General features: G+C 43.0%; 1 long non-coding RNA gene across 1 annotated transcript; it reads left to right on the top strand.

Moving 5' to 3' along the window:
- Window positions 1-29,319: 29,319 nt before the first annotated feature.
- LOC306982869 lies at window positions 29,320-31,361 on the top strand. The gene is made up of 3 exons (XR_013794240.1): window positions 29,320-29,539; window positions 29,624-29,707; window positions 31,213-31,361. It is a non-coding gene; the product is annotated as an uncharacterized lncRNA (long non-coding RNA).
- Window positions 31,362-60,000: the final 28,639 nt, after the last annotated feature.

Here is a 60,000-nt window from a genome sequence, read left to right as displayed (position 1 = left end):
TCCTCAGTGTTTACAATAGGATGAAGAATTTACTGATGTCCGTCTTTCGGGTCTTTGACTCTCCAGGAGACAAAAGCCTTTCGTCCAATCACACTTTGTTTCTTCCATATTGAAGATTCAGACAGCCAATCATTCAGATTGGAGATAAAGCTGCATGTTTCTGCCCGGTTTCGAACCGGGGACCTTTCGCGTGTTAGGCGAATGTGATTACCACTACACTACAGAAACCATGAATGCTTATCAGAGGAACTATACCAAAAGAAACTCAGGGGCGGGGGAAAAAAAAGTCTTCTTTATGCTTAGAATGGCCTAGCAATTCAAGGCACAAGAATGAAAGTTAACTTCCTGAATGCAGTCTGGCCTACAAGTGGGGTAATGGTACAAATCCCGATCTGAATGTTTCACTTTTGGTTTCTGAAATGCACAACTCTTGGCATGTTCACAATCACCATTTCACTAGCATAGACTCAATGAACAAGTCCATTGAGTCTCTTTCCTTCTGCATCCCAGTTGCGTACAGTAGATGCATCCGAGCGCTTCCCCTTCAGTTGAGCTCAGGCGTAGACGTACTAGATGAAGTGTGGCACTCATTGAAATACTTTTCAATTAATAATTTCAACTCAAGAGTGTTGTTGGGGGACATAACACAAGTCTAGCTCTGTTGTAACATTTTTCACAATGTTTCAATATCAAAAATCAATGTGAGCTAAGTTGCCATATTTGGTTCCTTGCCCTTCAGTGGTAAAACAAAATGACTGTAAACAAAGTTACCGTATTTACTTGATTGAAATGTACCATGCATTTAGCCAGACTTCGTTTTTTGTCAGACTTCAGAGAAAACAGGAAGTTGAGAGCGCGATAGGTCTGTGTTCATTGGCCAAATGCCACGGAGGTGGGATCTGTGCTGTCGGGTGATCTCCTCTGATTGGCTGAGTGAGGACCGCGCGCTTCTTTACATTACTGATGTGCAGCAGAGGCCATATGGAAAGTGTGCAGAGATGACCAAAAGTAGTCACTTACCCTATAAAGGGTTAATGACACTTGCCCGGCTAGCTCAGTCGGTAGAGCATGAGACTCTTAATCTCAGGGTCGTGGGTTCGAGCCCCACGTTGGGCGCTTGTAGTTTTGGAAGGTGTGGAGTTCATATCCCAACAAGTCGTAATAAATGTAAAACATTGCACAATCTTTCAACCAAACTGTTTGTTCAAAGGATGCCTCCATTTGGCTTTTGAGTGCTACAGACTTGTCCTCTGTTTGAAAACTGTACCTTAAATTGACTATGCAGAAACCATATTTTCTAGTCAAAAGGATGTTTGTAACGGCCTTCTGAGATGCACAGCTGCTGCTTGTGCTGTTAATTGGCTTCAATCCTAGTACTTCACAAAATATGCAAATTCCAATGCCAAGAGCAGTGTAAGCTGTCAGGATGGCCGAGCGGTCTAAGGCGCCAGACTCAAGGTGAAGGCTTTCCCAAGCAAGGGGACTTCTGGTCTCCGAATGGAGGCGTGGGTTCAAATCCCACTCCTGACACAGAGATCTTGTTGCTCACAGTAGAGCATTATGCCAGAGCCTTTCATGTGCGTTGGCTATTGGATCAGTGTTACTCGGAAAGACATGTATTTCATGAGGCGTTAAGCTTGCTTGGAATCTCCCCATCGGTTTTTGGTGACAAGTAATCACATAGACAGACGCCCAAATCTTAGAATGTTCTGATGATCCTTGTCCAGTTTGCTAGGAATCTCCCTGCTATTTTTCTATTGCATTGGATTGCCTGTGATGATCAGAGAGACAGAGCAAGCTTGGGGCCCATCAAAGTCTTTGCAGAATATCCTTTCCCTCACTGCATCAAGGCCTTTCAGATTACCAGCGCCAAGTCGCAGCCAAATGCCTACGAAAATGTTTCTGCCCAGTTTCGAACTGGGGACCTCCCGCGGGCCGGCAGCGTATACCCGTAGAGCCACAACAGCCACGAGTAGGATCGAGTCCCGTCTGGGCCAAACCTTTACAATGTATTTGAGCATTGTATTTTAATCATGTATCTAATACTAAACTTCTATATACATTACTGCTGTTCTAATTACCATGTTATTTTCAATTTGTGAATCTGTCATGTGGTTGTGGGCTAGTTTTGATTGGAGATGTTATAGTTATTATTAGTTTTTATTCTTTCTTAAAAACTGATCATTATAGAGGCTACTGAAGAGACTAATGCTGTATGTAGGCTACTGAATAAATATATGCTGACCACAAATGAATGAATAAAATGTATTCACTTACATCTGAAAAGACAAGAAGATAACAAGCATGAATGAGATTTTAATAATTGTAATCATATGTGCAAATATCAAAACTATATACAAATCTACAGTATAACAACAAATGAATGGACAGCTATTCATCAACTAAAATATTTACAAAATATAAAGAAAAGACAAACAATTCAAGTACAGTAATATATATATATATAAATTTTAGGTTATTTATGTATTTTCTTTGCAAAAAAAAGTATTCACAGGGAGTAACTACTTGTCCCTCTCAGTCACCCATCTGTCCCTCTCAGCCTCATAAAAGGCAGACCTCTGGAACTCCATCCAAGTGAGTTATTTGGTCATGCCCTGGTCTCTGTACAGAGAGAGCACCTTGGAGGGACAGTAGATGTACTTCCCAGGCACTCCAGGAAAGCCTGTATGAACGTGAGGGCTGTCCCGGCCCTGCTTCAATGGGAAGTGGCAGAATCTGCAGAGGCGTCCGGTGGGAGTACTCGCCTCTGCCTTCCTCTCACCTGTCACCCGCTTCCACTCTGCTCCTCCAGCTCCCTCTCAAAGAAAGGAGAGGCAGAAAACTCCTCAAAGGTCATCCTCGGGTTGGTCAGGCCCTCCCTGGAGTACATTTGGTGCACCTTGGTAGAGCAGTAAAAGTACTTCACAGACTCACTCTGATAAAAAAAGTGAATTGTGGATCCGTCACCAAGGTAGCGGGACTTTGGCTGCCCACAGGCTAAGCAGTTCCTGGTCCTCTTTTTTGGAGTCTCCTGTTGCACCTGCTGCGGAGGCTGCTGCTGTTGCTGCTGTTGCTTTAACACATCCTCTACAATGCTTTGCACAGCGGCTCGAGTCAGTGTTTCTTGGCGTGGCTGGACTGATGGAGGGCTGAGGACTGGTGGGGGGAGTGTTGTGACAGGCACACTGATGGTCTGGCTGTGGTCAGAGAGTGCCAGAGCTGCTGTGTGGAGACCACCTTCTCTGAGCTGGTGTTAAGGGCCGAGTGTGTGTTTTTTAACTTGGCCTGATGTTTCACATATCTTGATATATGCTGCCATGTTGTCGGGTGGAGAAGGCTGTTGGGGTCTGTGCATGCACTCTGCACCATAGATGCATATTCAGCATCTACCCTCCTCAGCATGTCTTTGGTGCCTCTGTGCTTTACCAGCAGATCATCGATGGCGTTCCTCATGGGCTGTGTCCACCGACTGTGGTCTAGCACATGAATCAGACCACCAGCTTTAACAGGCCCAGTTCTTGCAGCTCGAGGAGAGGCAACAATAGGCAGTGGTGCCACAAGTGGAAGATCTGTGACAGCAAGTTAAAGAAATATAATATATTAGTGTTACATAATCAGTAAGAATAACGTAATTTATATTTTAACATTGGCTTTGCCTTATTCAGCTCAAGCAACATCTCCATATGTACTATAATATACGAATTACCTGTCTCTGTTTTTTGAGGTGACTCAGGATTGACACCAGTGGAAGCCTGTGAGACTGGGGCCAGCTGAGTTGTAAGAAGAGGCACAGGCCTTTGCTGGATCTCCCTTCTTATCTCCTTGAATCATAGCAAAAAAACATAGACAGAATTAAGTTACATGTTCCATATTGTTCATCAATATTTAAATATATATAAGTACCTGGCTGGACGCCCCCAAAGTGGCTTCAGGGAGATGGAGCTCAGCCTGGGACAGTGGCTGTGGCACAGCTGTAGCAGGAACCTCCCCACTCTCTCCAACTTCCCCCTTGTCCCAGTTGAAGGCAATGGGGCGACAACCAGGCTCCACATACTGCAGTCCGAATCTCTCCCCTGTGTCCCGCAGAGACATTTTCAGGGCTGGGTACTTCTCTTTTCCAGTGACACGCAGGAAGGAGACTGTCATTCACTGGGAAAAAACTAAAGCGCTTCTTCATTTTTGTCTAGATAAAATAACCAGACATAATTATGATGCAAAAAAAAACAAAAAACAAAAACTATAACACAGTAATGTACTGTGTAATCACCAGTCACACATCATCATCATCATCATTACATGAAATCTACAAATTCAAACATCCTAAAACCAGATGCTAAGTATTAATCTTTTACTAAAGTAAAACTACAGATATGAGTGAAAAAAACTGCACTAAAACAAAAGCATCTGATGGAAATTATGCTTTAGTGACATTTTCATGAGTAAAAGTGCCTGAACTTTGTAGTTTTACTTGGACTGTTGTTTGTTTGACTTCGTAATTTTCCACTGCGGTAAAACGAGTGCTTAGTGTCATGGCGACACCTGTATCTACAGAACTACAGTGACTTTACCTCATTCATTTGTTAACTCAAAGAAAATGCCATGTTAGATCGTTTTGAAAGTATCAGTTCAGCAAAAAGGTGTTTATAAGTCATTTTTTAGCACTTACCTTTGTTGATCTCAACAATCTTTGCAATAAAAGTTTCAAAAGTGCGGAGGTCTTTGTGCTACGACGCTCTGTGATTGATAAACACCGAGCAACAACAGTGTTTCCTTAACTTTGCGGGAGGAGCCAAACAGCGCCCCCAATTTGACGCTGGTGGCCAAAAAGTGTTCTGCATCCGTACTGTAAGGCACTACCATTGAGAATGAATGGAGAAAGTTAAGAGAGTTAGTGTTAACTATACGCGGCCGCCGCGCGGGAGACCGGGGTTCGATTCCCCGACGGGGAGATTGGCAGTACTAAACCAGCATTTAAAGTGACATTTGCATCTGCTCTTTCAAATAGTGATGATGCAAAGTGAGCATTATGGTGAATTTATCACATAACTGTCATCCACAGTTTCTGTAGTGTAGTGGTTATCACGTTCGCCTCACACGCGAAAGGTCCCCAGTTCGAAACTGGGCAGAAACATTTTCGTAGGCATTTGGCTGCGACTTGGCGCTGGTAATCTGAGAGGCCTTGATGCAGTGAGGGAAAGGATATTCTGCAAAGACTTTGATGGGCCCCAAGCTTGCTCTGTCTCTTTGATCATCACAGGCAATCCAATGCAATAGAAAACTAGCAGGGAGATTCCTAACAAACTGGACAAGGATCATCAGAACATTCAAAGATTTGGGCGTCTGTCTATGTGATTACTTGTCACCAAAAAACGATGGGGAGATTCCAAGCAAGCTTAACGCCTCATGAAATACATGTCCTTCCGAGTAACACTGATCCAATAGCCAACGCACATGAAAGGCTCTGGCATAATGCTCTACTGTGAGCAACACGATCTCTGTGTCAGGAGTGGGATTTGAACCCACGCCTCCATTCGGAGACCAGAAGTCCCCTTGCTTGGGAAAGCCTTCACCTTGAGTCTGGCGCCTTAGACCGCTCGGCCATCCTGACAGCTTACACTGCCTTTGGCATTGGAATTTGCACATTTTGTGAAGTACTACACTCTAATAAATCCAACTTGATGTTGCTGAGCTAACTTGTATTATTTACTTAGTACAACAAAAAAATACAAATTGCCCTGTAAACTGTACTACTTTAGTTGGAATAAATGAATTCATGTGTTAAGGGTCAAAAGTTTGTCTTTTTGTTGGCCAAATTAAGAAACTGTTATTTTACATTAGTTGAGCCAATATACCCTTACTGCGCCTGCGCACGCCTGCGCATTTGATCCTACTCGGATTTTTTGAATTATTTTTCAAGGATTCGGTCCGCCATTACCACCACCACCACCGTCACTGCAACTTGACTCTTCACTCGAGAGATCAATGAGGCAAGTATTTTGCTCTTTTAATATACAACAACAGAGTTCCCCGAGTTTTATAACGATTAACATTAAACAGTGTATTTATTTCCCCGCGTGGGAATTATAATAATGTAACCAGGTCTTGTGAGTTCAGGTACTGGAGCTATCTAGGCTGTAAAAGTGCTATAGATAAAAGGAAAGCCCGCTTCGATTATGTTGCTAATATTTCTACATTGGGGATTATTCATCTACAAGATTGAACGTAGCAACCGAGGACCATCGTCAGAATTCGTGCTACAGGTCCGCTCCATAGCCGCTCATATTCCTATGGGGCTGCTAGCTGAGCTTATGCTACTTTGCTAACGTAAGCTAACACGCACTGCCTTCGCTTCTTGACTTCGAAAATAGACATCGCGGAGGCAACAGGCAAACCGTCGTGTTGACAGTATAGTATAGGAGCCACAGCGCCTGCACAGATAATGTAATCTGCCAGTTTTCACCGGGAAGCGGACTTGGTGGATGTCGTGATTGTACCCGCGATGGTAAGTGCGTGTCCGGGCGCATAAAGTAACCTTGCTCCGGGCTTTTGGGCATTTAGCTGCATAGACGCAGCGCAAATAGCTAACGTGGCACACCATCTTTAAAATAAAATTGTTGATTTACTGACGCTAAATTATTAAAGAAAATGGCCCTGATGTAGTTCTTTTATTTGAGGGGGTGAGCGTGTGTGGGGGCACATTAAACACAATGCAAATGGGGGGTAGTCATGTGCCAACCTTTACTTGCATCGAGTGGCAGGACATTTAGTGGCTATGTCTGCATGTAATTTCAGGTGTTGTGGGATCAATCCTTAGCTCCTGGTTCTGGTAAATCCATCTCACTATGTAGTCTAAAAATTTGATGTGAACATAATGTGAGGTATTGTTCACATTAAAGCATTTGGATACTACACTGTTGGCTAAAACACACACTAAAAAGTGTATTAGTGTTTTCATCTGAAAAAAGTTGCCTTGCTCCAGGCACATGGCAGTCATTTTGTTTTACCACTGAAGGGCAAGGAACCAAATATGGCAACTTAGCTCACATTGATTTTCTGCATGATATTGAAACATTGTGAAAAATGTTACAACAGAGCTAGACTTGTGTTATGTCCCCCAACAACACTCTTGAGTTGAAATTATTAATTGAAAAGTATTTCAATGAGTGCCACACTTCATCTAGTATGTCTACGCCTGAGCTCAACTGAAGGGGAAGCGCTCGGATGCATCTACTGTACGCAACTGGGATGCAGAAGGAAAGAGACTCAATGGACTTGTTCATTGAGTCTATGCTAGTGAAATGGTGATTGTGAACATGCCAAGAGTTGTGCATTTCAGAAACCAAAAGTGAAACATTCAGATCGGGATTTGTACCATTACCCCGCTTGTAGGCCAGACTGCATTCAGGAAGTTAACTTTCATTCTTGTGCCTTGAATTGCTAGGCCATTCTAAGCATAAAGAAGACTTTTCTTTCCCCGCCCTTGAGTTTCTTTTGGTATAGTTCCTCTGATAAGCATTCATGGTTTCTGTAGTGTAGTGGTAATCACATTCGCCTAACACGCGAAAGGTCCCCGGTTCGAAACCGGGCAGAAACATGCAGCTTTATCTCCAATGTGCAGCACATGAAGAGACTGTTGCAAATGTGGGTTCCCAACGATTGGCTGTCAGATACTGCAATATGGAAGCAACAAAGTGTGATTGGACGAAAGGCTTTTGTCTCCTGGAGAGTCAAAGACCCGAAAGACGGACATCGGTAAATTCTTCATCCTATTGTAAACACTGAGGATTTTTCTTTTTTTTTTAGAACAGCAAATATCCTGGTTATCGATCCTCGTTAGTATAGTGGTCAGTATCTCTGCCTGTCACGTGGAAGACCGGGGTTCGATTCCCCGACGGGGAGATTGGCAGTACTTAACCAGGATTTAAAGTAACATTTGCATCTGCTCTTTCAAATAGTGATGATGCAAAGTGAGCATTATGGTGAATTTATCACATAACTGTCATCCACAGTTTCTGTAGTGTAGTGGTTATCACGTTCGCCTCACACGCGGAGGCCAGTCGCACATTGTTGGCATAGAGCGTCAGCCAATCACAAAGAGCCTCTCAGCCACACGTGGAGGCACGGAGCTCCAGCCAATCAGAAAGCAAGGATGAATGCTCATTCATAACGTGATGCAGCTCGTGAGTGCGTTCGAATACAGCAGTAGCTGACAGTGGACAGCCTTTCACACTACTGTTATTAGTGGGATGAATTGGACAGATTTGACAAAAAGGTGTTTCCTCTAATCTATAAAACATTTGCTGTTTGACAATCGATTGTCATTAACATTTTTTAGTATATTATTAAGTGATATTCTTGCACAACTGAGATAGTTAAAAAAAAGGAATAAGAAATTAATGCAAGGATCTTTATTTTGTCACAGATATTATATACAAGATATTTACATTAATATATGCACATATACATATGAAAAAATATGGAACAGCAGCTGCTGCTGCTGCTGCTGCTTCTGCTGCTTCTGCTGCTGCTGATGCTGCTTCTGCTGCTGCTTCTGCTGCTGCTGCTTCTGCTTCTGCTGCTTCTGCTGCTTCTGCTGCTGCTTCTGCTGCTGCTGCTGCTGCTGCTGCTGCTGCTGCTGCTGCTGCTGCTGCTGCTTCTGCTGCTGCTGCTGCTGCTGCTGCTGCTGCTTCTGCTGCTGCTGCTTCTGCTGCTGCTGCTGCTGCTTCTGCTGCTGCTGCTGCTGCTTCTGCTGCTGCTGCTTCTGCTGCTGCTGCTTCTGCTGCTGCTGCTGCTGCTTCTGCTGCTGCTGCTTCTGCTGCTGCTGCTGCTGCTTCTGCTGCTGCTGCTGCTGCTGCTTCTGCTGCTGCTGCTGCTGCTGCTGCTGCTGCTGCTGCTGCTTCTGCTGCTGCTGCTGCTGCTGCTTCTGCTTCTGCTGCTGCTGCTGCTTCTGCTGCTGCTGCTGCTGCTTCTGCTGCTTCTGCTGCTGCTGCTGCTTCTGCTTCTGCTTCTGCTGCTGCTGCTGCTGCTGCTGCTTCTGCTGCTGCTGCTTCTGCTTCTGCTGCTTCTGCTGCTGCTGCTGCTGCTTCTGCTGCTGCTGCTGCTGCTGCTGCTGCTTCTGCTGCTGCTTCTGCTGCTGCTGCTTCTCCATGATGCCCAGAACAATCGTCTCAATGGCGTGGTGAGTGAGAGATGAGTTGCATAATAATTTGGAACAGTGGATTTTGAGGTTTTTACTATATTTATTTTTGAAAAAAAATACTGTTATCACTAGGAAATTTTTTCCACCACATTTAAATGATCCTCTACCAGTTAAAGACTTGAAAATTATTCTGACTGTCATTTGAGTTGACAATTTAGAAAATCTTAGAAAAATGTCATTTGCATAATAATTTGGAACGCAGTGTATGTGGGTATTTGCCTGGCTCTGCCATACTCTTCCCTGTCAATTCCACGCAGGGAGTTTGTCTGGTCACGGAGCAATTGGAGCAGTTTGAAGGGGCGGGGCCTAACGAGCTCAGATCGTCAGTGAAATAAACCAATCAGCGATTAGCGGACGTGACGACAGCTGTGTCCAATATCCTGGAAAGCGCTCTGGGCACCTTCTGGTTGTTGTTGGGCGCTATACAAATAAAATTTGATTGATTGATTGATTGAACTCACAAAATATGAAGTGAATATAAACTCACGCGGAGAACGCGAGGCAAATCCTCCACTACTTCATCCATGATTAGTTTTGGCTCATGTTAATGTTAATTGAACTAACAACACAGTGGTGCAGAGAGTGACGTAACTTTGTCATTTCTCTGTGACGGTCGTGATTGGTTCAGCCTTAGCCGCCAATCAACAACTTGTTTACCGTGTGTGGCCACACCTACATTCTTTCACGCATAAAGAGGTGGGTGTGGTTTATCAGGCTAATTTGGATCTAGTCATAATTGTTTTTTTGTTTGTTTCCTGTCCATCTCTTTACTGATAAAAATAAATAAATAAAATGCCGAAATTGTAGTAAATAAAAAAATCTTTCCCTCATTACTTGATGTTTCTTATCCACAGGACAGGAGGAAGGCCTTGTATGAAAGTGAACTGCAACTTTTTTAAAGATTTGTAATGACCTGTAATATTGACATGTTCTGTAAACTACATGCACATTATGTCTATGAACTTGTCAAAACACCATCACCCTTGTAGTCATTACAAACCCTTTGGAGAGCAATTTCTCATCCCTGTTTAAATATTCTACGATATCGGCTGATATGAAAGAACCAGCCTTCCATCAGTCGCCTTCACAGCATCTCTCTTTGTTCTTCTTTCCATTTCTGTCTTGTTCCGTATGCAGTCCTGATTATTACAGGAAGTCCAAAGCGACTACAAAAAAAATCATCAACTTTCCAACAATTGGAAAGGCCCACAGCGCTCCATTGCTTTTTGCTATCTGTGAGTAGCGTTATTTGGTAGCCAAAACATAATGAATTGCCTGGCTCCCATGACAGACTGAAGTAAAGACTTGTGCACTCACTGTCCGGGGGAAGCCACTCCATGCTGCCCCTTAACCCTGCAACACAGAGACATTACTGTGGTCAACGCTCTGAGGCGAACCACAACATCTGACAACAACTCAAACAAACTTAGTCATCAGCCCTATTCTCACAGGGTTAGAGTGACCTCAGGACCTCAGGTAAAAAAGTGCAACTTGCTGATGTCCCCAGTTTCTGCGTTACGCCTCCAAAGTTGTTATTAATCTATTTAAAAAGTTCGACAATGATATTAATTACATGACCTAAATGTGCTGCACAACCCCAAGCGACGTGAAGGATCTTTGGAAAAGTTTTGATGCTTTAGGTGCAAAGTTTAGACAGAGGAGGAGCATCAGAGCAAAGGGATTGAGCCTCATAGGATTCGATCCCACAAAAGTTGTTTCCAAAGATGGTGTACTTAACCACTCAGCCATCAGGTCAATGGTTTGTTTTGATCAAGACCGAAATACACTTGTGACAGGATTGTTCATTGCGTAAATGTTTGAAATAACAATTTTAAGCTTAGAAAAAAATACAGTCCCGATTGAAAGTTTAAGTCACCAGTTGAAAAATGGCAAAAAATCATATTTTGAATGGTTGGATCTTAACAAGGTTCCAAGTAGGACTTCAAAATGCAACAAGAAAAAAAGAGAGTGAGACAAAAAAGATTTTTTTTGACAACCATTAAACTGAAATGTGTTACAATGACGATGTCCTATCAAGATCTGTCCCCTCTAGGTTTAAGCATGGTCTTAGTTGGACCTCAGTCAGTTTGGATGAGGTCTGTGATGTACAGAGGGGCCAGTCCATTCAAGGTTTGAAATCTTCAAATCAATTCTAAAAAATCCTGGTGCATGATTGAGCCATGTGTCAGGATCTTAAACTAATAAATAAATAGATGAACTAATTAATTACCAGGGAGTCAGTGCAAGGACGCAAGGATTGGTGTGATATGATCCTGTTTTTTGCTCCTTGTTGAAAGGCGCACAGCAAGGTTCTGGACTAACTGCAGTCGATGAAGAGTATTTTTATTCATTTCTAAATAAAGTTGATTTGTCAAGTTTAGAATCAAAGTCTACAATGACAAGAACATTTGTGTGTCATCAGCATGAAAAAAACATGTTTTTTTCAAAGCCAAGAGGGGGAGGTACAGTGTAAATAGAACAGGGCCCAGAATTGAACCCTGGGGGACTCCAGTTGCAGGGGAGCAAGGTGAAGTCCCCCAGCCCGGCAGTAAAAGACTGAAAAACAAACCGAGCTCTTAAGATCATCAGCACTCACAACACAAATAGATAAAAGGACTACAATCGTCATACAGTGTTGTTAAATTTAGTTGTACCGAGGTCCGTGGGTAATTCAAATCCTGTGCAAATAGGGCTAGTCCTTCTCCGTCTCGGTGCTAACCTCTCTGCCACATTCTTATATATTATATATGACTCACCGGGAGAGGGCAAAGGTGGCGGGGTTGGGACTCTGATGGCACCTGTAGAGAGATCAACAGTAGTCTATGTTAATGCTAGCTACAACTAATCAAAGCTGGGGAAAGAACGTATGATTGGATCAAATAGTAAAATAAAAGAGCCAGTGCTGGAGCAGCCAGGTGTTTGTATTTTAGTTCATGAAATGCTGTTTAAGAATGACTTGTAATGATGTACAGTATATGACTCACCTGGAGGGGGCAAAGGTGGCGGGGCTGGGACTCTATCTGTAGAGAGGTCAATATATTGTCATATCAGGAGTCTAGAAGTGCACCAATCTGATACTGGTATCAGATATCGGAGCCAACACTGGAAAAATACAATATCAAGTATCAGCTACACATTTCTAATGCTGAACCAACGCCTGTTTTGGCTCTCACCACCTTAAAAATATACAACTTTCACCTACTAAACCTCAGTCAATATGGGCATGCTGTATCCAAATGCGTAAAATGCTGTGGCTAACACCAGTAGTCTATGTTAATGCTAGCTGCAACTAATCAAAGCTGGGGAAAGAACGTATGATTGGATCACATAGTAAAATAAAATAGCCAGTGCTGGAGCAGCCAGGTGTTTGTATTTTAGTTCATGAAATGCTGTTTAAGAATGACTTGTAATGATGTGCAGTATATGACTCACCTGGAGGGGGCAAAGGTGGCGGGGCTGGGACTCTCTCTGTAGAGAGGTCAATATATTGTCATATCAGGAGTCTAACCCTCAACCTCCCACCGAGTGACAGGAGACAGGATAACCACTCTACCACATACATACTAACCTAGGAAATCAGGAGGGGGAAAAACACATATGACGAAAGAGTCTAATGGATGTTTTTGACTCACACCTCGTAAGCTTTTGACCCATAATGCAGGAGCTGGTTATTGGCTCTGAACCAGGTCAACTGCAAAAAAAAAAAAAAAAATGTGCATAAGAGTTTTATGTTTTTGTAATGATTCCTTACCATGATGGGTAAAGACTGTGGTAAGGGTTAGGGTTAAAGATCAAAGATCAAAAGCAATAGAACAAACTGTGATGCGTTCAACGCCCTAGGACAAGTTCGTTAACATGCGAGGGCATGAAATGATCTTATCTTTTCTTGTCTTTTTTATGCAGCAAAAGCAACAAATCTATACATTTATCATTTCTAAATATTTGGAAATGGAAAAAATATATATTTTTGACAAATTGGACAAAATAAATGTGAAAATAAATACTGAAAATGTAATCAAAACACGCAGACGAATGGCAGATACTGGCCAGACACTGACACTGGCAGATAACTGGTCATTCTCTGTAAATCTAACTTGATTGAAAAAGTGGGGCTTTACCTAAATAGGTGGGACGGGGTCAAAGGTCTGTACACAGAGAAACCAAAAGAGGGACAGGTGGTCACGCTGGTGTATCCTGCTCCACTTCACAGAACTGAAGCTGCTTCTGTGAAATCACATGACGTCTCTCCCTCCCTCTCTCTCTCCCCCTCTCCCTCTCTCTCTCTGCCGGTCCATGCAGATGTTCTACATTTCCGTCTCAGTATCTCAGCTGTATTCTCTCAGGTGCTGCAGTAAACTTTGAGTTTACTAACTCAAACTCAAAGTCAAGCCTTTCACTGAAAACATCATTAAACTTACATTTGTTTTGAAAGAAATATTTAAATTCAGTTATGCTCAGTACTCAGTTTCATTTTCTCTTTCCAGGTCCCCACACCCCTGGTTGGGAAACACTGCTCTATAGTCCTGTTCCTTTAGCTGCAGACACAAACGGCTCATAACAGAAAGAACAGCTGTGCTTAAAAGTTTACATACCCTGGCACAATTATGAAAGATTACACACCCAAAAAAAAATTCACTCATATTTAATGGTTCTTTTTTTTTAATGTATTTCATTCATTTAAACAAATGCGAAAACAACATTTAGCATGAATGAAAAGGAGCAGAAAGAAGTAAAAACGTATGATGTCTGCCCCTTGTCTGAAGCCATTTGTGTCACGTTTTTGTTGTCAACAAGGCCTATGGTGAAAAGGTCCCCACACCTACTGTGAAATATGGAGGTGTTTCGCTGATGCCAGTGGCTCCAGCAGAATAAAGTGAAGGTCCCGTTAGTTCCATCTCAGTCTCCTGACCTCAGTGTCATTGAACCACTGTGGGGAGAGCTCAAACCTGCAGTTCATGCAAAACAGCCCAGGAATTTACAGGAGCTGAAGGCTTTTAGACAAGAAGAACGGGCTGCGCCATTGCGATTGACGGCGGAATGGCGGGAAACCAATGCAGAAATTGCATAAACGGTTCAAATTGCATAAATTGCTTAATTTGCATAATCACATTTGCATGAACTGGTAAATTGCATAAAATGTCATGTTGCATAAACTGTATTCACCTTATTCCGCCCCGCCCACTTTTGCCTCTTTTTGCTTTGTCTCGGCACTTCCGTTGTCCTGACACTACCGGGCGAGCGCGAAGCCCGTTCATTTAAACGGAGAACGAGGGAAAATATTCTCCGCTCAAACCTGATGTTTAGTCGATTGATTTGTGTAAAATGTCCGATGTTCATTTGCACCGACATGTCGACACTGCAGCGTTTCTCTGTCGGCCTGAAAACGGCTTTGTTTTCCTGTAGTGACTGATTTTATGTGGACTTCTCCAGCCCCATGTTAACACATAGGAGAAAAGGGGCGGGCACTATTCAGCGGCGCCCACGCGAGCCTCCGGAATAAGGTGAATAAACTGCATAAAGTGGTAAAAGGCATGAATGGGTTAATTTGCATATATTATGTAAATTGCATAAACTCTTTTAAATTCAAATGTCCTAAATGGCATAAACTTGTCAGTTGCATAAACACTTTAAAATGCATTAACTGGTTAAATTCCAGAAAGTGGTTACTTTGCATAAATTATTAATATAATTAATAGTGGCGCAGTGGCGACAGTGGCCAAAAAAATATAGTAAAAACCTCAAAATCCACTGTTCCAAATTATTATGCAACTCATCGTTTCAATACATTTTAAAGCTCGTAATTAACTGAAAATGGTCATTTGTTGAATTTGCAGCATTAGGAGGTCATATTTACTGAAATCAGAAGATATTTCAATCAAAAAAATATTAACAGGTCAAGTTATATTTTACCATAGGAACCCTTGTGTGAAGCAGCTTCAGAATTCTTAAATCCATTAAACTTGTGAGTTTTTGGACAGTTTCTGCTTGGATTTGTTTGCAGGATGTTAGAATAACCTCCCAGAGCTGCCGTTTGGATGAAAACTGCCTCCCACCCTCATAGAAGTTTTTTTTGTTGAGGCTCCAAAGGTTCTCAACAGGGTTGAGGTCAGGGGAGGAGGGGGTCCACATCATGAGTTTCTCTCCTTTTATGCCCATAGCAGCCAGTGATGCAGAGGTGTTCTTTACAGCAGGACATGGTGCGTTGTCATGAGGAAGAGGATTTTGTTCGGGAAAACACGGCTCTTCATTTTGTAGCATAGAAGACAGTGGTCAGTCAGAAACTCCACATATTTTTCAAAGGTCATTTTCACACCTTCAGGGAGCCTAAAAGGGCCTAAAGGGGCCGACCAGCTCCTCTCACCAGGACTCTGGCCCAAAACATGACTCCGCCCCCTCCTTACTGACGTCACAGCCTTGTTGGGACATTGTGGCCATTCACCAACCATCCACTACTCCATCCATCTGACCATCCAGGGTTACACGGCCTCATCAGTGAACGAGACTGTTTGAAAATGAGTCTCATGTATTTCTGAGCCACTGCAGCCGTTTCTGCTTCAGCTTCAATGAACAGTTCAGGGGAGGCCGGATAGAAGGTTTATGCACAACTGCAGCCTCTGGAGGGTCCGACACCTTCATGTTCGGGAGACTCCAGAGGCACCAGCAGCTTCAAACACCTGTCTGCTGCTTTGTAGCATCTGTTCTCTTAATCCGATGTGTTTGTCTGGCAGAAACCGTCCATATTGTGCCTTTATCTGCACAAACCCGTGTGTGTCTGAATCATCCACAAATCTCTTATCAGTTTGATGATTACGCCTAATCTTTCATGAAATATCGACGGTTTTCATACCTAGACCAAGGCATTCAACTATTTCACGCTTTTCATCAGCAGAGAGATCCTTTTTCTTTCCCATATTGCTTGAAAATGATGATCTGCTTAATAAAGTGGAACATCCTTTTTCAGTAGTTTTTCCCTTAACTGGGCTTAACCTGAAAACTAATCATCCCAGGTCTCTGAGATTAATGTCAGTGATTCATAGAGCCCCAATGTGTCCCAATTCTATTTTGCAGCGAGGGGTAGGGGTGAGGGACAGGGCCACATAGCCCTTCAAGCGAGGGTTTTGCTGATGCAGACCTCAGACGAAGGGGTAGGAGGAGCTTTGTGATTACACGCAACAAGGAAAGATGGCGCCGCAAGAGTCGTACAAATGTAAGCATGTTTTGCTGAATTTAATGTTTAATAAGTTATAAAAACTTGTTTTTTGTTTTAGGATAAGTTAGAAATGTACATGTTGCGTCAGAACATGTACATGTTGCGTCATGTTGCGTCAGAAACAACTACACATATTTAATATGTGTAGTTGTTTTCTAAAAAAATATAGTAGTGTCCTGGTTAAACCCTTAACGTATCTTGTCAATTTATCCATAAGAACGTGTAAATTTCCCTCTGAGTGGAAAAAAGCAGTTGTGGTCCCGATATTTAAAGCAGGAAGCCAGGACTCAATGTGCAATTACAGACCCATTTCAATCTTACCTATATTGTCAAAAGTGATTGAAAAAGCAGTAGCTGCACAACTGGTTGACCATCTTGAAGCCAATCAGCTTCTCCACCCGCAGCAGTTTGGTTTTAGACCTGGTTATTCAACCGAAATGGCAAACTGCTGTCTGATTGAGAACATAAAAAAGTCTCTCGATAGAAGTCAGGTGGTAGGAGCAGTATTTTTAGATCTTAAAAAGGCTTCCGAAATGGTAAGCCACAGCCTACTCTTATCCAAATTGCCATATTTTAACATCTCTACGGAGGCAGTGAGCTGGTTTGCCTCATACCTTCAGGATAGAGAACAGTGTGTTAAAGTTGCCCAGTCCAAATCATCACTTATAAACATCAAAATGGGTATTCCACAGGGCTCCATACTGGGGCCCTTGCTCTTTAGTCTCTTCATAAATGACCTGCCCTTAACCTGCTCTGGTGCCCAATGCCAACTTTATGCGGATGATGCCGTTTTTTATGCCCCCGCAAAGTCACCGGAGCAGGCAGCGGAGGCTCTGTCCACATGTATGGCTGAGGTCAGTCAGTGGCTCAATCAAAATCAGTTGGTGCTAAACTTAACAAAAACTGTTTCTATGTGTTTCTCTATTAGAAAACAAAACATTGATCAAAGTTTCAAAATATATTTGCAAAATAAAAATATACAATCAGTGACTGAATTTAAATACCTTGGATTGGTCCTCGACCCCCAACTAAAGTTTGATAAACATATCAAGAAAATCTCACAGACAATACAAAGAAATTTAAATTGTTTTAAGTTAATAAGACATTATATTCCAAACCAGGCTGCCCTCTTGTACATGCACGCTATGATATTTTCACATATATCATACTGTATGACGGCACAGGCCACTCCCTCAGTCACTAAACGTATTGGATCATTATACAATCAAGCAATAAAAATCATGGACAAAAAAACAATCCGTTACCATCACTGCAATGTTCTCGAGAGGCATAAACTGCTAAGCTTTGAAAACTTTGGCAAGTTGTGTTTTCTCAAACTAATATTCAAATGTGTCAATAATCTTGCACCCGAACCACTCAGTTCATTTATACAGAGACAAAACAGTAACAGAGTCACCAGAGGCTCCATCAATCACAACTGTACCATTCCATACCGTAAAACTGCATTTGGTCAGTCGGCCATTTCGTTCTCTGGTCCGAAGCTGCTGAACTCACGACCCAGAGAACTTAAAACCATATCTGAGTTTAAAATGTTCACTTCTAGGGTTAAGTCCTGGCTAAAAACAAACCAAAGCTGTGCCCATTTGTAAATAGCACTGAGTCTGTGTGAATGTAGGTGTGAGCGCACACAGTGTGTGTGAGTGTGACTGACAAAGTTTTATACAAATGTTGTATTTATGTATTTTATTATTGTAAACTGTGTAGAAAGGCCCAACCAGGGACATGAGCTGCGAACTAGCACCAGCTACAAGCTCTTCATGCATCGCATCAGCTGCAAATATTAATTGTAACTATGTTGATTGTATCGTCCCTGATAAATAAATAAATAAATAAAAATAAAAAATGTAGGTTGTCGAGTACTTCCGGTGGCGCGGACAAGATGGACGCATAAATCGTAGCTCTGATTTCAGCCTTTTGTATCCCCACAACCCGAGGACTTGCAACCAATAATTCACATGGGGAATACTTCGAAGATGACCGGGGATAGATTATTGAGGTCCGGGACGAAGGAGAAGACAAATGAGTCGAGTACCAAACATGCTAGCGGCGCTAGCTCGGATAGCATCACCCTCGAGGATGAAGCTAACCCACAAGCCACAAGTAGCATCATTCGCTCCGTTGTAAGTGAAGTTATGAGCAGAGGGTTGGACGAACTAAAATCCCAGATGAAAAGGGATCTCTTGGACTTGAAGGATACTTTACTTGACCTTCTCAGTAACCAGCAAGTTCTACAAAACAAGTTGTCGGACTTGGAGTCTCGCTCGCGCCAGAAGAACGTTCGCATATATGGGGTCCCAGAGAATGGAATCCCTGAAGGCACCTTTGTAATGCGGTTTGTTGAAAACTTAATAATGACTGAGCTCGGAGACAGCCTGGATATTCATATATCACCGTGCTCCATCGTGATTTGCTTTCTGAGGTTTACTACAAAGGAAACCGTTCTCCATTCTGCCTGGAAGAAACAGCTGTACGTTCAAAATAAGCGTGTTTACTTTGACCACGATTACTCCGCAGACGTACAACAGAAAAGAAAGGAGTACATCCTGATTAAGAAAGTTCTGAAGGCAAACCACATCCGCTTCCAAACCCCACTGACGAAGATGCGAATACACTTCCATAATGGGACTGTCACATGTAACGAAACCCGTGAGGCAGCTGATGAAGTGGAGAAACACGGCTACCCGATGGGACGAATACGAATGAAGAGGCCCAACGTACACAATGTGGAGACCCTGTCCCAGCTCCTGCCCTGGCGTGTAGTAGGAGGATCGCGCCGGGTTGACAACGAATACCAGGAATCCATCAGAGAACGGCTTCGGGAATTTCAAAGACCTGACCGGGAGGACACAGAACGCCAGGACTGAAGCGCTTGACTCGCTTTTTATCTCCACACCTTTAATAACTCATTTATGCAAGTAAGGGCCTTAAACGTGATCAAACTTTTTTTTTTTCTTTATTCCTATTTCATCATGATTGCTTATAGTTTAGTCATTATAGCTGTTCCGTGACCTTTAAGGATTATCATTATTTGAAAAGGCAAAGGCTATTTCAGGGTGCTATCGTTTAGCCACCCTTTTGCTGGTGTAACACCCAGTTTCTGTTACCGCCAGAGGACGTTAAGGAGGGGCCCCACCTTGTGGCCGCACCCCCTCACTTTTCTTTTTAGAGGAGTTTATTTTTCCTCTCAGATGGAAGTCGTGTTCAGGTTTGACACATCTGTTGATGTTTCTTTTGTTTCTTTTGTTAGAGGGCACAGGATTGCATCAAACAGGTACAGAAAATATACTGCTAGGAAAATGTCTCAGTACTTTAAATTTTTGTCATTAAACGTGAATGGCTTAAACAGTCCCATAAAACGGAGTAAAATGATAGCAAAAGTTAAAAGGGAGAAAGTTAATATTGCTTTCTGGCAAGAGACACATTTGTCCCACACGGAACATGAAAAATTAAAAAAGATGGGTTTCGTAATACCTTTTTCTCTTTGCACAAATCAGGAAACAAAAGGGGCGTGGCCATATTAATTTCAAATAAGGTTAATTTTGAATTAATATCTGAAACCCATGATAAAGAGTTTCAAGTTTAATGGTTTTGTATAGCCCAATATCACAACAGAAGTCGCCTCAAAGGGCTGCTGCAACAAACATTAAGGCAATAAAACACAGCAATAAATATGACAATTAAAAGTTCAGGTGAATCCAGGCAAATATAATGTCCAAAGGTAGCGATGAGCGGCGTGGGCGTCCCCCGTCCTTAGACTCTCCAGTACGGCAAGGAAAAACTCAAAAACCCGGCGGGAGAAAAGAGAAACCTTGGGGAGAACCACAGAAGGAGAGATCCACTCCCATGGCTATAGAGGCTATAGAGGCTATAGAGACCCAGGGCCGAAGGATCCCTCAGCAGACGGGCCAAGATCACAGACCGTCCAGTCCTCAGATTCCAGAATGCCAGTTCCTCCGTTCACCCAGGTTCCTCCATTCGATCTAGACAGGCACTCCCGAGGGGGAGTGGGACAGGAGACACCATGTGAATAGTGATGAACAGACTACAGATAAATTAAGTATTGTATCATGATAAAACAAAGTCTGCAGTAAGAAGAAGAGGATAGCGCTCAGTGGACCGTACTTCCCACAGCAGTGTTTCTCCTGAGGCAGCTTTACTTCGGGCTGTGGGTTAGAGCTTTACCAAACTGACCTGATTATAAGCTAATTCGAAGAGGTACGTTTTGAGCCTAGTCTTAAATATAGGGACTGTGTCTGCTTCTTTAACGTGGGCTGGGAGTTTATTCCACAAAACCGGAGCTTGGAGCTAAAGGCTCTGCCTCCTACAGTAATTTTGGAGACTCGAGGAATTACTAGTCCCTGAGTTTTGAGAGCGGAGAGCTCTGGTTGGCTGATATGGAATGACAGCGTCTTGGAGATAAAGCGGAGCTAAACCCTTTATGGATTTAAATGTGAGGAGCAGGATTTTAAATTTTATTCTAAACTCAACAGGAAGCCAATGGAGAGACTTTAGCACAGGTGTAATGTGTTCTCTTCTCTTTGTCCGGGTTAACAATCTAGCAGATGCGTTTTGAACTAATTGAAGACTTTTCAGGGAGCTTTTAGGGCACGCTGCCAGCAGGCTGTTGCAGTAATCCAGCCTTGAAGAGACAAATGCGTGAATAAGTTTTTCTGCATCGCTCTTAGTTAGGATATTTCGTATTTTAGTAATGTTGCGCAGGTGAAAGAACGCTATTTTACAAGCCTGGTTTATATGTGTTTTAAAAGAGAGGTCTTGGTCAAACAGAACTCCGAGGTTTTTTACTGTTGTGCTCGTTGATATGCTAATATTATCCAGGGAGATGATCTGTTGAGATAAAAACTCTCTCAGTTTTTGAGGGCCTAATATAATAACCTCGGATTTGTCCGGGTTAAGAAGGAGGTAATTTGCTGTCATCCATGTCTTTATGGCTTTTACGCAGGAGCTAAGTGTTTCTAATTTATCTGTCTGACCTGGTTTTATTGATAAATACAGCTGTGTGTCGTCCGCATAACAGTGAAAATGTATATTGTGATTTCGGATTATGTTACCTAATGGAAGAATGTATAGGATAAATAGAATTGGCCCGAGCACTGAACCTTGTGGCACCCCATAGCACACTTTGGAACATGGTGAAGACTGTTGGTTTACATTAACGAATTGTTGCCTGTCAGATAAATAAGATTTAAACCAGGAGAGGGCTGTTCCCCTGATGCCTACGTCACATTCTAACCTCTGCAGGAGAATATTGTGATCGATTGTGTCAAAGGCTGCGCTAAGGTCTAACAAAACTAGGATTGAAGCTAGTCCGGCGTCAGCTGCTAATAACAGGTCGTTGGTAACTTTGACTAAGGCGGTCTCTGTGCTATGATAACTTCTGTACCCTGACTGGAATTTTTCAAATAAGTTATTGTCCTGTAGGTGACTGCAGAGCTGTCACCTACGGGACAATAACTAAAGAAGGTAGATTTGTTCTTGTAAAGGGGAAAATAGAGGGAACACAAATAACTTTATTCAATATATATGCTCCACCTGGAAGCCCAATCAACTTTTTCAAAAAAATATTTGATTTAATAGCTTTAGAAAAAGCTGGCATCATGATATGTGCAGGGGACTTTAATTTATTGATGAAACCCACATTAGACAGAACTAATAAAAAGAGGGAAAAAAATTCTATTGAAACTTCGGTGTCTAAGACAATTAGACTCCTTGGGCTAACAGATGTATGGCGAGAGCTGCATGGACGAGAGAAAGACTTCACATTTTATTCAGCTCGCCATAATATGTATTCGAGAATTGACTACTATCTCATGTTTAAAAGTGAGCTTTATAGAGTGGAACACTGTAAAATAGGACAGAGGGATCTCTGCAGACCATGCAGGTCTCCTTTTAAACCTGCATTTGGATGAAGGTAGAAAGAAAACAAACTGGAGACTGAACATTGGTATGTTAAATAATGAGAGCCAAAAAATAGCTATTGGATGAGTATAAAGATTTCCTTTCTATGAATGACAACGGCGATATGAGTGCAACCATTCTTTGGGATACAGCTAAAGCCTACCTTCGTGGAATGCTCATAGCCACAACTGCTTTTCAGAAGAAAAACCAATTTGAACAATTACATAATTTAGAGAGTAAACTCAGAGTTCTGGAAAAATTACATAGCCAAAATAAAGATCCGTCATTATTAATCCTAATGCGACCTATTAAACAGGAGATAGACAAAATGTATAGTGAGAAAAGAACAAAGAGAAAAATATAAGGTACATGAAACAGAGGTATTATGAGGCAGGGCCAAAAGCTGCAAAGTTGTTGGCATGGAGATTGCGTAAGCAACAAGAAGAGAGGGCAATTCATAAAATTAAGGATCCACTTAATTTGCAAACCAAATTAAGTGAAATCCATAGATCGTTTGAAAAATATTATACACCACTATATCAACAAAAAGGTGAAACTAACAGTGACACAATTGATCAATTTCTGAATTCATTGGATCTTCCATCTTTGGGCAAAATGATATCCTTACAGCTGAAATTTCAGATTTGGAAATTAACAAGGCAATTTCAGCTTTGAAGACAAGTAAATCTCCCGGTACAGATGGATACCCAGCAGAGTGGTATAAACTGATGCAAGAACCACTTCTACCCTTGCTTAAAGAGTGCTTTAATGATGTTATGAAGGGTGGCACTCCCCCTCCCTCGTGGAAGGAAGCCTTTATTTCTGTAATTCATAAAGAAGGAAAAAACAAATTAGACTGCAAATCTTATAGACCCATTAGTGTCCTTAATATTGACTACAAGATTTTTGCATCAATTCTTTCCAGGAGAATGGAAGATTCCATGTCATTTCTCATAGATGATGATCAAACCGGTTTTATTAAAGAGCGTCAAACACATGACAATATACGTCGAACTATCCACATTGTTTTTTTATTTTTTATTTAAGGTAGTGCAAACAATACAAAAACAGTAGACAAGTCCACTGACGTGTAATAACCATAAATTCTATACAACAACAAAAGAAGGCACAAGTTAGAAGTGCTACCTTAAATTCTATTTACATGTGTATGCGTGTGTGTGTGTGTGTGTGTGTGTGTGTGTGTGTGTGCGTGCTCGTGTGTGTGTGTTCTTGTAAAGCATCACATGTGGGGACGTCCGCCTGTATACACACCAGCCATGTGGGGACCTAAAACCTTATGAGGACCTCATTCGAGGTCCCCAGAGGCACAATGCTTTTAAACGGCTAGAAATGGCCTCAAGATGGGCCCCATGTACTTTTCCTGAGAAGTCCCCAGAATGTCCAAAACCTGAATTAGTGTGAGTGTATGCGACCCTAGTGGACACACTGAGGTACTGCAGTCCCCATATGACACCATGTTCTGGTTCTGTGTATCACAGGTCCCCACAAAACAGCGCCCCCACAAGGTGGCTGTTGGTACTGCATCAGTCCTCATATGACACCATGTTCTGGTAGTGTGTATCACCAAGTCCCCACAAAACACCACCACCATGTGTTTGCTGTTGCACTGCACTTATTACAACTTCAACCTTTGTAACCTTTTACATTATAAATACATGAAAATATTAGTTGTTTTCTTAATGTAACATGCAATTAAAAAAAAGCAAATAAGCAGGATATGAGAAATACAGTAACTGGTTTTCTTAAGTTACTAGCTACCATTGCTAAAACTAAAATGGATATATTTTATTGGTAAATGGTCTCAACTTATATTGCGCTTTTCCACCTACATACTGTAGGCACACAGCAAAGAACCATTCACTCTCTCATTCATACAACAGTGTACGCAGACACTTGAGGCATGGAGGGTGAAGTGTCTGGCCCAAGGACACAAGGTCAGTACGCAAATTTGAACCCCCGACCTTCTGATCATGAGACGACCCGCTCTACCAACTGTGCCACAGTCACCACCATTATCGTTTAATGATTATTATTTCAACTTAATTCAATATAAGCGTAATGTTAACATGATTTGTTAACACAGACAACCCAAAAGAAAATCATAAAAACTAAAATAAATGTTCTCTTCAGCCTTCAGCCCTATCTGCAGAGGGACTTTTATCTGCCCTGAGTCTATCTATAGCCTGTCCTAGGAGCGATCACTGTTATTGTTTGCCTCCATGATTTTTACCAGATGAAGGTAGAAAAGTGCCATAAATGTGATTTTATGTAGGCTTCACATGAACAGGATTTCACCAGTCTAGAGCTGTGGGCTGTGTGGAACATGCTGTAGGTGTCTCCAGAGCAGTAGCCTACCAAAGTGTTGGAAGTGAATATCCAACATCCAACGTGAAACCATCTTGAATGTGCACCACATCATTTGCCTCCCATGAACTTTCATAGCGGCCTCTATCTTTTTATCTTCACTACAAGGGCGTTTATTAACAGCGCTGGCTGCTTTGAATCAAGTCTAAATCAGTCATTAAATCTATGTCATTAACCATTGTGTGAATATTTGTAAAGCACTTTGAGTTATTTTGCATGAATGGTTCTCATCAAATACAGTTGATTGACTGACAAATAGAATTATAAATTGGCTTGTCTGAGTGTTGGGGAGGGACTTGTGTCCTGCTTCTGCTCCTCCCTCTCACCTCTTTGTATGCAGGGGCTCCACCCTCCCCCATGGCTACTGGGTGTGGCTTCTCAGCTGTCCCCTAAGATTGGCTGCATCTGGCCTGGTGGCTCAGCTCAGTCCCAGCCACCTTTGCCATTTTTGGAGTTAAACTTTGTAATAAAATTGGTATTTAACCGCCCTTCTGGTTGCTTTCCTCATTGAGCCGGTCGGGACAATTTGTGAAAAAGGAGCTATATTAAAGCTGTTAATATTGTTGTTTTGTTTACAATAGTGACGTTTAAAGAACAATTAAGACTGAGAGGTCCATTTAAACGAACTAGAAAACAAACATTTAGGGATGCACCGATAGTATCAGGTATCCAGGACCTAAGAAACAAATGACAAATTAAGCCTTGGAAAAAATGATTAATAATAATGAAAATTATATTCAATTAAAAAAAAAGAATAAAATAGCATATGTAAGATTCTCATATAACTAAATCTACGTTTCTCAGGTAAATGGGTAACTACTAACTAGTCTGCTATGATATAGTCTATAAACCATCTATACACAAGAATGTTTGAGAAAAACGCATGGTACTCGTTTTGGTATTCGGTGTTGGCAAGTAGGCTACTCAAGTCAAAGTACTCATAACAGTTTTAGAAAAAAGTAGTATCGGTGCATCCCTATCAACAATAACAACAGACTGGTGGTGATGCTCCATCATGACACAAACTGGGATTAACAGGTCCTCATAATGCCCATCTCTAAACTGTCTCATTATACAAAATGGTGGCTTGACTACATCGTGATACACAAACCAGGATTACCAGGTCCTCATAATGTCCATCTCTAAACTGTCTCATTATACAAAATGGTGGCTTGACTACATCGTGATACACAAACCAGGATTAACGGGTCCTCATAATGTTCATCTCTAAACTGTCTCATTATACAAAATGGTGGCTTGACTACATCGTGATACACAAACCAGGATTACCAGGTCCTCATAATGTCCATCTCTAAACTGTCTCGTTATACAAAATGGTGGCTTGACTACATCGTGATACACAAACCAGGATTAACGGGTCCTCATAATGTTCATCTCTAAACTGTCTCATTATACAAAATGGTGGCTTGACTACATCGTGATACACAAACCAGGATTACCAGGTCCTCATAATGTCCATCTCTAAACTGTCTCATTATACAAAATGGTGGCTTGACTACATCGTGATACACAAACCAGGATAAACACTCATAATGTTCATCTCTAAACTGTCTCATTATACAAAATGGTGGCTTGACTACATCGTGATACACAAACCAGGATAAACACTCATAATGTTCATCTCTAAACTGTCTCATTATACAAAATGGTGGCTTGACTACATCGTGATACACAAACCAGGATTAACGGGTCCTCATAATGTTCATCTCTAAACTGTCTCATTATACAAAATGGTGGCTTGACTACATCGTGATACACAAACCAGGATAAACAGGTACTCATAATGTCCATCTCTAAACTGTCTCATTATACAAAATGGTGGCTTGACTACATCGTGACACACAGGTATCAGCTATGTGCTAACTACCGACCATTGCACAATATTTTACAAGAAAGAAAACATTCAATACTACATTGAAAAACTTTTCAGTTTATAAAGTTTTAGACAAATCTTCAATTTAAATTTTTTTATTCTGTGTCCAAAAGTTGGAGCATAGCTGATTAGCAGACATCATGCTTTAAAACTCTTAATATTGAATTCTTCTTTTGAAATCAATGCTAAAAATAAATTGGATATTAAGGCTTTAAGTAGCCTGTGGACACAGGCACAATTTTCACTGTAGGCATATGTGAAAATGCCATTCCTCCTTCGCCTAATTTATTTAACCCTTTGTCTTTTGATATTCTTTAAAAAAATTAGCATTGGTTTGTTTTGGTTTGCAAAATCCCTGGCCGCCATTTTGTATTGCGGGGGAGGAGCTAGTGGTGCCACTACCCGTGCTCTGCATCTCTCTGCATCTGCGTCCACGACAGATGTCACGTAGCTTACAGTCAACAAACTGGTAAGTCTTTTTTTGAGAGTTAACTAAGTTAGAGATGACAAATTAGTTTGCAATGTTCATGTTCTAAGATATGTGCTCAAAAACGTTTCAAAAACAGTGCTAAGTACTGTGGCAATGTGCTAGCTTTTCTGTTCATTTCTACCACAATACATAAAGAGACAGACTTATTTTTTGCTCAACTGTCTTCTTGACGGAAGGTATATGAGGCTCTTTTTTTTTTTAGATTAGATTGTTGAAAAGTTTAGTGGATATTAGCTTGATTAGCTAGCTGCATGGTGGTTAGCTATCATGCTAGTTGTACATTAGCAAAACCAGACTCACGTGGCCTCACTTTTCTTTAACAAGGAATACATTATACAGTTAAAACGTTGGTGTAAAGTAATTTGACATTTATTTTGAGCTCCACAATACTGGTGGGCATTTTTTTGCATTGGGTCGTCCATAACTTTTCTGTCTGACCCAGTCTTAGCTTTGAGAATAACCATAACATTGAACATGTTTAGCATCGTGGTAAGAAGCTGCTGTAGCACCATGTGCTGTGGGAAGTGGAGCTGAGACTGCCACAGAGGCATTAAACATAAATAACTCATCTAACAATGGGACAATAGACTATGTCTGAGATCTCAGGACGTTAAGCAAAGATTGTTCACAGCTACCATAGTTAACTCAACTTTATTTTTTCAGCAACAATGAATGAGTCGAAGGATAAAGAGGGACATGGGAAATCTGAGGTGAGATGTTTTTTCTTCTTCTTGTGAACCACTGTACTGTATAGAAAAGGCTTTATTTATTCATTCATTTTTTAATACATGTATAAAAGGAATACCACTACATGGCCATAATGTTTTATCCAACGTTTTAACCTTAAGTCTCATGCTGTTTATAGGGCAGATACATGTAAACACAGCGAGTGATTTTTTTGTTTTGTTTTGTAGTCACAAGTAAGATATTTTCGTTGGCTGCAGACATTGAGAAATCACCACGATGCCTGTGTGACCCGACAAGAAGAGTGGCTCACAAAGGAAACACACAAAAACTTTGAAATTACATCACTACCTCAAATTGTAAGTCTGTGCATACAATATTGTTTAAGGCAAGACACTGCAGGGTAATGGGCTATATGCACAGTGACCCCACGTGATATCCGCCTGGACAGTCAGCCAGACGCTGTCCTTCCTGTCCGAATTAGCAGGTCCCACAGAAATGAAGCAATAGCTTAAGATTTGGTAAAGGACAGCGAGTAAAAGTTCAGATGTGACTGGAGCAGGTTAGAAAATATTACATGATAACGACTTCACTGGAGGAAACTCCGTGTTCATAACGTGGATGTTTTTGTCTTGAGGCTAACGCGGCTAACGCAAAATAAAAAATAAAACTAGCGAGGCGTTTGGAACGAGCCTGCGCAAAAAAGAATCGTCCTGTTAGTTTAAATTATATTTACTTGTTTACATGTTATATTATCATTTTTCAACACTAGCCTTTAGCTCTGAGATAAAGCTCCGTCCCTTACGACAGCTGGCGTTTCCTTTGGGGCAGATTCACAGCGAACATGATGTTTGTAACACGTTGCTGTGACTCCATCAGTAACTCGTTGTCCTTAACCAGATCCTGAGCTTCTCTACATTTGTGTGGGAACCTGCTAATTGTGAACGTAAACGATCAGCGACAAGAAGTCCAGCGTCTGGCTGACTGTCCAGGAAGACGTCACGTGGGGAAACTGTGCATAAGCCTATAAGGAAAAAAATAACGCCCCATAGTTAACCAGATATTTTAATAAAGAGTTTTCTACAGCAATATAAACAGATATCTCTGTCCACATGACAGATTATGCGCAAAACAGATTACTCTATCCCACGAAAGTTATATATTTTCCCAACACTTTTTTTTATATAGCAAATAAGTTTGACTTTGCATTTTTTTTTATTTTGCTGAGGTTTAGCTCAGCCACTCAACTCATGGAGAAACTTTAGCAAGGTCAACCCGTCAAAAAAATTCTCTCTGTCTAATGAATAAGTTCTGAGAAAAAAGAAATAAAGAAATCTGCAGCCGCAGTGCATGTGACGTCGCGCAGCTCGGAGAAAGTAGTGGCTTCTGTCCAAATCGCCAACAGAATGAGTGGACTATACACTACTATATAATGCAGGCCTATATAGTGAATGAGGGGTTAGGGACATTCGGACACAAGCCAGGTCTGGTCTCCTGTCCAGACCTGTTCACGTCCAGGTTGTGTCCTGTTAAATGACTGCATGCCCAAATCCATAATTGAGTCTTGTCTTTTTCAGTCAAACCCCAGAAAGGATGACATGTCCACATCTGAAGGCAGCCAAGATGAGTATGTCCCAGATCACACAAAGAGCAGCACAGACAGTGAAGACGACGATTCATCTGCCCACCAGAAACAACCACATAGAAAGAATCTGGATCAAATAAATATAGATCCACAAGGTAAGATAAGTTTCACAATGCCATGTACTGTTACTTCCTGTTATCTATTAAGTGTCCTGGTAACCATTTCATTTTTGTTTTTAGAGGGGGTCATGGAAGACACAGAGGCATCAGATGATGAAACTGATCCAATCTCAGCCCCAGATTCGTCATCTTCAAAATCTCCAGGTATTTGAACAAGTAACACTTGACACATGTGGGGGAGAGGGAGAGGAGGCGAAGGACACAAAGGGAGGAGACCAAGGACAAGAAAACAAGACAATTATTTCCTGTATTTTGCTTAGATTAATCTCATTATGTCCACAGGAACCAGGAAGAGGGGAGAGCCTGCACTCCAAAACTTTCAACCAGGAAGTGAAGATCATATCCCTGGGTTTTCTTCGAAGTCTCCAGGTATTTTAAACAATCAATGAAGGAGAGAGTTTGGCTGTTTGATTCGGGAAGAAGAGATTCAGGACAGAAGAGAGAGTGTGACCGGGGAGAGGAGACGGGTGAGAGAGATACAGGACAGACATAGGGGAGAGAGGAGGAGACTGAGGAGAGAGATGCAGGACAGGCGGAGGGGAGAGAGGAGGAGACTGATGAGAGAGATACAGGACAGACATAGGGGAGAGAGGAGGAGACTGAGGAGAGAAATACAGGACAGGCGGAGGGGAGAGAGGAGGAGACTGAGGAGAGAGATGCAGGACAGGTGGAGGGGAGAGAGGAGGAGACTGAGGAGAGAAATACAGGACAGGCGGAGGGGAGAGAGGAGGAGACTGAGGAGAGAAATACAGGACAGACATAGGGGAGAGAGGAGGAGACTGAGGAGAGAAATACAGGACAGACATAGGGGAGAGAGGAGGAGACTGAGGAGAGAAATACAGGACAGACATAGGGGAGAGAGGAGGAGACTGAGGAGAGAAATACAGGACAGACATAGGGGAGAGAGGAGGAGACTGAGGAGAGAAATACAGGACAGGCGGAGGGGAGAGAGGAGGAGACTGAGGAGAGAAATACAGGACAGACGGTGGGGAGAGAGGAGGAGACTGAGGAGAGAAATACAGGACAGGCGGAGGGGAGAGAGGAGGAGACTGAGGAGAGAGATGCAGGACAGGCGGAGGGGAGAGAGGCAAACGGATGAGAGGGAGGAGGGGAGTGAGAGGAATAGAAATGGGAGAGGAAGGGGGAGAGAAGACGAAGGAGAAACGGATACAAGACAGGGATGGAGGAGTAAAGAGAGGGAGACTGGAGCGAGCAACACAAGAGCAACAGAAGTGGAAGGATTGGTACTGGTCAGAAATGTCTGATAGTGTTGCAGAATGAAGTGATGATACATTTTATGGGAGAAACATCCAGGAACTTATGCTAAGTCCCCGGCCCCTCTGGGCAATGCTGAGCAATGCTCAGCATTGCGTCTCTATAATTCTGTGGGTCTTCAAACACGTGTTGACGTTGGCATTAGTTACTGTGTGAACCATGTATATATTGCTCTCACAATTTATACATTTAATATAAAAGGGACAGAAATAAAGCTGAAGCTGTAATTACCAAAAAAAAAAAAAAAACATAAAAAAACAATTTCATGTTGGTGAGTGAAATCAATGATTTCTTTATGCCCATAGAACCAAGGAAAAGAGAATGTTTAGCTATATACTAGTTTAGTTTACTAATAACTTGTCTTGAACACTCAGGACAGACGGGAGGAAAGGGACTGCAGACACGGACGCCAACAGAAGAAATGTCTACTTCCACTGGTAAAGCTCATTCCAACTACTTGCAATACAATTGGTTATTGTCTGTAAAGTCATAGTAAGTCATGTCTATGTCTTTGTTGTCGTCTTGTTATATTTTACTTTTTTTTTTTTCTTCATGCCCTTATGGCCTTGTAGATTTAAAGTTTGTATAGCTTATTTTTATCTAAATTCTATGTTTGTTGCACGATTGTACTGAGAAACATTGCTAGTTTGTGAACATGTTCTCAAACAATGGCAATAAAAAGTGTTCTGATTCTAGTTTTTGCATATTTTCCAGGATCTAAAGGAAAAAAGAGAGCGTGGACAGTGCAGGAAGTGAATGCAGTAGAAGAAACCCTCATGGACAACATTCAGTCTGGAAAGGTCCCTGGTAAGGCGCAGTGCATCCAATGTATTGAAGAGTCTTCTGGGGCACTTCAAACAAGGACATGGGAGGGTGTCAAATTTTACGTCAAAAACCGGATTGAGGCTGGGAGACGACAAAGTTGTAAAAGAAAGTAATAAGTAAGTAAGTAAGTGCTTATGACACATTAGGTACGATGACAGAAACCGTTTTTGTAAGAGTTGGCTAAAGAAAACGTTGTCCTGTTGTATATATATTTTTTGGCTTTTATTGATCCTTAAAGGAACAGGCCACCGTGTTTCCATACTGAGATATGTTCTTATCTTAGCTTTGACGAGTTCTTTAGGACCTGTCTGATCTTCCCCCGTGGCTTCAGTCACGTAAACACAGCACAGACGGCGTTAGCATTTAGCCTCTCCCTCTCTCCTCTATAGCTCCAAAACAGGTCAAGATAGAAGCTACCAAGCTCTTCCACGTTTTCACTATTTAAATATGGTTACGTGAAGTGTTCCACTACAAAGTATAATTACACACAATTAAACAATGTGGATTTTCTAAGCGGATAAAAGGGGGGACTATATTGTAAGGCGTAATAATACCAGGAGTAATTTGGCATCCGCACAGTAAAGTGAAGATTACTGTGCAGTAAAGTGAAGATTACTGCGCGGATTTCGAACTACTCCTGGTATTATTACGCCTTACAATATAGTTCCCCTTTTTATCCGCTTAGAAAATCCACATTGTTTAATTGTGTGTAAATATACTTTGTAGTGGAACACTTCACGTAACCATATTTAAATCGGGAAAACGTGGAAGAGCTTGGTAGCTTCTATCTTGACCTGTTTTGGAGCTATAGAGGAGAGAGGGAGAGGCTAAATGCTAACGCCGTCTGCGCTGTGTTTACGTGACTGAAGATCAGACAGGTCCTAAAGAACTCGTCACAGCTCAGGTAAGAAACATATCTCAGTATGTACAAACAGTTGCCTATTCCTTTAAAGGAACAGGCAACTGTTTTTTCAGTCTGAGATATGTTCTTGCCTGAGCCTGATTGTGATTTGATGTGTGAAACCATAGACATTAGCATTTAGCCTCTCCTCCTCTCCTCTATGTGGCCAAATGGGGGTGAAGTTAGAAGCGACCAAGCTCCTCCACGTTCCCCCTATATGGTTATGTGAGATCCAAGTATAGTTACACAAAATTAAACATGTCAATTTTCTAAGTGGATGAAAAGGGGAACTATATTGTAAGGCGTAATAACACTTAAGAAGCACTTTGGCGTCTTACTACGCAGATGTCGAGGTGCAACTACTCATGTAACTGTATTTAAATATGGGAAACGTGGAAGAGCTTGGTGGCTTCTAACTTAACCCCATTTAGCCCCATAGAGGAGTGGAGATGAGGCTAAATGCTAACAACATCTTTGGTCTTTTTGACTGAGTGCACGCACAAAGACCAGACAGGTGCACATCAACTCGTCTAAGCTCAGGTAAGAACATATGTCAGTATGGAAAACCGGTGGCCTGTTCCTTTAAATACAGGAAGTAACAGCTAGAGGTAGAGTTTTCATACTGTTGTGCAATCGTAAAGTTATGCAAGAGTCTAAAGTAGAGACCTGTACAGGAATGGATTTTGTGGATTATGTTTTGGTCTGACCGCCCGTTCCCGCCTAAGGCTTTATGAATCCTGACCGATCCTACAAAATTAGTGTCGAGTCCTGCAAGTCTCGTGAGAATTCCCGCCCGTTGCAGGTCTCGACAGACCCATGTTCACTTTTTTGTAAATAAATATTTCATTGTTAATGAACATTTGTTGGGCATTGATTTTTTTGTTTTAAACCTCCTCCTTTTTCCTGTTAACCTGTTAACCTATCTACCAACATTCAAAAATAACAAAAAATACAAGAAATACCATTTTCCCCACTATTGCCATCTGGTGGTTGTTTCAGGTACTACATAATAGACAGGTCCCCAAAAGTCACCAATTACCGGACAAAAAATAAAAAAGAAAACTTAGGAGATTTTGGTTCAAAATTTGCATCTGGAGCCCAAGGCTCAAGAAAAAATTTTGAGAGTGGTTTTGGTGGCTCTATTCCCTTAAAAAAAATGGGGTCCCCATATGGAGCAGTTTGCCTTGAGGTCCCCATTTGTACTGATTTACAAGTATGTGTGTGTGTGTGTGTGTGTGTGTGTGTGTGTGCGTGCTCGTGTGTGCATGTGTGTGCGTGCCTGTATGAAATGCTAAGTGCGACTTGGATATGTTTATAGGGGAAACACAAGAGAAGGAGAGTTTTGGCAGTATAGAAAGGAGCAGAAAAATACTACTACTAATAATAATAATAGTAATAGTCATACAACTAGAATATATAATAGTAAAATCAATCACATAGAAGACATTTCTCTTCAATTATACAATGCTTATCATTTTATTTTATTTATTTATTAATCATTTTTACTTATATAAGTTCAATACCCTTTTTGAAGTACTATCCACATTGTTGATCAAATTACAAAGACAAATTCTAGTGCGGTCCTTCTCAGCTTAGATGCTGAGAAAGCTTTTGATTTAGTTAGTTGGCAATTTCTCTATCAAACAAGTATCAGTATCCAACTATATACATCTCCGTCAGCAATGATAAAAATAAGTGGTGGTTTGTCGAACCCCATAAAACTTCAAAGAGGTTGCCGCCAAGGATGCCCGCTTAGCCCATTCTTGTTCAATTTGTTTATTGAACCTTTAGCTCAGATGATCAGAGAGGAGGGGGAACTTAAAGGCATAAACATAAAAGGTGTAGAGTACAAAATTTGCTTATATGCCGATGATGTGTTGGTGACGCTCCTAGACCCAGGTTCCAGTGTACCTTTGCTTATGAGTGCCCTCAAAATGTTTGGGTCCCTATCTGGATACTCCCTCAATGTCAGTAAAACCCAAGCCCTATTATTCAATTTCAATCCTACTCCAGAACTGATTAGAGATTATGACTTTAACTGGAACATGTCGCATATCCAATATTTGGGGGTATTCATACCAAGGGACCTTTCCTGTCTTTTTGCTAGTAACTATGAAAAAAATCACACAGGAAATTAACAAAGACATGGACAGATGGGCTTTGCTTCCCCTGGACATTGGTGATAGGATTAGGTCAATTAAAATGGTAATCCTACCTAAACTATTATATTTATTCAATGCACTACCTGTGGAGATCCCTCTGAAACAATTCAGAGAATGGGACCAATGTATATCCAGGTTTGTGTGGAAGTCAAAGAAACCACGAATAAAATACACTGTCCTTCAGATGCCGAGGGACAGGGGAGGCATGGCCCTGCCCTGTTTACAGCATTACTATATTGCAGCCCAGATGAGACCGTTGATCCTTTGGTGTGATGAGTCATATGAGGCTAAATGGAAAGGCTTGGAGCTCTCCCTGAGTGAAATTCCATTACAGTCAATACTCGGTTGTATTCATTGTGCCAAATAAGTCTACAGATTGAGAACTTTTGTCTGTGTACATCTATCAGAGTATGGCTACAAGTTGTAAAAAGGTTTCAACTTCATAGGCAAATCAAGATCCTGGGCTGGCCTGTGCGTGACCCACACTTCCGACCAGTAACACATGACTTTAGATTTACACAATGGTCACAATTGGGCATAACCACATTTAGTAAAATCATATCTAAGGGCCAGATGGATAGCTTTCAAAAATCTTTCGCTTAAATTTGGGCTTGGTAAACATGATTTTTTTAGGTATCTCCAGCTTCGCCATTATTTTGTTAAAGAAATACAATGTGCCCTGGCTAGCAACCCCTCCAGCCTGGTTCAGATCTTTATAGATATAAGGGGTACTAATAAAAATATTGTTGGAAAAATCTACAGGACCTTAAGTTCAATTGATAACAAAATACACCTTCATGTGAAAAAACAATGGGATAAGGATCTGAAAGTTGAAATACCAGAAGAACTCTGGCTGGAGGGGTGGAAATCTCAAAGCCGTACTACTAACTGGTTTACCTGGAGGGACTTCTGTTGGAAAGCCTTGGTCCGTTTCTTTATTACACCTGTACGGAAGTCAAAAGCTTTGGCTACCCAGTTTTCCTGCTGGAGGGAGTGTGGATCGGTCCAGGCCGATCAGGTACATATATTCTGGTCATGTCCAGGTATAGTTGATTTTTGGAAGAAAGTGATAAATATAATTTATCTAGTGTTGGGAATTCGACTGGAATTGTCATTTTTTACTTTGTTTTTTGGTGTTCCACCAGAGGGAGTGTCTCAAAGTCACTTATATCTACACTCCCTCAATGGCACTTTTGATGCAAATTGTTAAACATATAAGAACAATGGAACTTATGACCTTCAGACTCCGCTTACAACAGCATAAGGGAGAAAAATATTTGGAAAAATGGGACTATTTCATACAAATCATGGATGACGACATTGTTGACAAGATGTGAAATGTACCTGTACCTCTCACTGTAGATGTTTATATTGTATTCTATATTTTGTATGCCCTAAAATGTTCTAAAATAAAAAGTAAAGAAAAAAAAGAATGTAGGTTGTCAGACGCATGTCAATCGCGCTGTTTTTGTTGTTACGGAGCTTTGCATATAAACTAGCATAATCAAACTACGTTTTATAACGTTGTTATTCTCCTTTCATTGGTATCGTGAGCTCTTGTGTCTTTTCAACAGGGTCCACTGAGCTAACTCGGAAATTGATACGTTTTAGAGCAGCAAACGAGGAAAAGTTTCTGAAGTCCCGATATGGAGCTAAAAAGCAATGGGAGTACGTCCTTTTGTACATGTACACATAGTAATGTTAAAATAGATGCATGACATTTTTTATTATTATCTTCTTTTTAAAGGAGAACGGCCTGGATGGAGTTGTTCCTCCAGATAAGGCCTCAAAAAAGTGGGAAAACCTTAAAAGAAAGTATAAGGTAAGAAATACAACACCCCTACATACTGACACCTACTAATTAGAAGGTTTATGACATTATTTTGTTTTGTTTGTGTGCCAGGACTTAAAACTCCAGAAAACAGGCTCTGGAGGAACTGAGGAGGGGGAGAAAACTGCTGCCGATTGGCAGTACTTTGAGCTCATGCATGAGGTGCTGGGCTCCAGACCTTTGGTGGATCCTCATGTTGTTGTGGCCTCTTTCCAGGGGGATGACAACACAACCATAGTGCTGGTAATTTATTATAAATGAATTAGTATTTGGTGATAATGCTACCAATAATGTGCATATTTTTATAGGAAATTGTGGAGCCCAGCACCTCTGCAGCATCCTCATCTAATGCACGTCAGGACGAGTCCCAACCCACAGCATCTGTGGCATGTGGTCCATCTCCATCTCCAGCTCCTCCAGCTCCTCCTGCTGCATCTCTCTCTCCCCGTAAAAGAAAAAGAAAGTCTAATGCCATTGTAGATTTTCTTAAAGATGAGTCTACAAAAGAGCAGAAGAGGCAAATACTTTACATCCCAAGTTTACAACACACACATTATAACAAAGTTCAAACATTTGTTTATTTTTTAGTAAATATGAGTGAATAGTCTTTAGATCAGCGTTGAGGACCATTATCATACGAAATACATACCACGTAATTCTCGGACATAATTGCTAGTCGGCGAAGAAATCCTCGTCTCCGAATATTTCTTCGACTGGACGTGGAAAGGCGAAAAAATAAACAAAGCAAACAAGCAACTGCTACAAGTTGAGCTTCGGAAGGCATGTCGACACTGGAAAAGTACACAAATGAATGAACAACATCTGCAACGTCACTGTTTAAGCGCCGCTTAAACAGTGACGTCATAACAGCGCGACGGAGCGAGGGGTGTCCCATTTCGTAGTGTTGAAGATGTGGTAAGACGGGCTTTGGAGGCCTGTGTTTGGGTGCGCTCTTACCTGTCGCCCCGTCGCGCTGGCTTGTTGGACTATATAAGCGCTCCCATTCTCGTTCGCTCCGTCTTTGCCCCACACGCTCTTCCGGGTTCTCTGTGTTGGCCGCCTTGTCCTCCAGCTCCAGGTAGTTTCCAATATATGTCCAAATTCTTAACATAACGCTTTAACGCAAAACCCGTTCCTTAAGCAGCCGCTTTGTGTCACTTTTTAGTGCCGCTGTTGGCCGTGAGCTCCGCATCGCTGCGCTACATTGCTTGGCATCATTACTGTGCGCGCAGCGTGACACCTTCGTGCAGGTAACTATCACTTCGGCCCATTCCCTTGTCCATGCGGACTTTCCAACAGTCTTAAGTCACTACTAACCAGCGCTTTGGTTATAGCCACGCTGGAGGCCCAGCCGACGGCTTGGCACTCTGCTCTCCACGTCAACCAGCCGTGGTCCGTGCGCATCCACGCATCCTCAGCGGTATGTTTTTCCTTAGTTTTTGTAGCTCCTGTTTTCACTTAGGTTTAGTTTAGTAATCCAAATTCATTTTTGTAGGTGTCCTCAGTGGTCTGCAGTGGCTCTGGCACGTTGCCTCCGCTGTCTCTGTTTTGTTTTGTTTCCTTCCTGTTTCTGTGTTATTTTGTTTTTGATTGGTTCTGCTCCGTTGTGCGCTCGTTCGCGCTTACGCACTGGTGTCTTAAAGCGGACACGTCCTGCTGCGGTCTCTGGTGGGCCTGGAGATTGGCACCGCACTCCAGACCGTTAAAGTGCGTCCGCTGCCTATGTCCTGGGTTCTGTCGGCCAGGCAGGCAGGAGGTTTTAAATACCTGAACCTCTTTTTATTTTAAAAATGTGAGCTCCTTTTAAATACAGGGTATTTTATTAACAATTGTAAATACATTGAACACAACTGAAAGGAAATGAAATGTTTCCTATTGATGCAAAATAAACTCTGTCAACTAAATGGAACCAGTGCCTTTGCTTCAGTACACTTACTTGCGAGCCTCTAAGCTGTAGTACTCTCTTTTCCCCAGGAAGTCTGGGGTGGCATTGTTGGAAAATCTATACTGTTTTAAGACTATCATTATATTATAGTCTGTTAACTCCTCAGTTGCCACAAAGACATCGCCCTTTCCCTTACCACTCTTTTTTAAGCCGTAGGGGAAGGGAGAGGGCAAGGGGTAAGGGGTAGGCGGAGGGGTAACAAGGAGAATTAAGATTGGGCCATACTGTACATTCAACTATGTGCCATTAATAATTTAATAATGGTGCCATAACTTTTTAAACAATTTATTTGTCCTTTATTTATCCAGGATAAAACTCGTTGAGATTAAAAATCTCAGGAGTGTCCAGGCCAAGATTCTTTCAAATTAAAATATGCAATAATTTGCCACAGAAAGTAAAAAGTACCCGTAATAAATAATTATGAATAAATTATATATTTACTTTACAGCCTGCAATTGCATTTTTGGGTGGCATGTAATTGGGATTTTTTATTGTCTTTACTCATTTACAACTAGCATAAACGCTATCTTAAGCAGAAAATGAATGTGTCATCTTATCTTTATCAAACAACATTAATGTGTCATGTTAGCTTTATCAAACAACAGAAGCATCTACGATTTCAAAATTGGTTCATAAGAAAAATGAAATAACTCGGTTAAAGTCTCACGTTCATTGAGTTGATCAAATCAATCTTCCCAAGACCTAACACCGTTGTATATCCGTCTTTACCAGGAGAGGGCGCACTATTACGGTGGTGCTTCACGGTATTTCTGTCTCGGCTCCGGGTCTGCAGCTAACCCCTACTCGATGTTAAAGCAATGGCCGCTGGCTGCCCTGCTTTTTGACCACAAACGTGGGGGCCGCCATTGCTCCGCCGTTGCTGCAGTACCTCCATATCGCCGCTAGGCCCCCATTGAAAAGCATTGGACTTTAGACACTTTAAAAACTACTTTAAAGCCTGGTTTCAATTGTTTCAACACTAGACTAGGCTGATCTTCCTCCTGAGATAACGCTGGGTTAGTCACAATATATGAAACCAGGCTGATTTTCGTAATATGAATTTTTGAAATCTGGTACTTAATGAGGCTCAGACTGTTAGCATTGGAGCAGCGTGAGCTACACGTCACGCAAGGGCCGAGTCTACAGTGAAGATCCCGCCGGTATGTCCTTTTTAGGAACATGCTTCGTCAGAGCTGGGGAGGAGGAGCCTGCAAATCCTCCATGAATTCCCCCACGACCGTAGTCATTATGGTAAACGGGGAGGAGTGAGCAGAAGACGCCCATTTTTTCTACAGTCTATGTGTTAAAGGTGGCAATATACAGTATTCCGTTTTACTGCTCTGAAAAGAAATGGAGCTGTTTCTGTGAAATCATGTGACCCGCTGCTCCTCCTCCTCCTCCTCTGTATAAAGGTCCCCAAGAGTCCACAGTCTCACAGTCTCACAGGCTGATAGACCACACGTAAGGTAAGAACTGCCTTGAATTTCATTTACTATGTTTAGTTTGGATTTTCTATCTATAACATTATCTACCCTTCTGTCTCACCTGTTTATTTTTCTGTATGTTTATATGATTGTATTTTTACACAGATGTGACAGTAATGTGGTGAATGTGTCTCTTCACAGAACAAACAGCGTCTCCTGACACAAACTGCAGCCGCTGAAGTACAAGTCGACTGAAGACCTACTGAAGTACAAAGTAACGGTGAGTCGGAGAAAACGTTTCACTGTAGTTTCATTACACCTGCCAATGTCAAAATCTAGATAAAAATGGTAAGTTTGTGTGTGTGTGCGTGTGTGTGTGTGTGTGTGCGTGTGTGTATGTGTGTATGTGTGTGTGTGTGTGTCTCCTCCTCAGTCTGACTCGGCTCCTGTCTCTGAAGCGTCTCACCGTTGTCCTAGCTTTAACATCTCACATCCTCTCCTCCCTTTGCCTGACTCTGTCATAAGTTACTATGGTAACGGAGCAATTGGAGCAGTATGAATGGGCGGGCCTAACGCGCACAGATTGTCAGTGAAATAAACCAATCAGCAATTAGCGCTGTAGTTCAATTCACAAAACTGACGAGAACGTGGAGGCAAAATCCTCGACTCCTTCATCCATGATTAGTTTTTGCTAATAACTTCTGCACATGTCACTGTGATTCAACTACAACATAGGGACACAAACCTATGCTTACCTATACTAGTCAGTTCTCTGTGACGGCTGTGATTTGTTCAGCTTCAGCCAATCAGTCACATGTTTACCGTGTATGCCCAAACCCAACTTCTATCATGGAGAAGAAGTGGGTGTGGTTTACAAGGCTACTCCTCCCTCTGTTCAAGGATACAGCCAATCTTTTAGGATATTTGCTACTGTACTCAACAAACAACTTCATATTTTCATGGCACGGAAACAGACCTGGTAATGAACCACACTGCTATGCAAAGAGACATTTGCAAGATTACGTGCATTCTGTTGTATGTCCATTGGATGTGTATTTGTGTATTTGACCCACAAAAATCAAGAAACTTGACCTTGATTTTACATTTTGCTCAGAGGACACTTTTAGACGCTAATTTGTATCTAAAGTAAAATCTACATAGGTCTGTACATTTATCAATGATTTCTAACTTGGCAGATACCCTCCCCTAAATGTGGTCGACGAACAGCTGAAAACATCTGTATGGATCATAATGCTTGGTGGCTGATGCTAACAGCTATAGGAAAAACACTTAGAGCAGGCTAACGGACTCTGGGCCAGATCTTGTGGCGGCCCACGGGGCGCCGCAGGCTCTTGGCGAATTATTTTCCGAGTGGCGGCGCTATATGTGCCATTTAAATAGGGAAGTACCAAACCTTAGGAGCGAGGCCACTCAAATATAGGGAAATAACACGCTAGAGCGTGGCAGAAATTTAGAAAAGGTTTTCTGCTTACCTTGTTCTGTGGCGTCTTTCCCCTTTGAGTGGTCACGTCCTCAGGCTGCGGCTCACACGTCTGCTCCTGTTTGGCCTGTCTTAGCACTGACGAAAAAAAAAAAGTATAATAAATATTTTAATATCTACTCTCGCACTTCGGGGTCCCAATCAAGCATATTGATAGGTTAAAATCGGCATCACATGACTAGCATCATGAGGTTTCATTTGACAGATAGAACTGGGAGGGTCTTAAAGGAACAGGCCACTGTTTTTACATACTGAGATATGTTCTTACCTGAGCTTAGACGAGTTCATTTGTACCTGTCAGGTCTTCACGCGTGCCCTCAGTCACATAAACACAGTACTGTAAAGTGAAGATATTACTGCGCGGATGTCGAACTACACCTGGTATTATTACGCCTTGCAATATAGTTCCCCTCTTTATCCGCTTAGAAAATCCACATGTTTAATTTTGTGTGACTATACTTGTATCGTGTAACACTTCACATAACCATATTTAAATCGGGAAAATGTGGAAGAGCTTGGTAGCTTCTATCTTCACCTCGTTTGGACCTCTAGAGGAGAGCCTATATGCTGGACTGCTGTGTTTACAACTACAAAAATAAAAAAGCTCCAAAAAATATATTGAAAATGAGATGAGATGATGGAGTGAAGTTCAGCCTGGCTGCCATTGTGGACTCCCATATATGTGTACAGTTACAGACAAAGACAACACACACAGGCTTATTTATGTCATATGTTCATAATGTTGGTGTATTTTATTTTTCCTCTGTTCTTTCTCGCAGGTGCATCATCCACATCTCACGTGTCCTGCAGTATGGCCTCAAGACAAGGTGAGTGAAATGGTCTCAACTTATTCAGCGCTTTCCCACCGACACTGAAGGACACAACGACAGTGGGCACGTGCAGAAGGTGGGATTTGAACCCCCAACCTTCCGATTACGAGATGACCTGCTTTATCAATCGCCCCACTGTTGAAATGCAATTCAAATCTTAACTGTTTCTTATCCTTGTTTATTCCTGACGGGAGTTCTCTAAATGTGTCATCTAAATAACGATCGCGTGTGCATATTTAATTAGATAATTAGCATCGTCTTGTCAGTTTTAAATCGTTAACGAGATGCATTTCATTAATTCTGCAGCCGTTTCTAAAAGTTTAAAATGTGTGAAGGAGCTCAGAGGCTGCAGTTTCTGTTTAGCTGGGTTAGTGTGCCGACGCAGCTGCTGGACTGAGGGAGTCACGTCGGGTCCAAAGTTTGGATCCAGGGTTCGGACGGGTTGGCGTGTGGGTGCAGATAAAGTCTATATCACCAAATAAAGATCCGGTAGCAGAGAAGCAACTTGGACAGAGCGCGGTAGGATCACACAGCGGCTCAGGCTGTAAAGGCCCGAGTGAGAGGAGGCGGAGCAGAAGCCAAAGTCCTTCAGTCTGAGGCGGTGAAATTAGTCCACCAGGTTGAATTAGCGCCTAGCCTTCATAATAGCTTATACAGCCTACAAAGCCTGGCTTCTCAAAACAGCCAGGTTCTCCATGATGCAGTATCTGAACTGCAAATTAAGTGCACAAAATCCCCCTCAGCTGATCTGACCAACAAATTTGATTCTGTGGCCACTGATGCAGCTGTTTGGTGATAAACCCAGTGTTGTGGCGCATTTTAAACGTTGGAAGAACGCGTGCTGGCTATGTGCAGGTGATTACTGTGAGAGAAAATAAGGTAACAGAGTATTGCAGATGTCCAGTCGGATATGCCAATCCATTTCTTGTAGGCAAAAAAATGATGATATGAAAAGAACTTACAGTTTGGGTAATTTGATTAACACACAGCACACGCACGTTCAAAACCATTGGCCTCCGTTACACCACACCTGGTGCTGGATTGGCGCACCCTTTAACCTTTTTTGGGTTAGAGCCTCCCAGAGCGCCCTCTACCTGAATTGGCTCCACCACCAAGCAAATTTCCTGCACACCAGATTCGTCAATCTACTTCAGCTCAGCACGTCACAGAAATGCATGTCTCTGATAAGCTTTCTGTTAACCCTCAAAATATTAACTATCAGTTTAAGGACTTCTATTCATCTTAATACACATCCGAAAATTCACCTGGTGAAAGCTGTTATGAACATTTCTTTAAAGGATGTGTAGGATGTATCATGCTATTGTAGCCATCCCAAAGTGAAGTACAGGCATTTATATGATATATTCATATATCATTCACTAATTTCTGTGATAAATATAAGTATTTTCTGGAGGTTTTTTTCAAACCCGGAAGACACAACGCTTCGATTCAGTTAACTCCGCCCCCTCTCTCCGCTCAACTTTACCGTTATAGAAAATACACAGCAAAAAGTGAAGTTAGTTGACATTTGCGACACAGCTTCATACATGGCAAACACACACGCTAACACACACACAAACACACAAGCTAACACACTTTTTGACTCACCATCGCTCTGGTCCATCGCTGTTTACGTTATGGGACTGGCGTTGGTTATAAAAGTTAATCCACTTTGATTCTGGTGAAGCATCCATCAGAGACAGTCACAGAAAAACACAATTTTAGTGACAGTCGCTGAATCCCGGAAAGAAATTCCAACTTCTGGTGTGTGGCCTCTTCTTTAGGAAGGTTGAATAAAGTCCTGTACCTCTTGTAGCCAAATACGCATTTTCACCGTGACATTATTGTTAGGCAAGACAAAGGAACAGGTGTCCAGAATAGGTTAGAATGAGCTCCTTCTTCACTGCTTCCAGTGCAGACGTTCAGACACTCGGGGGGGTGTTTGGTTTGTCCGCAGGGGCAGCTCTGACCTCAGGAAGTGCCTCGGTTACTTTTTTTTTCATTCTTTCTCGCCTTTATTTATTTCTTAACGACAGAAATAATGTTTTTTTTACAAATTAAAATCAGGCCGTAAGCATAGAATTAAGACATTACATTACAGACGTCAAACTCTTCCGCTCCGCTGTGACGACACAACTGAGTAACTCAGTCGTTTACCAGCAGAGGGCGTAGCAGCTGCTCAGTAGATTCAGGAGGATTGTTCAGAACTGCGTGAATGAATCCAAAAAACACTCTAGGGTGTTTTTGATGAGGAAATAGCAAAACAACATGGTTAAAGGTTCCAAAAAGTCGATTTTGCATGATATGGAACCTTTAAATCTTTTACAATCGCTACAATTGAACCAGGTGTTGCAGCAGACTTAGATTAACCATTTACCACATCTGAAATTAAGTACACTGTGATGTCCATGCAAAGTGAATAGAGCCCTGGGCCTGATGGCTTCCCATCAGAACTTAATAAGGTCTTTATTGATAAACTCCCCTTATGTTCTCCATGCTCAAAGAGGCTCCTGATTCTGGTGTTCTACCACTCACCTGACAACAAGCTACAAAGTCTTTTATTAAAAAAAAAAAAAAGACAAGTAGCCTTGTGCCTATTTTTCTGCTGTGTGCAGATGTTAAAGTCATCAACTGACACTCCAGAAATGGTCATATCCAGGGATGCTGAAACGGCTTTTGGTAGGGTGGAGTGGCCCTATTTATTGTATACCCTAAAGCGTTTCGGTTGCACATTTATATCTTGGGTCAAATTGTTATATTCCTCGCCATTGGCACGTGTCCGTACAAATAATGATTACTCTCAATATTTCTCTTTAGGTTGTGGAACCCAGCAAGGCTGCCCTCTTTCCCCCCTTTTGTTTGCAATAGCCATAGAGCCGCTGGCAGCAGCTCTCAGATCTAGCAGCAGGGGTGGTTCAGTCCATAAAGTATCCTTATATGCGGACGAGCTGTTGCTTTTTGTCTCAGATCCAGATAACTCCATGCCTCCAATTCTATCATTGCTGAAGAGCTTTGGGCAGATACAAACTTCATTTTGATAAAAGTGAAATTCTTCCCATCAATCCTGCGGCGGTAGCTTACCCACTGTTTACCTTTTAAAGGTGCTTTACATAGTTTCAAAAATCTGGGAATTCATGTAACTAAGGAGTTTTCGAAGCTTTTCAAAATCTACTTCAACACTTTGCTCAAACAACTAGCTCAAGATATACATCGCTGGTCCTTGTTGCCTCTCTCTTTGGCAGGAACAATTAGATGCATCAACCTCGGACTCGCACAATCCAGCCTTTAGTTTGAAAGAGTGAGACACTCTTTTGTCTTCAACGTGTTGATCTGAACATTTTGTTAAATCATCACTGTTAATGCTGTTGTCTCTGTGATTTCAGGTTCAGCTCCTGAAGCTCTGAGAATCGCACTTGTTGGAAAAACTGGTTGTGGGAAAAGTTCTACTGGGAACACAATCCTGGGCGAATATAGGTTTGAAGCCAAACCAGCTGGACAATCTGTCACCCAGCTCTGTAGCAAAATCGAATCAGACATTGACGGGCGCCGTGTCGCGGTGGTGGACACTCCTGGTCTGTTTGACACCAAAATTACCAATGAACAAATAATGACCGAAACGTGTAAATGCATCAGCCTTTTGTGTCCTGGACCACACGCCTTTCTGCTGCTGCTGAAAATCGGCCGATTCACAGAAGAAGAACAGCGTGCAGTGGAATGTATCAAGAGGACGTTTGGAGAGGATGCTGAGAAGTACATTGTGATCATTTTCACAGGTGGAGACGATCTGGAGAACGATGAAACATCTATTGAAGATTACTTACGTAATTCTGAAGACTCCTTACAGAAGCTGGTCTCCAACTGTGGAAACAGGTTCCTTGTGTTTAATAACAGGGAGAAGAAAGACCGCACTCAGGTGAAGGAGCTGCTGTTGAAGATCGACGACATGGTGAGGAAGAACGGAGGAAGCCACTATACCAGTAAGATGTTCCAAGAGGCTGAAGAGGCCATTCAGAGAGAGCAGAGGAGGATTCTGAAGGCCAAACAACAAGAGATCCGGAAACAGGAGGAGGAGATAAGGAGAAAATATCAACAGGAGATGAAAAAGGTGCTAGAAGAGGCAAAACAAAAACAAGACGAAGAAAATAAAGAAAGAGAGAAAAAATTCACAGAGGAGCTTAAGAAGATAAAAGATGAGCAAGAGCGACGAGAGTGTGAGCAGAGAGAGAGGGAAAGACAGAGAGAAAAAGAGAGAGAAATGGAGAGACAGAGGGAGGAAAAGCAGAGGGAGATGGAGCGTAAGCGTGCCGAAGACATAGAAAGATTAAGACATGTATATGAACAGAGGGCCCGAAGAGACGCTGAAACAGATAATTCCTTCGAGGACAACCTAGTGAATGGTGTGGGTTCTGTGGTCAAGGGTGTGGGTTCTGTGGTCAGGGGTCTGTTTAGTTTGTTTGGCTGAAACCAAATGAGCCACATAAAGGCATTTCACAGCGATTATCATTAGGCTAAATTGTTGCTAATGACATTGATTCCATTTTGTTGTTTGATCTTTTACTTTCACACTGTGCAAAAAGTAGATCGAGACTATGCTGATTTGACAATAAAGTGTGTTTTATAATATTTTGTTTGTGTTGTAAAAAATAATATTGCTCTTGATGTTCTTGCTGGAAGCCATTTACAGTCTGTAAAAAAACACTGTCCATGTTAAGTAAAAGTAAATTTGGGCTGATTCAGAGCGGGTTTTTTTTTCATGTTAAAATTGACCAAAATGATACACAGACTTCTCTAAATGGCCAAATCAGACACAATTAATGAAACCATAATATACTTTAAAGTAACTAAACTACACCTACAATGCCAGCTTGAATGAACAACTTAGGGACTCATAGGTTCATAATGGAGGAGAGGGATAGACAGTTCGATTTAGAAAAATATAGTACTTATATATATATATTTTCGATTTTAAAAGGTTACACTGTTGCAATATTAAAAAAAATCCCTGTATCAGACAAGTACTTCATAATGGAGAATGCAAATAATGAAAATACGATAATTAGGCTTTTTTTGATTACGTTGAATCCTTTTCAGCTTCAGCTCAAATACCCGGAAGTTAAACTTGCTCATAGAGGAAAAAAGCACAAATAAAAGTTTAGTACATCTAAGTCTTTAAACTCCTGTCAGGCTGTGGCTCAAGGACTAATCTAACTGGCGACATATCACCAGGGCTGGGTACCGTTCGTTTTTTTCCGATACCACTACTTTAACGATACCTGCTTTTCAGTACCGGTGCCTTAATGGTACTTTTTTTGATACCTGTTATTTTAATTGACTTAAAATGATGTGTATAAAAAGTATTGTTCAGGAGAAAGTCCAAACACGGCACAACAGAAAACAGGAGCAGCAGCGTCACCTGTAACTTCATTTTTTGAGCAGAATTCCCACTAAAGCAGTGATAAAAAGAGAGTTCGGACATTATTCCCTCCTGAGCTGCAGGAACAGACCAGATCCACATCAGGACCGTTTTCTTTCAGATAAACTTTTCTAAACTCACTGCGCTGTTCCACAGTGAAAGCTCCTCACACGTCAAAGATCTGTTACATAGTGAAAGCGCTCACTCTGTCACTAAAAATGTACCATAACTGTTCCACAAATGGCTAATGCAGAGTGAGCCCTCACCTTTCCAGAAACAATCTTGGATCCCAAATGCTCTGGTGCTGCCATTTGGTGCAGCTGGAGTTGTAAACAGCAGCACGTAAGCTAAAGGTAAAGCCCATGTGTTTCTCGTTGTCATACCGTGTTGTCACTGCCGCGTTTGTCACTACTGTGTTGTCACTACTGTGTTGTCACTACCATAATGTCACTGTTTTTCTCTTTGTCTAAGAACTATAGTTTCTAATTCAGTCCAAGTTTAGTCCTGGTTTTTAACCAGTTTACTGTATGTCCATGTTTAGTCCTGGCTCAGACCGCGGCTCTGCCATCTCTGATAGTGACTGAAGTGTGAGTAAGTTACAGCTTTGCTTCTGCATTTGCACTGAAGCTGCTCATGAGTTCAGGCTTTTTTAGACTCACTGTAGATCATTTATTGACGTTTGGAGAGGAAAAAGTACCGACAATTAGCGGCGAAAAGTTATTCGATACAGCCTTCTACCGGAGCTTTTCGGTCGTTTCCAAGTAGGTACCGTTTAACGGTATATAAAATCTACTATACTAAAATCAAAAGCTATTTCAATCAAAAACTCCTTAACAGGTCAAGTTATATTTTAACATAGGAGCAGCTTTGAGCAGCTTCAAAATTCTTAAATCCATTAAACTTGTGAGTTTTTGGAGAGTTTCTGCTTGGGTTTCTTTGCAGGATGTCAGAATAGCCTCCCAGAGCTGCTGTTTGGATGAAAACTTCCTCCCACCCTCATAGAAGTTTTGCTTGTTGAGGTTCCAAATGTTCTCAATAGGGTTGAGGTCAGGGGAGGAGGGGGTCCACATCATGACATAGCAGCCAGTGATGCAGAGGTATTCTTTACAGTATGACACATGGTGCGTTGTCATGCATGAAGATGGTCTTGTTGGGGAAAGCACAGCTCTTCTTTTTGTACCATAGAAGAAAGTTGTCAGTCAGAAACTAACACATATTTTTCAGAGGTCATTTTCACACCTTCAGTTCTCTTCTTGGCCAAATAGCCGGTAAAAATTATGTCCATCGGCCAAATTGGCCAACAGTAAAAAATATGGAAAGAGAATATAGAAAAATATATTCAACATGTCACTTAAGTCAGTGACTAATAAAACTAAGTGTTTTCGAGACAGGCCTAAATATTAAAAAAGGTTCAATATTTCTATCCAAAAAGTTTAGCCCGTTTTACAAAGCACAGTCGAAGCGCCATCATCGCTGTCTGGATATGTAACGCTCTTTCTTCGTGCTTCGTCACATTTTCCAAGAAAGCGGCAAACTACAGGTACATTTACTTTTATATAAGTGTGTAAAGAACTCAGCAGCGAATACGTTTGATTAGGATATTCTTGAAACGCGCGTGTGTTCAGTCAGACTGACGCGCTGTCCTGCAGCAGCTCTTCCTGGGAGAGTGTCCGGGTGTGGAGGCGCTTCCCTCGGTCAGTCTGCGCAGACGCCTCAGCTCAGTTACCGGTGTTGGAGCCGCTCAGAGAGTAGCCGGGTTTAGAGGCGCTTCCCCCGGTCGGTCTGCGCAGACGCCTCGGCTCAGTTACCGGTGTTGGAGCCGCTCAGAGAGTGGCCGGGTTTAGAGGCGCTTCCCCCGGTCAGTCTGCGCAGACGCCTCGGCTCAGTTACCGGTGTTGGAGCCGCTCAGAGAGTGGCCGGGTTTAGAGGCGCTTCCCCCGGTCAGTCTGCGCAGACGCCTCGGCTCAGTTACCGGTGTTGGAGCCGCTCAGAGAGTGGCCGGGTTTGGAGGCGCTTCCCTCGGTCAGTCTGCGCAGACGCCTCGGCTCAGTTACCGGTGTTCGGAGCCGCTCTAAAGCTAAAGATCTAGAGCTGGGTCCGTTTTGAATCGCTCGAGACTGACTGAAAACCGAAAAGTGGGGCGTGCATAAGTATCATACAGCATGAATCAATACTTTGTGGAACCTCCTTTTGCTGTAATAACAGCAGCAAGTCTTTTGGGGTCTGACTCTACAAGATTAGCACATGTAGAGACTGACATTTTAGCCCATTCCTCTTTACAAAACAACTCCAGCTCTGTCACATTAGAAGGAGAGCGTTTGTGAACAGCAGTTTTCAGATTATTCCACAGATTTTCAATAGGATTTAGGTCAGGACTTTGACTGGGCCATTCTAACACATTAATATGTTTTTATTGAACCATTCCATTGTAGATTTATCTTTGTGCTCCGGGTCATTGTCCTGCTGAAGGTGAATCTCCGCCCCAGCCTCAGTTCTCTTGTGACTCCAGCAGGTTTTCCTCCAAAATGTCCCATTATTTGGCTCCATCCTTCTTCACAACTATTCTTACAATCTTCCCAGTCCCCGCTGAGGAAAAGCAGCCCCACAGCATGATGCCCCCCCGTATATCTGACACTGGGGATGGTGCACTCAGGACCATGAGCAGTGTCAGGTTTGCTCCATACATAACGTTTTGCATTTGGGCCAAAAAGTTCAATTTTTGTCTCATCTGACCAAAGCTCCTTCTTCCACATGGAGCTGTGTCCTCCATATGACTTCTAGCAAACTTCAAACAGGATTTCTTATAGCCTCCTTTCAATAATGGCTTTCTTCTTCCACTCGTCCATGAAGGCCAGATTTGTGTAGATACGACTTATAGTTGTCCCATGTCCAGATTCCCCCAGCTCAGCGGCAGGACTTCACAGCTCCTCCAGAGTTATCTTGGGGCACTTGGTTGTATTTCTGACCAGTGTCTCCTTGTTCAGTTTGTTAGTTTAGGTGAACAGCCGTGTCTTGGTAAGTTGGCAGTGGTGCTTTACTCTTTCCATTTCTGAATGATGGATTGAACAGTTGCTCCGGGAGATGTTTAAATCTTGGGAAATCTTTGTATAACTTAATGCTGCTTTAAACTTCTCCACAGCTTTATCCCTGACCTCTCTGGTGCTCCTGGACCTTCATGATGTTGTTTAGTGACCAACACACTCCGACCACAGCTCTGAGGGCCTAAAAGAACAGCTTTAATTATACTGAGAGTAGATTACACACAGGTGCCTCTATTTAACCGTTAGGCCAAGGTGTGAACATTCTGCAGTCATTAGGAATGTTTTAAAGGCAATTTAATGCACTCAGAAAATGCTGTATGAATACTTATGCACACCCCACTTTTCACTTTTATATTTTTTGAAAATAACAGAATCATGAATCATTTTGCTTTCACTTCACAGTTGTCTGTTACTTGTGTGTGAACGTTCAGTAAAAAAATCAAAATAAAATCTTTATGTTTAGGGTTGTAAACATGACAAAATGTGCAAAAGTTCAAGGTGTATGAATACTTACAAGAGGCACTGTATAGTGGTCACGCCATTTTGGAGGCGTGTCCGAATGTCCACAATGCACTGGGTGAGTCGCAGGAAAACGGTCGACAGCGACACAAACGACTGAAAACATCTGTTTCTAGCTCGTATTTCTCCTGTAAACGACTTGAATATAAACGGTTACGGTGAAAGTCACGTCAGCTGTTTTCCTTTAGCTCGAGCTGTTCAACGATCGACAGCTTCCTCTCGGACAAAAAGGCAATAATCCGATCCATCTTCATGTCAAATCCGTATCTGACTCATCCATCATTATCCCACTGTCTCTGGAGTTTATTTGGTTTTTATCATAGAAATACATCATTCACGAGTTTAGCGACTGTAGCTCATTCTGCCGACTTTTTTTATGCTCCATAATTATTAATTTATATTTTAAAACAACCAAAGGTGACATTTGGAAGGAGGTTTTTAATAAGACGTACAGTACATTCAAATAATAATGACTTATTTTTACTTTTTGTTGATACTTTTATTTTAACACCGGCTGGTCGAGTTTCTGCACGTGTGACGTCACAGCCCCGCCTCCTCTCCACAGTCCCCGCCTCCTCTCCACAGTCCCGCCTCCTCTCCACAGTCCCGCCTCCTCTCCACAGTCCCACCTCCTCTCCACTGTCCCCGCCTCCTCTCCACAGTCCCGCCTCCTCTCCACAGTCCCGCCTCCTCTCCACAGTCCCGCCTCCTCTCCACAGTCCCGCCTCCTCTCCAAAGTCCCCGCCCCCTCTCCACAGTCCCGCCTCCTCTCCACAGTCCCGCCTCCTCTCCACAGTCCCCGCCTCCTCTCCACAGTCCCCGCCTCCTCTCCACAGTCCCCGCCTCCTCTCTACAGTCCCGCCTCCTCTCTACTGTCCCGCCTCCTCTCTACAGTCCCGCCTCCTCTCCAAAGTCCCCGCCCCCTCTCCACAGTCCCGCCTCCTCTCCACAGTCCCGCCTCCTCTCCACAGTCCCCGCCTCCTCTCCACAGTCCCCGCCTCCTCTCCACAGTCCCGCCTCCTCTCCACAGTCCCGCCTCCTCTCCACAGTCCCGCCTCCTCTCCACAGTCCCGCCTCCTCTCCAAAGTCCCCGCCCCCTCTCCACAGTCCCGCCTCCTCTCCACAGTCCCGCCTCCTCTCCACAGTCCCCGCCTCCTCTCCACAATCCCCGCCTCCTCTCCACAGTCCCCGCCTCCTCTCTACAGTCCCGCCTCCTCTCTACTGTCCCGCCTCCTCTCTACAGTCCCCGCCTCCTCTCCACAGTCCCCGCCTCCTCTCCACAGTCCCGCCTCCTCTCCACAGTCCTGCTGCTTTAGTGTCTGATCAGATCCATCCTGCTGGTTATGTGTCTGATCAGATCCATCCTGCTGGTCATGTGTCTGATCAGATCCATCCTGCTGGTCATGTGTCTGATCAGATCCATCCTGCTGGTCATGTGTCTGATCAGATCCATCCTGCTGGTCATGTGTCTGATCAGATCCATCCTGCTGCTTTAGTGTCTGATCAGATCCATCCTGCTGGTTATGTGTCTGATCAGATCCATCCTGCTGGTTATGTGTCTGATCAGATCCATCCTGCTGCTGCTTATGTGTCTGATCAGATCCATCCTGCTGGTCATGTGTCTGATCAGATCCATCCTGCTGGTTATGTGTCTGATCAGATCCATCCTGCTGCTGCTTATGTGTCTGATCAGATCCATCCTGCTGGTTATGTGTCTGATCAGATCCATCCTGCTGCTGCTTATGTGTCTGATCAGATCCATCCTGCTGGTCATGTGTCTGATCAGATCCATCCTGCTGGTTATGTGTCTGATCAGATCCATCCTGCTGCTTTAGTGTCTGATCAGATCCATCCTGCTGGTTATGTGTCTGATCAGATCCATCCTGCTGCTGCTTATGTGTCTGATCAGATCCATCCTGCTGCTTATGTGTCTGATCAGATCCATCCTGCTGCTGCTTATGTGTCTGATCAGATCCATCCTGCTGCTTATGTGTCTGATCAGATCCATCCTGCTGCTTATGTGTCTGATCAGATCCATCCTGCTGCTGCTTATGTGTCTGATCAGATCCATCCTGCTGCTTATGTGTCTGATCAGATCCATCCTGCTGGTTATGTGTCTGATCAGATCCATCCTGCTGCTTATGTGTCTGATCAGATCCATCTTGCTGCTTATGTGTCTGATCAGATACATCCTGCTGCTGCTTATGTGTCTGATCAGATCCATCCTGCTGGTTATGTGTCTGATCAGATCCATCCTGCTGCTTATGTGTCTGATCAGATCCATCCTGCTGGTTATGTGTCTGATCAGATCCATCCTGCTGCTTATGTGTCTGATCAGATCCATCCTGCTGCTGCTTATGTGTCTGATCAGATCCATCCTGCTGCTTATGTGTCTGATCAGATCCATCCTGCTGGTTATGTGTCTGATCAGATCCATCCTGCTGCTTATGTGTCTGATCAGATCCATCCTGCTGCTGCTTATGTGTCTGATCAGATCCATCCTGCTGCTTATGTGTCTGATCAGATCCATCCTGCTGGTTATGTGTCTGATCAGATCCATCCTGCTGCTTATGTGTCTGATCAGATCCATCTTGCTGCTTATGTGTCTGATCAGATACATCCTGCTGCTGCTTATGTGTCTGATCAGATCCATCCTGCTGGTTATGTGTCTGATCAGATCCATCCTGCTGCTTATGTGTCTGATCAGATCCATCCTGCTGGTTTAGTGTCTGATCAGATCCATCCTGCTGCTTATGTGTCTGATCAGATCCATCCTGCTGCTGCTTATGTGTCTGATCAGATCCATCCTGCTGCTTATGTGTCTGATCAGATCCATCCTGCTGCTGCTTATGTGTCTGATCAGATCCATCCTGCTGCTTATGTGTCTGATCAGATCCATCCTGCTGGTTTAGTGTCTGATCAGATCCATCCTGCTGCTTATGTGTCTGATCAGATCCATCCTGCTGCTTTAGTGTCTGATCAGATAGGGTTAGGGTTAACCCTATCTGATCGGTTAGGGTTAGGTTAGAAAATTATCTCGATGACCCTCCCTGTTCATTCCTTGATGAATTAAACAGTTAAGGAGAGTCAAAGGCAATGCACGGGCCCACGTACGTCGTTTGCAGTTTCCTTATTCCAGCGGCGTTAAAAATTGTGTCTTAGAATAATAATTTTGTTAAAAGGTAAAGGATTTTAGCTAGGGTGATGATTAGTCATTAGTTGGAGTTCGAAAGCCGGAGTTAAAGTGATAATATAGTAGGTTTTGGGGCGAGTTTCTAATTTAAAACGTGGTAAAAAGGCTGTAATAATAGTGAGAAGAAACTAATTAAAAAGAAGTGTCGATACATTAGTTTGGAACGGATGCTGTTTTAAAGGGGTCCACTTTAAAGTTTATACTAAGGGACCAGTGTTTGGTATTGGTTGATTTTAGGTGGTCAATTGGTTACTGTAGTTGGTTTATGGTTTTTTGAGAGGAAAATAATGTAGTTCATAGGATTCCAAAGAAATATTGTAGAAAGTGGGAGAAATCTCCTAAGCCTAAATAAGGATTATGTACATGACTAGAGTTAAAAGTAACCATAAAGGTTTTTCAGAATTTAAAAGTTATGTACGAGGTTTAAAACGGTTTTGGATATTATTAGTGTTTTTTTGGAATGGGTTTTATGGAGAAATTGTTAAGCTTATTTTTTCAAAAATTACTTTGTATTGAATTATCCCGAAATTATAATTTGACACATCTTCAGTAGTGTACCTTAGAATCACAGGGTGTTTCGGCCATTACCACTATACACCCTCATCCAAGGACGGCCCCAACGGGAATGATCAAGTCCCGTGGTGTGTCTTTTTAAATTTATCAAAGTAACGGTGAGTGAAGGAGAAAAAGGTAAGTAATTAATTTATGAGAACAAGATTTAAGTTGAGCCAGAGTTTAGTCGTAAGTGAGGTAAGTGGTTTAGGTAATCGAGATTCAAAGTTTTAATTCCATATAAAAAGGTAGGTAATAAATTGTAAGAAAATAGTGAATTTTTGTTCCAATTTTTAAGTGTAAATAAATGATTATTCTGGTTTCCGAGAGTCTTTTCTTATTTCTAACGAGTTTTTTTGTTTGAGAAACAATCGTCTAATATTGGAGATTTCTTAGGATTTTACAACGAAATTAACGGAGAATCTATCTAAAAGGCGGAAGTTATAGGGAGTTAGGGAAGCTGGGATGGGTCTATGTAGATTTGGGATTTGATTGAGGGACTTATAATTTATGACGGGAAGCATAGTTTATTCTGGAGTCTTGTGAGGGCCTCCATCGGTCCAAGTGAAAGCACTCCTTCCTTTCCTAGGTCCAGACCAGCCATGACAAAGCATTGCCTTCCGGATTTCGGTCAGGTAGAGGGAATGAGAGCCTAGCCATGTCTGAACATTGCTTCTCCCATCCCAAAGAATGCTCCCAACAAAAGACCTCCAAGGTTCACTGGACCAGCCCCGGTTGAACGTTGCCTTCCAGTTGTCAATGTTGGGGAGAATCCCCAAAAAGAAAGGGCTCCTCAGGTGACCCAAAATAACCATGTCCATCTTTGGGGAAAAAAATTGTGAATTATCCACGGCCTGAGCCCTTTTTGGACCAGGGGATAAAAATTTAGAAGGTTTAAAGGGGGTTTGTAGAGCCAGATAAAAAGCGTGTGTAATGCATATGTGCTGTTGCATGGGCGGGGCTAAGCCCCATAGAAAATTGGGCTACATTTAAGGTCCTGATGCCCTGGACCGCCACACCCATAGTGCTGTCCTATAGTCGGAACCTGGGGGGCTGTATACTTACCGCCCTCCTTAATCCACCGGCTGTTCGTTCACACCGCTAGGTATCCCAGCCAGGGTCTAATAAGGGCGTTGCTGTAGGTCGTCTCTCGTCTTGAAAATGTGGGGGGGGGGGCGCGCGCCCTGACCCCCGTAGACCCTTAGCCCGGAGCGGTGCTGTGTCACTCAGGGCCAGCTCTGCGAACAGTGCCTCCCTGGTGGACAGCAGTTTAGGGTCCAACACGGCAGTCAGTGCCTGCCGCGCAGAGCCCCAAACCCCCGCTCGTAGCTCGGTGTCTATCCTCCTCCACGGGCTATCGAGAGGAGCAGACTGTCCCTTGTCAGCGCACCGGGCCAGCCCCGCCAGGCGGTGCCTCCCGGAGCGCCTCAGGGTAAAGGAGCAGGGGCCAGCAACGACCGAGCGCTGCCTCCCCCGCCCCCCCAGTCCGCATCCCCTCCACGTGAGAGCCATCCGTCCCGTGTCAGCGCTCCGGGCCAGCCCCGCTACGCGGTGCCTCCCGGAGCGCCTCGGGGTAAAGGAGCAGAGGCCAGCGCCGGCACAGCGCCGCCTCCTCCGCTCCACCGGTCCGCTCTCCCGCACCGAGAGGAGCCGTCTGTCCCTCTGTCCACGCACCGGGCCAGCTCCGCTAAGCGGTGCCTCCCGGAGCGCTTCAGGGCAAAGAGGGCAAAGAGGCGGGAGCCAGCGGCGACCGCGCGCCGCCTCTCCCGCTCCGCCAGACCGCTCTCTCCCGCCGCAAGGAGCTGTCCGTCCCGTGTTGGCAAACCGGGCCAGCCCCGCCAGGCAATGCCCCCCGGAAAGCCTCAGGGTAAAGGAGACGGGGTCCGCTGCGACAGAACGTCGCTTCTCCCGCTCCACCAGACCGCTCCCTCCGCTGCCCGACAGGGAAACCGCTCCGGAGCAGCCGCGCCAAGCAACGCTACCCGGTTAAGTTTCCCTGCTGGAGGGAAAGACACGAGGGTCCTCACGATCTCCTGTGCTCCATACCGCGCACAGCCCCAGGAGATCTCTGGTCATACAAACGTCCCATACACCGCACGACCATTTGTTATGACTTGTGTCAGCGCTTTCTGTGTTCCATACACCGCACAACCTCAGAAAGTCTGTGTAATGCGAGGATACTCACCAAAGAATAGATCCCCGCCATCCGGTGAGTTTGGGTGAGGCTGGGCGAGGCTACCCATTCTCTATGATGAGACTTAGAGTCACGGTGCCTCTATTTTGCCAACTTGAACCCCGGGAAATAATGCGAGTATCGATTTGATTGGTCGTAGCTGAAACCAGGAAATAAGCGTCTTTCTTAAAGGGGCAGTGGAAGGGTTTTTGTGGATTAGTATAAGTAAGTATATTATTTAATGTTTAAGTTATAACGGACATTCTAAATTGACGAAAATCCTACGAAAATAAAAAGATATAAATATAAAAAAATAAAAGGGTAAAAAAAATATATATATATATATATGAACGGGTTATTTTGAGGATACAAATAAGTAATGGAATAGGAAATAAAGGGGTAATAGAGGAATAAACAAATTATTTTTTAGATTTATTAATAATAATATACTCAAAAGATGGATAAAATAAGTTTAAAGGGTAAGGGTTCGATTCCAAGTTTATAGATGAGAGATTCCAGGGTTGGAATTGGATTTAAGGTTGAGGTTTATTAAAAAAACATTTTTGTTTTATTTTTCGGGGGTTGAGTTTCTGGTGAGTTTTAGGGATCGGTTTTTGTATTCGTATTTCATAGGTTAGGGATCTTTTTTCGAGGGTTATATTATTGGGGCTAGGTTTAAAGACCAGGGTTAAGGTCAAGTTCCGTGTTCTGAGGGTAGGTTCCGGGCTACAATTACTCACTTTTTTCAGGGTTAAGGTCAGATTTCGTTTGGGGGCTAAAAGGTAAGGTAAGGGCTAATAGGTTTTAAGTAAGGGCTGGTAATGGGTTTTTAAGGTTGGGTTGTTGGGGGTTCTTGGTTAAGGTTTTAGGGTCAGGTTTTGAATTATTAAGTTAGGATTTTCTTGGTTTAAACTTAAAAGCCGGGATTTGGGATTTATGTTAGGGTTTTTAGGTTTTGTATGTTTCCGGTCAAGTTTAGGGTTTTAGGTTAGGTTTTCTTCATTTAGAATTAGGGATTTTGTTTTTATTATTTTTAGTGTTTCTTTTGGTCAGGTTCTAAGGTTTAAGTCCTGGTTTTAGGATTTACTAAGTTTAGGTTAGGGTTTTCAGGGTAGGGTTTAAGGTAGGTTAGGGTTAGGGTTAGAAAATTATCACGATGACCCTCCCTGTTCATTCCTTGATGAATTAAACAGTTAAGGAGAGTCAAAGGCAATGCACGGGCCCACGCACGTCGCTGAGTTTCCCCATTCCAGTGGCGCTTAAAGTTGTCATACTAAAAATATTGTATTAATGGACGTAAAAGCGACGATAGACCTTAAAATGAAAGGGGGAAGAAATGGCTGTGGTGATGAAGAAGGAGAGGAAGAGCAAAGGAGTAGAACCCTTGTCCGGGGTCGAGCCACTCCCCCCACCTGTCGAGCCGCATGCTCCACCAAACCAACCAACCACACACATCCAAAGAAGAGGTATGGGGAAGGAGAGGGGAAATAAAGAAAAAAAGAGGGAATGGGGGAGGAAGCGGAAGAGCATAGGAGTAGAACCCTTATCCGGGGTCGAGCTACTCCCAAGAAATGGCTGTGGTGATGAAGATGGAGAGGAAGAGCAAAGGAGTAGAACCCTTGTCCAGGGTCGAGCCACTCCCCCCACCTGTCGAGCCGCATGCTCCACCAAACCAACCAACCACACACATCCAAAGAAGAGGTATGGGGAAGGAGAGGGGAAAAAAAGAGGGAATGGGGGAGGAAGCGGAAGAGCATAGGAGTAGAACCCTTATCCGGGGTCGAGCTACTCCCAAGAAATGGCTGTGGTGATGAAGATGGAGAGGAAGAGCAAAGGAGTAGAACCCTTGTCCAGGGTCGAGCCACTCCCCCCACCTGTCGAGCCGCATGCTCCACCAAACCAACCAACCACACACATCCAAAGAAGAGGTATGGGGAAGGAGAGGGGAAATAAAGAAAAAAAGAGGGAATGGGGGAGGAAGCGGAAGGGCATAGGAGTAGAATCCTTATCCGGGGTCGAGCTACTCCCAAGAAATGGCTGTGGTGATGAAGATGGAGAGGAAGAGCAAAGGAGTAGAACCCTTGTCCAGGGTCGAGCCACTCCCCCCACCTGTCGAGCCGCATGCTCCACCAAACCAACCAACCACACACATCCAAAGAAGAGGTATGGGGAAGGAGAGGGGAAATAAAGAAAAAAAGAGGGAATGGGGGAGGAAGCGGAAGAGCATAGGAGTAGAACCCTTATCCGGGGTCGAGCTACTCCCAAGAAATGGCTGTGGTGATGAAGATGGAGAGGAAGAGCAAAGGAGTAGAACCCTTGTCCAGGGTCGAGCCACTCCCCCCACCTGTCGAGCCGCATGCTCCACCTAACCAACCAACCACACACATCCAAAGAAGAGGTATGGGGAAGGAGAGGGGAAATAAAGAAAAAAAGAGGGAATGGGGGAGGAAGCGGAAGAGCATAGGAGTAGAACCCTTATCCGGGGTCGAGCTACTCCCAAGAAATGGCTGTGGTGATGAAGATGGAGAGGAAGAGCAAAGGAGTAGAACCCTTGTCCAGGGTCGAGCCACTCCCCCCACCTGTCGAGCCGCATGCTCCACCAAACCAACCAACCACACACATCCAAAGAAGAGGTATGGGGAAGGAGAGGGGAAAAAAAGAGGGAATGGGGGAGGAAGCGGAAGAGCATAGGAGTAGAACCCTTGTCCGGGGTCGAGCTACTCCCCTACCTGTCCAGGCATGAGCTCAACCCCTTCCCCTCTCACCCACACCACCAAAGAGGAGGCATGGGGGAGGGGAAGGGGGGAGGAGAAAGTGAAGAAAAACTGTATTAAAGAGGCTCAAGTTCAAGC

The sequence above is a fragment of the Gobius niger genome (genome assembly GCF_951799975.1).
Source record: "Gobius niger genome assembly, contig: SCAFFOLD_67, whole genome shotgun sequence".
NCBI lineage: Eukaryota > Metazoa > Chordata > Actinopteri > Gobiiformes > Gobiidae > Gobius > Gobius niger.
This window is presented reverse-complemented; position numbering and strand designations above follow the sequence as displayed.